The sequence below is a fragment of the Helianthus annuus genome, chromosome 10 (genome assembly GCF_002127325.2).
Source record: "Helianthus annuus cultivar XRQ/B chromosome 10, HanXRQr2.0-SUNRISE, whole genome shotgun sequence".
Taxonomy (NCBI): Eukaryota; Viridiplantae; Streptophyta; class Magnoliopsida; order Asterales; family Asteraceae; genus Helianthus; species Helianthus annuus.
Window position 1 is genome coordinate 84026558 of NC_035442.2, and position 72089 is coordinate 84098646.

The following is a 72089-nucleotide window of genomic DNA, read 5'->3' on the forward strand; positions in this document are numbered from 1 at the left end:
TCCTATGCAAGGAGAAGATCATTCGTATTCCTCGTTCGGGTAAAGAACCTCTCGAAGTTCAAGGTGACAAGAGTGGTGCTGTGGTTGGCATCATCTCTTTCCTGAAGGCTCAGAAATGTTTACGAAAGGGTCATACGGCTATTTTGGCATTAGTTACTGATGCATCGACGAAAGAGAAAAGAATAGAGGATATTCCAGTTGTACGCGAATTTCCTCAAGTGTTTCCTGAAGATTTACCTGGTCTACCGCCTCATCGCCAGGTCGAGTTTCAAATCGAGCTAGCTCCAGGAGCAGCGCCTATAGCTCGCGCACCGTATCGTTTAGCTCCAACTGAATTGGAAGAACTGTCTAAGAAACTACAAGAGCTCTTGGATAAGGGCTTCATTCGTCCAAGCTCTTCGCCTTGGGGAGCTCCAATACTATTTGTGAAAAAGAAGGATGGCACTTTCAGGATGTGCATCGATTACCGCGAACTGAACAAGGTCACAGTGAAGAACCGCTATCCTCTCCCTCGTATTGACGACTTATTTGACCAGTTGCAAGGGTCGAGTTACTATTCCAAGATTGATCTAAGGTCAGGGTATCACCAGCTGAGAGTCCAGGACGAGGACGTCTCCAAGACAGCATTCAGAATTCGCTACGGTCACTACGAGTTTCTAGTCATGCCATTCGGGTTTACGAACGCGCCTGCAGTTTTCATGGATTTTATGAACAGGGTGTGCAAACCCTATCTAGACAAGTTCGTCATTGTTTTCATCGACAACATCCTGATCTACTCTAAGAGTCAGGAGGAGCACGAGCAGCACTTACGACTTATCTTGGAACTTCTTCGAAAGGAGCAACTGTACGCAAAGTTTTCAAAATGTGACTTCTGGCTTCGTGAAGTCCACTTTCTAGGCCATGTAGTGAACAGGGATGGGATTCATGTCGATCCATCCAAGGTAGATTCGATCAGGAACTGGCCTGCACCACGTACACCAACGGAAATACGCCAATTCTTGGGTTTGGCGGGGTACTACAGACGATTCATTAAAGACTTTTCGAAGGTCGCACAGCCACTTACAATGCTGACACAGAAAGGTGTTACCTACCGTTGGGGAGATTCCCAGGAAACCGCTTTCCAGTACTTAAAGGATAGACTATGCAGCGCACCTATTCTCTCACTGCCAGAGGGCACAGACGATTTTGTGGTCTATTGTGATGCATCGATACAGGGGCTTGGTTGTGTATTGATGCAGCGTGATAAAGTTATTGCCTACGCTTCGCGGCAACTCAAAGTTCATGAACGGAACTACACGACGCACGATTTAGAGCTGGGAGCTGTTGTTTTCGCGCTTAAGATATGGCGACACTACCTGTACGGTACCAAGTGCACTATTTACACCGATCACAGGAGTCTCGAGCATATCTTCAAGCAGAAGGAATTAAACATGCGTCAACGACGATGGGTCGAGCTACTTAATGATTATGAATGCGCTATCAAGTACCATCCAGGCAAGGCCAATGTTGTGGCTGACGCACTCAGTCGAAAAGACACTCTACCTAGGCGTGTACGAGCTTTGCAGCTCACTATTCAGTCTGATCTTCCTGCACAGATACGAAATACTCAGGTGGAAGCATTGAAACCAGAAAACGTCAGGGCTGAAGCCTTACGCGGCTCAAGGCAACGGTTAGAACAGAAGGAAGACGGCGCCTACTATGTAACAGGGCGTATTTGGGTCCCACTATATGGCGGTTTACGAGAACTTGTGATGGATGAAGCTCATAAGTCTCGCTACTCGGTACATCCAGGTTCGGATAAAATGTATCACGACATCAGAACTACATATTGGTGGCCTGGTATGAAGGCCCACATTGCAACTTACGTCGGCAAATGTTTGACTTGTGCGAGAGTCAAGACAGAATACTAGAAACCTTCAGGCCTACTTCAACAACCCAGGATACCATAGTGGAAATGGGAAGAAATTTCCATGGATTTTATTACTGGCCTGCCTAGATCCCAGCGCGGGAATGATACTATTTGGGTGATCGTAGATCGACTCACAAAGTCTGCTCATTTCTTGGCTATCAAATAAACAGACAAGTTTTCCACATTAGCAGACATATACTTGAAAGAAGTAGTCTCCAGGCACGGGGTGCCCACCTCTATCATTTCGGATCGCGATGCACGATTCACTTCAGAACTATGGCAAGCAATGCATAAAGCTTTTGGCTCTCGATTAGACATGAGCACAGCTTATCACCCTCAAACGGATGGGCAGTCTGAGCGCACGATCCAAACTCTAGAAGACATGCTTCGGGCGTGTGTTATCGATTTCGGCAACAGCTGAGAAAAGCACCTCCCGTTAGTGGAGTTTTCGTACAATAACAGTTACCACACCAGCATACAAGCCGCTCCATTCGAGGCATTGTACGGACGCAAATGCCAGTCACCTCTTTGTTGGGCAGAGGTGGGGGATAGTCAGATTACAGGTCCAGAAATGGTAGTTGATGCTACTAAACGAATAGCACAGATACGACAACGCATGGCGGCAGCTCGTGATCGCTAGAAAAGCTACGCTGATAAACGCAGAAAACCGCTCGAGTTCCAAGTTGGGGATCGAGTGCTACTCAAAGTCTCACCCTGGAAGGGTGTGGTTCGTTTTGGTAAACGAGGCAAGCTCAATCCACGGTATGTTGGACCGTTCGAAATCACTGAAAGAATAGGCAAAGTAGCCTACAGACTAAACCTACCAGCTGAACTCGGTGCAGTTCACAACGTATTCCATGTGTCGAACCTGAAGAAGTGTCTATCAGATGAGACCCTCATAGTTCCTTTTAAGGAACTCACTATCGACGAGCGGTTGCAGTTCGTCGAGGAACCAGTTGAAATCACGAACCGGGGTGTCAAGGTCCTCAAGAACACTAGAATACCTCTTGTACGAGTTCGTTGGAACTCCCGTCGTGGCCCAGAGTATACCTGGGAACGAGAAGATCAAATGAAACTCAAGTATCCCCAGTTATTCGGAACCAATGCAACCACTACTGAGGCTGAAGCTACTACTACTGAATTTCGGGACGAAATTCCAAATCAACGGGGGGATGATGTGACACCCCAGGAAAACCAGTAAACGATACAACTTACCTAGCTTCCTCAGTGACCGCATGCTAAATTTCGGGACGAAATTTCTTTCAAGTTGGGGATAATGTGATAACTCGAATTTCCAAGATTCCTATTTCGCATTTATTGCACGTTCATTTATTGTTTAGTTGTTTATTTGCACAATTAGTTGCTATGGAACTGTAACGTTTTGATACAATGAAGTGTATTGTGTGATTGTGCATGGTTATGTGTTAATTGTGAAAGACTTGTCAAATATTTGAACTTGGTGATGAAACTGTGAAATTGTTGTGAGATGGTGTACTTGTGTAAAAGTTAATACTTGAGGATGTAGAGAGTAATTAGTGAAATCCTAGAGATACTTAACCCTAATCCCTTTTCACTAATCATTTACACACAAAACAAAACACGTACTTGCAATCCTCTTATCTTCTCTGGCAATCATCATCTCCATCACAAGCACAAGCCTCCTACATCAATCTTAATCTTGCAATCTAGTTAGACTCGATCCAAGGTAAATGGTTATTGATTGTTTGATTGTTTTAAATTCTTGAATATGTGATTCATAGAAACCCTAATTCTATATGTGATAATTCTGCGTTTGTTTGAGTTTGATTGTGGTAAATGGTTTATGATCGATTGTGTAATCAATTGCCTGATGATTTAGATGTTGGTATGTTAAAACTATTGATGATTAATTGGTTTACTGCTACACTGATGATGCAATGAAATTAGGGTTTCGCAGGCGTGGAGATGTGAAAACGTAACTGTTACGATGCAAAGAACGTATGACTTTTTGTTGTCTGAGTATGTTAGTCAGAGTTTTAATGAATATACTTGTCTGAGTTTTGTAACCCTGATTTAACTGTCTGAGTTTTAAAAGGGCATGCTTGATCCGAGTTTTTAATAAGTGATGTTGTCCGAGAGTTTGCTTATAAAAACATTGTCCGAACTTTGTACATAACAAGCCTGGTCCGAACTTTAGGGCCTTTGTATGTGGTCCGAGTTTTAGGGGGGAGTCACCCCTAGTCCGACTTTTGCAAAAGTAATGGGGGTCCGAGTTTTTGCATGTAGGGGAAGGGGTTGTCCGAGCTTTAACCCCCACCCCCCCCATGGTCCGAATTTTGGTGCTTGGCCATATCTTGTCCGAGTTTTGTGAGCCCCCCCCAAGTCCGACCTTTGTGACCCCCACCTTGTGGTCCGAGTTTCTTGGCCCCTCTCCCCGTCCGACTTTTAAACCCCCCCTCCTTATTGTCCGAGTTTTAATCAAGGGAATGGGTGTCCGAATTTTAAAGGAGGAGCCTTATAGTCCGATGTTTAATGTATACATGCCTAACTTTGTTCATTTAGCAAACACAGTTATATGACAGTTCTATAAATTGTTAACTCTGTTATCTCATGCATGTAATCCGGTTAAGTATGTAACTTTGTTAAACAGGTAAACCATTGATAAATTGCTAAGTTGTTAACTCTAACTGTTTGTTAACTCGGTTAATTAACTAGTATTGTTAAGTTTACATATGTTAACGGTGCTAAGTGGTAACCATGATTAGTGTTTTAGTTCTGCAAAAACATGTGATCTTGTTAAACACGACGACCCTGTTAATTGTGTTACTGAATAACCTTATTCGTATTAACCAAGAACTCTATCGTATGTGATACATGATGTTAACTGTCAAACGCTTTATGATATAGATTACCTGCGTATTAATACGAACATGAACTGATTTATTACACGTGCACACAATAGGACTTGACTGATTACTTGTGAGTGCATAACATAGCATACCGAGCAAACCAAGGTGAGTTCACACAGCCAAGGCATGGGATTCCCGGGTTGGGAATTGGGTTGGAAAGATTTGAATTGGATAATTACTCATACTTACACTATTGCTAGACTATATACCATCGTCCTCAGGTTAGTCAGGACACTTACGTAAAACCTACGTAAACTAGTATCTACCACTGTCTCCCGGGTCGGGAGGACACTTACGTAAAACCTACGTAAACTCATGCCTACTACTGTCTTCCGGGTCGGAAGGACACTTACGTAAAACCTATGTAAACCCCACGCGTACCACTGTCCTCGGGGAAGGGCACTCACGTAAAACCTACGTGACCTTGTACGTATTCCTGTTCTCGGATTAAGAAGAACACATGGTTACAATAGTCTAGTAAGGATAAACATGGGAAGCCCCCATTAGTAATAATTATAATCACGGGAAACCCCCACTATTAGTACATACATACGTGGGAAGCCCCCACCAAATGAATATACGTGTTACTACTACGAACTTACTTTCTGTGAACTCGCTCAACTAGTTGTTGACTCTCTGTTGCATGCCTTGCAGGTCGTTAGATACACGGAGCTTGCACAAGGAGGAGCAGGTCGTTGTGGAGCATGGATCGTGGATGTTTTGTTAAAACATTTAAACATTTGAACTATGATATACATTGGGTTTTCATACTTATGCTTCCGCTACACTTGATACTATAGTTATGTTTTGAACACCTATCGTATTGAATGATTGGTTTGCATTTATTTTACTTGATATTAATTACATGTTCAATATGATTGGTGGCTTGATCCTGGTCAGTCACGCTCCCAAGCGGTGATACTCCGCGTGTGGATTTTGGGGGTGTGACAGATTGGTATCAGAGCCATTGGTTATAGAGAACTTGGTTTTAATATGGGAAAAACGTTTTTATTAAAACCGGACTATAACCAGAACAGTGCTCTCAACGATCCACAACGACGCTTCGCTCCACGTGCAAGACTCAACATCTTAGGTAATAAGGTTTATGTTTATTACCTGCATGCTAGAATTACATAGAACTTTGCTCGCAGTATGCTTAGATTACATTGCTTACTATCTGTTATTGCTTGAGAACACCTATGTGCTTACACTCTTCTGTCATCGCACTATTCGCGAACCTTTCTCACTTATGTTGCCTTTGATATGAAGATCAATGGCCGGACGAATTAACTTGACACAAGCCCAGTTGACGGCTCTTATCAATGAACAAGTTGCTGCGGCACTTGCAGCTGCAAACGCAGGAGGTATAACCTGCAGTCGTAACTCATCCTAGGATCTTTAGATCCTACGTTCCTAAACAACTCTTATGGTCAGCTGACCGATCGGACTACCACCTGATCGACCAGCTGTTCGACCCACCAACACTTGTTTTCGTTTTACGCGTCACTTATCGTTATGTTATCGAACTATTCAGGCTAACCTTACTCTCAAGCGGTCCCTTCAATCCATCCAACCGCTGTAAGTATACTCGATCCCTTTTTGCTTTATGCACTTTTGGGTGTTACATACGTTACTTATACGAAATCACATCAAACACATTATGCAATACTTTTAACGCTAACCGATATCGCATGTATTACGTGACTTAATGAATGCTTGTTTGTTATGTTTACACATGGAATGCTGTCTACCTGCCTTAGCAACGGTAGTACTATTAGTTTGGACTCAGCACCCATTCACTCGGGGGTTGTTTAGGACAATTATTTGCATGGATTACGGTGGTGATCATGTATTATGAACTGCCTTGGGCAGTCAACCCGCAGTCATTGGTATCGATAGGTTCATGTCGATAACTAACATGCTTCGTTTTCCTCTATGTACGTGCTGGTTATGCGTAAACTATTTCGAACTCTATATGCTATTATCAAACTTGTATACTCGCCTTTACACTATGTGTATTGACTTTTATTTTATCGTATGTGACAGGATCTTAGGATGCTTATCTGCTAGGAAATCGAGGCTAGAATAAAGCTCTAGAGGCCAACAAATAGTTGTCTGTACAAATGAAATCAAGAGTCTCTAGAAGCAGATAAACAATTGGGCTATTTGAAAAAATCTGAGTTGTCGGAATAGAACTATTTGCCTAGATTTTGTCTGTAATAATTTGTTTACCTTTTGAGACATGGTATGGGACATGTTACTTTAAATTGATTGGTAATGATAATTGTTATGGAAACTTCTGGACAATCTGTTTCGCTCAGTGCCATGCCCCGATGTTTCTGCCATCGGTTGGGGTGTGACAAATTGCCCCTATCTTATAATTAGCTGGTTCAGTTGTCACTCGACCGGATCTATGACTGTGGTCATACCACTATTGGGTTCGTTCACCCAATAGGGACGAGTATCACTATTTAGGTCCTTTCACCTAACAGTGATAAAACAGTAGTAATTGTGCACAATACCCCTGCCAGTAATTTAAGATAACAAAGACTTAATCTCTTTAACATATAACTAGAAAACAATTAGGTATTGTAAAACACTTTTGATAAAAAGAGAATGACTCACATTGCAAGTTTAGTTGGATAGAGTTTTGCCTACTGATTAAGCTTGGTAACCTAGTTAAATAACAATGCACACAAAACTAGGTTAGTAACTTAATACAACATTTACGATAAACTCACGAAATCAAAACCCTCACGACGAATGACAAAGTATAGCCTGAATTCGGGCAGCACTTAAACATCCATCGGATCGGTTTCAATCGATCGGACATTGTATCGTAGCAGTGATCGAGTTATTACCCTGTAATCGTAGCAGCGTTTCGTCACTTAAATACACGAATTTTTGCAGCACAAACGAAATGCTCATGCACGTCCCTTTTATAGCTGAAATTTGAGTTTTACGGGGCCCGCGTAAACTCGATGAACGGCCTACGCGGCCCGCGAGGGCCACCCTAGCTACGACTAGGGCTGCCGTGTCACGGTGTAGGTATGCCACGTGGCCTAAAGCTTATCCGGAGAACTATCAAGCTATCGCGCCCCGCATAAGCTTTCCTTAAGTCTTACGCGGCCCGCGACAGATCAACAAATTTTGAATTTCTTGATTTTTCACAAGGATTAGGGTTTTAGGGGTCCGGGTTTTCACTTACGGAGTGTTGTGGGACATTTTTGCGGGTCCTTACAGTTACCATGCATGAAAGGAATAAATCATTACATTGTGTTGTTTGGTAGGTAAGAAAAGAGGAATTAATTAAATCGGTGATGGGTGGTGGCGGTGATCGGTGGCGGCTAGTGGCGGTGGTAGCGATGGGTGGCGGTGGTCGGTGGTAGTAGTGGTGGGTGGCGGTGGTCGGTGGGTGACGGTTGTTAGCGGTGGCGGCGGTGATGGTAGGGGTTGGCGGTGGTCTGCGGTGGCAGGTGGCGGCGATGGTGGTGGCGACGACGGTAGGTGGTGGTGGTTGACGGTAGGGGGTGGTGGCCACGGAGGATGGTGGTGGTGGTCGGCGGAGGGTGGCGGTTGTCACACCCCGACCACGTAAAACGACAAATCGTGGCGGCAACTCCGGGGAGTGTTGTAACAGAATTATTGTTTCAAACCATGGATACGAAGAGTTTCATTTCATTAAATATTAAACATTGTCTTAAGTTAAACAAACAAGTCAAACACAGTCTATTTTCGTTATTAATTTACTAAGGCCTCGTCCGGTCCTAAGTGAGCAAGCTCCCTATTCGCAATCAACACTAAGCAACTTCACCTGAAACATATGTAAAAACAAAGTCAGTAAAGAAATGCTGGCGAGTACATAGGTTTTGCGTGAGTGTCAGATTCATGGCTCATTTGCATGTCGAAATAACTCGTATAACTTCGTTAATCGACATTAGAAAAGCTTGTTTTTGTAAAATATTTGTATTGTAAAATGAATAACCAAGCCAACAGTTTGGTTATAATTTATAAACCTCGATGCCATGAATCTTACTCCAAAACATTTGTTTTTGTACACCAAATCGGAAATCGTTCTCGTAATAAAACTCGTATGGTTTATATAGTTTGTAAACATCGTTGTGTGACATCGTTCAACCCGTACTTGTTATAGATCATCGTTCATTTGTTTAAATCATTCGAATCGTGTCAATTGTTCAAATCGTTCTCGTTTTAATTGTGAAAACTACTTTTGGTCGTCTCGTTAACAACATTCAAACCTTTGTGACTCGTTCATCGTTCCACTTATTCTCCTATTAACAAACCACCAAAGGGTAAGTTAACAATCATCAGATTCGGTCGTTACCCACCTAACCCACACATAACCATGGGTCCGGTCTGATAACGGGATTTGTCGGATCCTATGGTACCATAACCTAATACTGGTCGGTTTGGCCGAAATTAATGAATGTCATTTGTTATGTAATTACAACCAACAAGCTCGTTCACATTATCGAAATCGTTATTAGTTTAATATAAACCATCGTTAAAACATCGAAATCGTTTTGATACATATGAATCACCCCAAAACATTTGAAATCAGTAAAATAGGGAAACTATGTACTCACCTTCCGGTGCGTTTTTAAATGTTAACACAGTCCCTCAAATTGTTTATCCGCCCTAGATTAAATAAGAATGATTTTAATAATCAAAAACCCACACTTTGGCATGCAATTACTACTTATGTCACTTCTGTTTTAATATACATGAAACTGGACTGTTTTCGGACATTTAAATAAAATGGTTAACTTATTCTAAAAATTCCCAAATTTTTACAGAACGTCCTACACGAACCAAATATTATTTTGTAAAAATATCGGGGTCTAGTTCATTACCAATTTTTCATAAAAATTCATTTTCTGGACTGCAATCAGATTTGTTACTTTCTGATTGCAGTCTACGAAATAATTCACTAAAAATTAATCGTAAGTCTGATTGACGTAATTCCAGTTGGAGGATCACGGCGACAACAGTGACGATCTACCGTATAAGTTTCATGATCTAATCCTACACAGAATCCAGGTTATGACTGAAAACAGGACGCACATTTTCAGCAGAAAAATTTCAGCTTAAGCTGCAGTTACGGAAAAACACTTTAAAAATAGTAAACGGGGTCCAAAAATTACGATACCAGTGTCATTAGAACCGTATTTTATAATAGCACATTATAGACTTAAGAAAATAAAGTTTTTGTTAAGTTACGATGCAGTTACAGCCAGTTAAAGGTGGCTGGAAAAGCATATCAGCATGCTGTTTTCAGTCTTTTATCATCATAAAGTGCGTTCGATTGATTCCGTTAACATGTTTAGCGATCACAACAATACTTACAGCAGATTATTACTTATTTATATCAGATTTATCAAGCAATATCATATTTCATTCATCATTTTAACACTACTTTAGCCATACTCTATCTTTAGTTAGTTACACTTCAAGACTTGTTTATGTTCATTAGGCTTTCTATCTTTTTGATCTTTAAACATCATTAACCACATAAAAACATGAACAAGATGAAGATCTAAGGAACTTCCTACTAGCACAAGGCTAGGGGAGTTCGATTGTAGAAAAGTGGTGGATAAAAGAAAACGAGAGCGGTCCTTCGACTTCCGAACGCACCAAGCTTCGTTGTGTGTCTCCTTGCACCCTTGTATGATAATAGAATGGATGGAACAAGGTCGAATGATGGTGGTAGGGTGGTGGTTGATGGCTGCCGATTTGGGGAAGGAGGGAGGAGACGTAGTGTAGTGTTGAGTGTGGAATGACGGAGTTATGGTATGGTGGTATTTATAGACCTTCCATAAAGCATATTCCTAGCATATTCCTAGCATATTCCTGGCATATTCCTGGCATATTCCTGGCATATTCCTGACATATTCCTGGCATATTCCTGGCATATTCCTGGCATATTCCTGGTATATTCCTGGCATATTCCTGGTATATTCCTGGCATATTCCTAGCATATTCCTAGGTTTGCTGCGTTGTCTGTGTTTTGCAGTATAAGCACTGTGTCGCGTAGGAACACACGGTACGCGCTTAAACTTGAAAAAATAATGTTTTTAAGCGTTTTAATTTATTTTTCAACACGAACCTGATTAAAATAAGAATTTAATCATAATAGAATATTTGTGGGATTTAATTATTATCCGGGTGGTCACCAACGTTCGTTTTGCAGTTTTGTCGTAATTAGTTCTTTAGTTCAAATAAACATGTTTTCGCCATACCGAATCCTTCAAAACTTATTTCTAAGTTATGTAAGGGATGTTTTGGGTATGTTTGGCTTACGTCACAGTTCCGGAGTGTATGTTGCGTTAAACTGATTGCGTTTAAGCACCAGTTCACGTATCACCTTCCAGAAAGTGATTTAAAGCTTGAAATTGGTATCGAATCAAATTGTAAAATTAATAAACACAATTGCACATATAGTAACACCAAAATACACATAATAACACCAAAGCATATTGTTTTATTGATAACGGACATTTTTTTACATAATACGATGATTACAGATCACAGTTGTCACAGTCTCCCCTACTTTAGGAAATTTTGTCCCGAAATTTTACTTAGAGGAATCTTGTGAAAACAAATGCGGATATTTCTCCTTCATCTGGTCCTTATGTTCCCAAGTAAACTCGGGGCCACGTTTGGATTCCCAGCGAACCTTGACCAAATGAATCCGTTTGCCTTTCAACTGTTTGTATGTACGGTCCACTATCTCCACAGGTTTCTCAACAAAGTGCATCGTTTCATCGATTTGAATCTCGTCGAGAGGGACGTGAAGATCAGCATCAGCTAAACACTTTCGCAAATTGGACACGTGAAAAGTCGGATGAACATTTCCAACCTCTGGAGGTAGCTCTAGTCGATAGGCAACCTTTCCAATTCTTTCAACAATCTTAAATGGTCCAACATATCGTGGTGCAAGTTTTCCTTTCTTTCCAAATCTCACCACTCCCTTCCAAGGTGACACCTTGAGTAGGACACGGTCTCCGACTTGAAATTCTACGGGCTTGCGTTTCAAATCCGCATAACTCTTTTGACGGCTTCTAGCTATCACAAGATTATCGCGAATTTTCTTGATTTTGTCTGTTGCTTCCAGAATGATCTCAGGTCCAGTAAGCTGAGCTTCACCGGTCTCATCCCAACAGACAGGTGAACGACATTTTCGACCGTAGAGAGCTTCGAATGGTGCCATCTTAATGCTAGCATGATAACTATTATTGTATGAGAACTCGGTCAATGGTAAATGAGAATCCCAATTACCACCAAAGTCTATCACGCATGCTCTAAGCATATCCTCCAAAGTTTGAATCGTCCTCTCACATTGACCATCTGTTTGGGGATGATAAGCAGTGCTTAGATTCAGTTGGGTTCCCAAAGCAGATTGCATGGTCTTCCAAAAATGAGATGAATATCGAGCATCACGATCAGAAATGATATCCAAGGGAACACCATGTCGTGATACAATCTCGTCTACATAGATCTTGGCAAGCTTTTCAGCAGAGAAATCCTCACGGATTGGTAAGAAGTGAGCAGATTTTGTCAAACGATCAACTACGACCCAAATAGCATCGTGACCTTTAGACGTACGCGGTAACTTGGTGATGAAATCCATTGCAATGTTCTCCCATTTCCAAACCGGTATCTCTGGTTGTACAAGCAAACCAGAAGGTCGTTGATGTTCCGCCTTGACTTTGATACAAGTTAGGCATTTCGATACATACAAGGCAACATCCTTCTTCATACCAGGCCACCAATACTGGGTACGGAGATCCTTGTACATTTTATCAGCACCAGGATGGATAGAATATCGAGACTTGTGAGATTCGTTGAGTTTGAAGGACACGAGATCGAATATCAGATAGAGTTTGAACAGAATGAAGCTTGACTTGTTCCTTTTGACTAAGCGCATCGGCTACGACATTCGCCTTACCAGGGTGGTAGCGGATCTCGCAATCATAATCGTTTAAGAGTTCAACCCAACGTCGTTGCCTCATGTTCAGCTCCTTCTGATTGAGAATATGCTGGAGACTTTTGTGGTCTGTGAAAACCACACACTTCGTTCCATAGAGGTAGTGTCTCCAGATTTTAAGTGCAAAAACTACAGCTCCTAACTCAAGATCATGAGTCGTATAGTTCTTCTTGTGAATTTTTAATTGTCTAGACGCATAAACTATGACTTTACCACGTTGCATAAGAACGCAACCAAGTCCTAGATTCGACGCGTCACAATAGACAACAAAATCATCGTTTCCCTCAGGCAGAGATAGAACAGGAGCATCACAGAGCTTTCGTTTCAGTGTTTGGAATGCTTCTTCTTGCTTAGGTCCCCACTCAAAAGGCTGATTTTTCTGAGTCAAAGCAGTGAGTGGAACCGCGATCTTCGAGAAATTAGAAATGAATCGACGATAATAACCAGCAAGACCAAGAAAAGAACGAACTTCTGTTGGTGTCGTTGGTGTATTCCAATCCTTAATTGCAGCAATCTTGGATGGATCTACATGAATACCCTTCTCATTGATAATATGACCCAAGAACTGAACTTCCTTAAGCCAGAATTCACACTTGGAGAATTTAGCAAAAAGTTGTTCCTTCCTTAGGAGTTCCAATGTCAAACGAAGGTGTCGTTCATGATCGGCTCGAGACTTTGAATAAATGAGAATATCGTCGATGAACACAATGATGAACTTATCTAAATAAGGTTTACAAACCCTATTCATTAAGTCCATGAAGATAGCTGGGGCATTCGTCAAACCAAAAGGCATGACAGTGAACTCGTAATGCCCATATCTTGTACGGAAAGCAGTTTTGGGAATATCTTCTTCGAAAATACGAAGTTGATGATACCCAGAACGCAGGTCGATCTTGGAAAAGCATGAAGCACCTTGCAGCTGGTCGAAGAGATCATCAATTCTAGGTAGGGGATATCGATTCTTGATGGTAAGCTTATTAAGCTCACGATAATCGATACACATTCGAAAAGATCCATCTTTCTTTTTCACAAAGACGACAGGAGCTCCCCAAGGTGAAAAGCTCGGACGGATGAATCCTTTATCAGACAACTCTTGAAGCTGTTTTGATAACTCTTGCATTTCCGACGGTGCAAGACGATAAGGTGCTTTCGCAACCGGGTTGGCATTGGGTACAAGGTCAATATGAAACTCGACTTGACGAACTGGAGGCAAACCAGGCAGTTCATCAGGAAACACCTCTGGATAATCCCGAACAACCGGAATATCCTGAATACTCTTGCTCTTGCCCTTCTCCTCGGTGACATGTGCCAGGAAAGCGACATATCCTTTTCGCAAATAACTTTGAGCCTTTGTACATGACATAAGCATCAATCCACCAGATGGTTTCTCGCCACGAACTTCCAGAACATCACCAGATGGAAGAGGAATACGAACAATCTTATCGAAACAAACCACCTCAGCATGATGTTTGGTTAACCAATCCATCCCCACGATAATATCAAAACTACCAAGTTGCATCGGCGTGAGGTCGATGGGAAAAAGACGGTTGTCAAGGTTTAACTGACAATCACGGATAACAGAATCGAGAACAAGAGGTTTACCAGTAGCAACTTCGACAGTTAAGGGTTTCCTTAGTTTAGTTCTAGGTATCGCAAGCAAAGGCTCAAAAGATAACGAAACAAAACTTCTATAGGCACCAGAATCAAAAAGAATGGATGCAGGTCGATTGTTAACAAGAAACGTACCATTGACGACGAGGTTGTCAGCTCACGCCTCGTTTGCATTCAGATTGAATACTCGTCCACGAGCGGGATTCGCATTCGCATTGACGTTGACATTCACGTTCGGATTTGCATTCGTATTTGCCAACCTCGGACAGTTGTTGCGGAAATGACCATACTCTCCACAATTGAAGCACGAACCCGGTGGGAATCTAACAGCATTCCCCTGTACTGGAGCTTGATTTTGAACAGTCTGATTCTGACCAAAACGACAGACGTTGGCCAGATGCCCAAGCTTACCACACGTTGTGCATTGCCTACAAGCTTGTTGTGCAACGTGATGACCGTTGCAGCGAGCACAATGGGGTGCGGTACCAGCATATGCTTTCTTTGCAGGAGGTTGAGCTGGTGGGTTCTGAGGGTTCTGAGCAGTTTGTGCAGTTACTGCAAAGTTCTGAGCACCCATTCGCTTTCTCGACTTTTTCGAAGACTCACCCTTCTTACCCTTACCCTTTTCCTTGTCTTTAGCAGAATCAGTTGACTTCTTCATATCACCTTTGCAGGTAAGTTTACGCTTCCTGACTTGGACTCAGTCAGGGTAGCAGCTAACTCGATCGCTTGGCGAACAGTAGGAGGATTAATATCAGTCACAATGTCTTGTATGGAATCGGGTAACCCATCGATATACCTCCCTATCGCTTTCTCCAACGGGGTAACCATAGTAGGACACAAAAGACTGAGCTCCTCAAATCGATCCGTGTACGCACGGTGTTCTCCCCCATCTTGTTTTAGATCGTCAAACTCTCGTTCCAAAGTTCGAATTTCATGATGGGGACAAAACTCTCTCATCATGAGAGCTCGAAGCTCTTCCCAGGTTTGTGCCAACGCTACTTCAGCACCCCTATCGCGCATCACTCCGTTCCACCAAGTAAGGGCACGCTTCTCGAACACACTTGATGCAAATTCAACCTTACGCCCATTCGGACATTGCACATATCTGAATGTGTTCTCGATACTTTCGAACCATTGGAGGAGTGCAGTCGCTCCTTGTGTCCCAGAAAACTTTAGCGGCTTAGCAGAGTTAAAACTCTTGAAATTGCATTGTGCATTGTTATTGTTATTGTTGTTGTACAGCTCGTGGATTTGGGTCACAACGCCTGGGAGCACAGCAGCCATTTGCTGAAAGACAAGGGCTGCTATTTCTTCAGCGGTAAAAGGTTGTGCATCACGTCGAGGAGGCATCGTCTAACAAGGAAATATGAGAAACGAGTGAGGTCGACGATTAGGAAAAACAAAAGAGGTTTTGAAAATATCAACGAAACATAAGGAAGGCGATCATTTGTTCGTTACCTCGAACAAACAAACAACACGCAGTGACTAATCAAAGTAATGAATCGAAATAATGTATCGCGAAGACATGCTCGCCTATAAGTGAACACTCACCCCAAGAGTTCCCAGGTAAGAGTGACTGGTCCGATTATGTGGATTTGTACGAACACTCTAGCCTTAGACAGAAAACTTAGGGTACAGGCATTCACTCTTCCAGTTTGCACGTGTTCACATTATTTAGACCCAAACTTTGACGAGATTTTGAAAACTCAAAAGGCACTAAGCCAAAAATGAATCAAAATGGGAGGGTTCAAAACCTAGTAATTAATCATCCTAGAACGGACGATTAATTTTTGAAGCAGATTCGGATTTCGTTTTTTTTTTCCTAAACGCAAATCAACTTGCGTTGGTGTCCTAGAAAGTTATAGTCTAGGTCGAAATTTTTACTAATAACCTAATTCTCTATAACCATTGGCTCTGATACCAACTCTTCTGTCACACCCCGACCACGTAAAACGACAAATCGTGGCGGAAACGCCGGGGAGTGTTGTAACAGAATTATTGTTTCAAACCATGGATACGAAGAGTTTCATTTCATTAAATATTAAACATTGTCTTAAGTTAAGCAAACAAGTCAAACACAGTCTATTTTCGTTATTAATTTACTAAGGCCTCGTCCGGTCCTAAGTGAGTAAGCTTCCTATTCGCAATCAACACTAAGCAACTTCACCTGAAACATATGTAAAAACAAAGTCAGCAAAGAAATGATGGCGAGTACATAGGTTTTGCGTGAGTGTCAGATTCATGGCTCGTTTGCATGTCGAAATAACTCGTATAACTTCGTTAATCGACATTAGAAAACCTTGTTTTTGTAAAATATTTGTATTGTAAAATGAATAACCAAGCCAACAGTTTGGTTATAATTTATAAACCTCGATGCCATGAATCTTACTCCAAAACATTTATTTTTGTACACCAAATCGGAAATCGTTCTCGTAATAAAACTCGTATGGTTTATATAGTTTGTAAACATCGTTGTGTGACATCGTTCAACACGTACTTGTTATAGATCATCGTTCATTTGTTTAAATCATTCGAATCGTGTCAATTGTTCAAATCGTTCTCGTTTTAATTGTGAAAACAACTTTTGGTCGTCTCGTTAACAACATTCAAACCTTTGTGACTCGTTCATCGTTCCACTTGTTCTCGTATTAACAAACCACCAAAGGGTAAGTTAACAATCATCAGATTCGGTCGTTACCCACCTAACCCACACATAACCATGGGTCCGGTCTGATAACGGGATTTGTCGGATCCTATGGTACCATAACCTAACACTGGTCGGTTTGGCCGAAATTAATGAATGTCATTTGTTATGTAATTACAACCAACAAGCTCGTTCACATTATCAAAATCGTTATTAGTTTAATATAAACCATCGTTAAAACATCGAAATCGTTTTGATACATATGAATCACCCCAAAACATTTGAAATCAGTAAAATAGGGGAACTATGTACTCACCTTCGGGTGCGTTTTTAAATGTTAACACAATCCCTCAATTGTTTATCCGCCCTAGATTAAATAAGAATGATTTTAATAATCAAAAACCCACACTTTGGCATGCAATTACTACTTATGTCACTTCTGTTTTAATATACATGAAACTGAACTGTTTTCGGACATTTAAATAAAATGGTTAACTTATTCCAAAAATTCCCAAATTTTTACAAAACGTCCTACACGAACCAAATATTATTTTGTAAAAATATCGGGGTCTAGTTCATTACCAATATTTTATAAAAATTCATTTTCTGGACTGCAATCAGATTTGTTACTTTCTGATTGCAGTCTACGAAATAATTCACTAAAAATTAATCGTAAGTCCGATTGACGTAATTCCAGTTGGAGCATCACGGCGACAACAGTGACGATTTACCGTATAAGTTTCATGATCTAATCCTACACAGAATCCAGGTTATGACTGAAAACAGGACGCACATTTCAGCAGAAAAATTTCAGCTTAAGCTGCTGTTACGGAAAAACACTTTAAAAATAGTAAACGGGGTCCAAAAATTACGATTCCGGTGTCATTAGAACCGTATTTTATAATAGCACATTATAGACTTAAGAAAATAAAGTTTTTGTTAAGTTACGATGCAGTTACATGCAGTTAAAGGTGGCTGGAAAAGCAGATCAGCATGCTGTTTTCAGTCTTTTATCATCATAAAGTGCGTTCGATTGATTCCGTTAACATGTTTAGAGATCACAACAATACTTACAGCAGATTATTACTTATTTATATCAGATTTATCAAGCAATATCATATTTCATTCATCATTTTAACACTACTTTAGCCATACTCTATCTTTAGTTAGTTACACTTCAAGACTTGTTTATGTTCATTAGGCTTTCTATCTTTTTGATCTTTAAACATCATTAACCACATAAAAACATGAAAAAGATGAAGATCTAAGGAACTTACTACTAGCACAAGGCTAGGGGAGTTCGAGTGTAGAAAAGTGGTGGATAAAAGAAAACGAGAGCGGTCCTTCGACTTCCGAACGCACCAAGCTTCGTTGTGTGTCTCCTTGCACCCTTGTATGATAATAGAATGGATGGAACAAGGTCGAATGATGGTGGTAGGGTGGTGGTTGATGGCTGCCGATTTGGGGAAGGAGGGAGGAGATGGAGTGTAGTGTTGAGTGTGGAATGATGGAGTTATGGTATGGTGGTATTTATAGACCTTCCATAAAGCATATTCCTAGCATATTCCTAGCATATTCCTAGCATATTCCTGGCATATTCCTAGCATATTCCTGGCATATTCCTGGCATATTCCTGGCATATTCCTGACATATTCCTGGCATATTCCTGGCATATTCCTGGCATATTCCTAGCATATTCCTGGCATATTCCTGGCATATTCCTGGCATATTCCCGGTATATTCCTGGCATATTCCTGGCATATTCCTGCAATATTCCTGGCATATTCCTAGCATATTCTTGGCATATTTCTGGTATATTCCTGGCATATTCCTAGCATATTCCTAGGTTTGCTGCGTTGTCTGTGTTTTGCAGTATAAGCACTGTGTCGCGTAGGAACACACGGTACGCGCTTAAACTTGAAAAAATAACGTTTTAAGCGTTTTAATTTATTTTTCAACACGAACCTGATTAAAATAAGATTTTAATCATAATAGAATATTTGTGGGATTTAATTATTATCCGGGTGGTCACCAACGTTCGTTTTGCAGTTTTGTCGTAATTAGTTCTTTAGTTCAAATAAACATGTTTTCGCCATACCGAATCCTTTAAAACTTATTTCTAAGTTATGTAAGGGATATTTAGGGTATGTTTGGCTTACGTCACAGTTCCGGAGTGTATGTTGCGTTAAACTGATTACGTTTAAGCACCAGTTCGCGTATCACCTTCCAGAAAGTGATTTAAAGCTTGAAATTGGTATCGAATCAAATTGTAAAATTAATAAACACAATTGCACATATAGTAACACCAAAATACACATAATAACACCAAAGCATATTGTTTTATTGATAACGGAAATTGTTTTACATAATACGATGATTACAGATCACAGTTGTCACAGCGGTTGTGACAACTTGCACTTTTAGACTTCTTTGATATATTAATGTATCCCGTATAAACATTATGTGGACATGTAATGTGGTTACTAGAATGATAAGGGTTGATTGTTACTTGATTGTGTGTATGTATATATGTATATGTATATAAGACCCGGTCGCACAAGGTGTGCTTAATCGCACAACCTCCTCATTGCACAACTTGTATAGTGGGCTAGTCCACGACCCAATATGAAAGCCACAGATGGGTTCTGGCCCATGCCTTTTGTACGCATACACTTAGGGGTACGTGTGTGACTTCTTTCATAATTCCCTCATAACACAACACACGAACCCTAATATTCTCCCCTCCCCCTGAGTTCGACGGCAGCTATCATCATCACATTCGAAGCACTTTGATCTCTTACTCTAGGCACTCTTCATCTCTCGGTTAGTATATATAAACGCTACTTGATTGGTTATTCATTCATCGCTTGTATGTGTTGATTAATGTTCATGGATATGAATCTTGTATGGATCTAGGGTTTGTTAGAATTCTGTTGATTGTGTAATCAAGTGATGTTGATATTTAGGTTACATGATAATAGACCTTTTGATGGAACTATCACTATAACAAACCGCTGAATGATATGAATGTGTGGATGATAATGAAAATAGGTAATGTAGGGTTCACCGAGATAATTGTGCGTAGGCCGGAATCGATCGAGAATGGGGGGGCATAAACTGTTGATAATGTTGTTCATGATCATGCTTAGGTAAATTAAAGTAACATGTTGATTGGTCTCGTAGTTGATAAACGGCAATGAATAGGGTTTTTGAATGATTGTTTTAATCTTGTGAATCTAGAAGTGTAACTGACTTAGATTCATGATTGGGTTGGGGCAGTTGTGAAATTATGTTTACTAAATTTAAGGGAAACAGTTGACTAGATCCAATCACATAAGATCAGTCGCACAAGTAGTATTGGATCGTACAAAGGATCCCAATCGCACAAAACATAGGAGATTGCACGAGCCATGTCAGTCGCACAAGTCCGAATGGGCTTGTGTGTGAATCGCACAAGGAAGCCCAATTGTGCTATCAGATGGGCTTGAGTCCCATATGGAACACGGGCCTGGTTACAGTCGCACAAGCTGGCCCAGTCGCATAAGCTGGACCAGTCACGCAAATAAGGTCCAGTCGCACAAGCAAGGCCTGAACGCACAAGCCAGATGGGCCGCACAAGTTATTTGGGCCCAGGCTTGTTTGGACTATGAACGAATTGTGCGATTCGGATTCACTCTCATTGGGCCGTAAATATTGAACTGTTAAATGATTTGGTTAAACTTTAGTCATGTGAATGTGATCTGTTTATACTCTTACTATGTGTAATGAACTATGCAACATTGTGTGATGCGTGCAATATGTTACTATGGAACTCAGTGTATATGAAACTAACGAGTCACGATAATCATACTAGGCTTTGATTGACTAAGTGAAAACAAGTAAATTATCATACCGAGCAAACCAAGGTGAGTTCACTGCTCTTTTCTAAGCATGCGTCCCGGTGGTTTGGGACATCTGGTAAACGTTCCGGGAAGGAATGCTGGGTAAACTATTAAACTGGGATGTTGGTTATTAAACTCAGTATCTATCATATAAGACCCCATACATCTACCGTGTTGCTGAGAAGGCAACGAGGTATTTAGTTGATAGCGCTATTAGGATTGGCACCCTCACACCGTACCGAGAAGGGCGGGCGTGAACTAAGTACCTTGACCAATGCTTTGATAGAGGCATTAGGGTTTGGGCAAACACATCTAGTAGCCACATACGGTAATCGAGTTAATAACATCATCAAATCAAATCATTGAACTGTTTTATACTCACGTCTGGTAACTAAACGCGTTAACAAAACTTTGAACTCACCAGCGTCGTCTGACACACTTGTCTGCATGCTTGCAGGTCGTTAGATTTCTGATTATCGACCTGCTATCTGGGAGTGCTGGAGTGGTCATGGATCGAGACTCTTGGATACTTGCTTTATTGATTATGAACTCATGTTTCGAAGCAATTAACTTACAGTTTACATTATGCTTCCGCTAGATATTTATTTTGGTTTGAAACTCATGTCTTGGAATTATATTTTGAAATAAATGGATTGTTTTACTTAAAATATTATGCGTAGTTCAATGTGATTGGTGGCTTGGATCCTGGTACGTCACACATCCCGCGGTGCTCCCGCGTGTGGTATTTTGGGGGTGTGACAGTTTGGTATCAGAGCCAGTGGTTATAGTGAACTAGGTTTTAAAACGTTTTTGTAAAACCAGACTATAACCGAACACCTTCGAAAATCAATCATGACACTCAGCTCCAGATTGCAAGGTTCGTCTTCTGTTTACTTTATGCATTACTTGTTTAGTAGTCACACACTCATAGCTTGCATGAAACAACATACTAGATACTATGATGACTTGATAGCATGACACTACTCCTCGACTCTTGTGAATTGTAATCCTGTGATACCTTCTGTTTTGTTATTTGAATGCGGGGGAAACTTCTAGCGCAAGTTAAGAGGCGTTGAGATAAGCATGCAAATTGCCTTATTATTATGGGTGCACACTTAATAATAACGTGAGGTGCATGTAAGTCCCAGTGAGGCTTAACGAGCGTGAGAAGGGTTCTGCCCTATTATGTGTAAACTTGGTAGTTCGTAGATATCAACGTGATACTCGACTTTCACCTCACTTCGACTCCTAAACTGGTTCATTTCCATATATAGAATCATGAGTGGACGAGGACACGGACGTGGTAACATCAACATGACTCAAGCTAAGTTAACAAATCTGATAAACACACGTGTGGCTGAGGCTTTGGCAGCCTACCAAGCTGGTACGAACTGTACCAAATACTTTTAATCCCATGTCGTGTACACAACTCTTACTTCTGTGTGGTATTTTTTTTCTTTCATTCAGCGCATCCGAACAACCAGCCTGCGTGTACGTTCAAGATGTTCATGGATTGCAAGCCACAGACCTTCAATGGGACTAAAGGGGCTGTAGGACTCCTGCGATGGTTTGAGAAGGCAGAGTCGGTATTTGCTATGTGTAACTGTCCTGCTGGGGACAGGGTGAAGTATGCTACGGGCACACTCGAGGATGGTGCCCTGACATGGTGGAATGCCCAGGTTCAGCTATTGGGTATCGAGGCGGCGAACGCCACCACTTGGGACGACTTGGAAAACGAGTATTATGACCTGAAATTGGTGGGATCTGAGGTCGAAGCATATGTGAAGCGGTCGTATGAGTTGGCGGACATGTGCCTGAATTTGTCCCGACCAATGTCTCGAAGAATTGAGTTGTTTATCAAGGGATTACCCCCACGAGTGAAGGGTTTGGTTACTGCAGAAAATCTCAACAACTTGACGCAAATTGTTCGTTTGACTCACAAGATCGTTGATCAAGAAGTGGAGAGTAATTCACTGCCACCACGTATTTCTACTACTGCTACTACTGCCACTACCCCCGCCACTGACAGCAAGCGTAAGTGGAACGATGTGGACAAGGCGTCCAACTCAGTACAATCTCAGAAAAGGCCAGACAACAACAACAACAACCGCAGTTTCAGTCAGTCGTCTTCAGTCAATCAAGGCCAAGGCAGTAATCAGAATCAGGGTTCTTATGTTGGGAAGAAGCCACAATGCAGCAAGTGTGGTTATCATCATTACGGGCAGTGCGTCCGGGCCTGCCGTAGATGCGAGAAAGTGGGCCATGAGGCCAAGGACTGTAGAGCCCCACAGCCAAAACATCAGCAGCAGCAAAATCAGCAGTATCAGCGACAACAAAGGCAGCAACCTCAGCAGAATCAGGGTTTCAAGAAAGGGTGCTATCAGTGTGGGGATGAGGGCCACTTTAAGCGGGATTGCCCTCAGTTGAACCAGAACGCCAACGACAACAACCGCCAGAATAACAACAACAATGCCGGAAACAACAACAACAATGGAAACAATGGGGGCAATGGTGCTCGTGGAAGAGTATTCACGATCGGGGCTGGGGATGCTAGGAACGACGGCAATGTCGTAACTGGTACGTATTCTGTGAACAATCTTATTGCTTCTGTGTTATTTGATTCCGGTGCCGATTGGAGTTATATGTCCCTAGAGTTTTGTGAGCGACAAGGGTTAACTGCCACACCTTTAGAAATTAAGCAAGTAGTGGAATTAGCTTATGGTAAAATGATAGAGGCTTCGCATGTCCTTTTTGGGTGTAAACTAGATCTCGTGGGTCAAGTGTTTGACATTGATCTCCTTCCTGTTACCCTCGGTAGTTTCGATATAGTGGTTGGTATGGATTGGCTATCTAAACACCAAGCTGAGATTCTGTGTAAGGAAAAGATCGTGCGTATCCCTACACCTGAAGGAGAGCCATTGATGGTTCAGGGGCATCGTAGTGGTGCGATGGTTGGTATTATTTCAGCTATGCAAGCACAGAAATGTCTATGAAAGGGGTATCCTTCTATTTTGGCACTTGTTACGGATACTCCGTCAGGGGAAAGAAAGATCGAGGATCTGCCAGTGGTACGTGAATTCGCCGATGTATTCCCTGAGGAGCTTCCTGGTTTACCCCCTCATCGCCAAGTAGAATTTCAGATCGAACTTGCACCAGGAGTAGCTCCAATTGCTCGTGCTGCTTACCGTTTAGCACCTGGTGAATTGCAAGAACTGTCTAACCAGCTGCAAGAGTTGTTAGACAGAGGCTTTATTTGACCCAGTTCTTCGCCTTGGGGAGCCCCAGTTTTGTTTGTAAAGAAGAAAGATGGGTCCTTTCGCATGTGCATTGATTATCGAGAACTCAACAAGGTGACCATCAAGAACCGTTATCCATTGCCACGTATCGACGACTTGTTTGACCAGTTGCAAGGGTCAAGTTTTTATTCAAAGATCAACTTAAGATCGGGCTATCATCAGGTGAGAGTCCGAGAGGAGGATGTTCCGAAAACGGCGTTTCGAACGCGCTATAGGCACTATGAGTTTTTAGTTATGCCGTTTGGAATGACGAATGCACCAGCGGTCTTCATGGATCTCATGAACCGTGTATGCAAGCCGTACCTCGACGATTTCGTTATAGTGTTCATAGATGACATTTTAATCTACTCGAAGAGCAAGGAAGATCACGAGCGACATCTGCGTCTTATCCTGGAGCTCTTGAGGAAGGAGCAGCTTTACGCGAAGTTTTCTAAGTGTGATTTCTGGATTCGAGAAGTACACTTTCTTGGGCATATTGTCAACGAGTTGGGAATACATGTGGATCCTGCCAAGATCGATGCTATTAGGAATTGGGCAGCACCAAAGAATCCTTCGGAGGTGCGACAATTCCTGGGTCTTGCAGGGTACTATCGTCGATTTATTCAGGATTTCTCGAAGATCGCTCAACCTCTTACCTCCTTGACACAGAAGAACGTTGCTTATTCTTGGGGAACGAAACAGGAGGACGCTTTACAGCTTTTGAAACAGAAATTATGCAGCGCACCGATCTTGTCTTTACCAGAGGGTACCGAAGATTTTGTGGTTTATTGTGATGCATCGATCCAGGGTCTCGGTTGCGTGTTGATGCAACGCGAGAAGGTGATAGCCTATGCTTCTCGACAGTTGAAGGTACACGAGAAGAACTATACGACTCACGACTTGGAGTTAGGAGCTGTGATATTTGCGTTGAAGATTTGGAGGCATTATCTGTACGGTACCAAATGCACCATCTACACCGATCACAGAAGCCTTCAACATATCTTCGACCAGAAGGAATTGAATATGCGACAACGTCAATGGGTTGAGCTACTGAATGATTACGAATGTGCCATCAAGTACCATCCGGGAAAAGCGAATGTCGTGGCTGACGCCCTCAGTCGAAAGGATACTACACCTAAGCGTATGCGGGCATTACAACTCACCATTCAATCTAGTCTTCCTTCTCAGATACGAGATGCTCAGGTAGAAGCGTTGAAACCAGAAAACGTCAGAGCTGAAGCCTTACGCGGCTCAAGACAACGGCTAGAACAAAAGGGAGACGGCGCCTACTACGTAACCGGACGCATCTGGGTCCCACTCTATGGCAACCTACGAGAACTTGTAATGGAGGAGGCACATAAGTCACGCTACTCAGTACATCCTGGTTCGGATAAGATGTACCACGACTTGAAGACTACGTATTGGTGGCCTAGCATGAAAGCTCACATAGCCACTTACGTTAGCAAATGTTTGACTTGTGCTAAAGTCAAAGCGGAGCATCAGAAGCCCTCGGGTCTACCTCAGCAGCCAGAGATACCCACGTGGAAGTGGGAGCAGATCGCCATGGATTTCGTTACAGGGTTACCGAGGACTCAGGCTGGAAACGATACTATTTGGGTGATTGTTGATCGTCTCACAAAGTCAGCGCATTTTCTGGCAATCAAGGAAACGGATAAGTTTTCTCAGTTGGCAGCAGTCTATCTTAAGGAGGTGGTTTCTAGGCACGGGGTGCCAACTTCTATCATTTCAGATCGAGATCCGCGTTTTACTTCTGAATTATGGCAGTCAATGCACAAATCGTTCGGTTCACAACTCGATATGAGTACTGCTTATCACCCACAGACGGATGGTCAGAGCGAGCGCACCATTCAGACACTTGAAGATATGCTGCGGGCATGTGTGATTGATTTTGGGAAAGGATGGGAGAAACACTTGCCGTTGATAGAGTTCTCCTACAACAACAGCTACCACACTAGTATTCAGGCAGCTCCGTTCGAAGCATTGTACGAGCGAAAATGTTGTTCTCCTCTCTGTTGGGCTGAAGTGGGTGACAGTCAGATCAAAGGCCCTGAGCTGGTACTTGAAACTTCCGAAACGATTGTTCAGATCAGAAACCGTATGGCCGCAGCGCGCGACCGCCAGAAAAGCTACGCTGACAAGCGTAGGAAACCTTTGGAATTCGAACTTAATGATCGCGTTATGTTGAAAGTATCCCCCTGGAAGGGTGTGGTGCGTTTTGGAAAACGTGGCAAGTTAAACCCTCGTTATGTTGGGCCATTCAAAATTCTGGAGCGAATTGGTAAGGTGGCCTACCGGTTAGAGTTACCTGCTGAGTTGGGCAACGTCCATAATGTGTTCCATGTGTCGCAGTTAAAGAAGTGTTTGGCTGATGAAACCCTGGTCGTACCATTTCGAGAGCTGAAGATAAACGACAAGTTGCAGTTTGTCGAAGAACCAATTGAGATTATGGATCGGGAGGTTAAGGTTTGCAAGTATAGTCGTATTCCAATTGTAAGAGTTCGTTGGAACTCACGACGTGGACCAGAGTTCACGTGGGAACGCGAAGATCAGATGAAGCTTAAGTATCCACATTTGTTCTGTGACAACCTGTAATTAACGGCCTTCTAATTTCGCGATTAACAAACGTTTAGGTGATAACAAATAATGTTAAGACACGAATTAGCTTAATTAGGCTATTGGAATGCCTAGGAACGCTAATCAGATGTTACAATGCGCATATGAGGATTTTCGGGAAAACTGCGTAACGTTAAACGATAACGAACTGATGTCGTACAAAAGACTGGCCATGCAGACAAATACAAATTTTATACGTATAATTTAAACTTATGAATGTGGTTTTGTGAAAACATCACGCTTTCGAATGTTACAAAACGCAAACGTGAACGAAAAACGCGACCGAAGGAACGCACCGGCAACGAAACAAAAGCACCGGACTCGAGTTACGACCCAATATTAATATATTATGATATATTTAACTTCGTTTTCAAAATTTATTATCCGTATTTGAAAACGGATCGCAAAACGGACACGAAACGACGAACGACACAGTTTATGCGTTTTTAACGCAACCGACAAAAATACGCGTCAAACATCGCCTCCCGATGCTCTTTTACATATTTTTGATCTTAAAAAGGGTAGTATTAGGTATTTTCATTGCGCAAGTTGTAAATTATATTTACAATATGCGGTTAGCGCGGCACGAATAATAGGTAAATATATTTTATACATCGGACACGTTCATAAATAATTTTATGAGATTATATGCACAAGTTTATTTTCTTTTATGCATTAATATTCCATGATCTTTCGTATTCTTTATTTTTTTATACGCACCCTCGTATTTTCAAAGATTTCTAGATCACGATCACGCACATATGGTTATTTAAACGTATAAAATATACATACTTTGACATGTATATATATCAAAATCATATGTTTATTTTTTTATATAGAACTTCACAAAAAAAAAAAAAAAAGAGTTCCACGCCAAATTTGTATATCCTCGAAAACGCTTGTTTTTGTCGAAACCGAAATCGAACTGACGTTAAACATGCGTTCGTACATGAAACCATCCAAAAACATTTTTCTAGCTGAATTCTAATTTTGCCAAGTTGGTTAGAGCATATTACTTCTTCTTCTTTTTTTTTTTTTTTTTTTGAGATAAACATTTTTATGATTTTCCTTGATGGCTGAGTGACATACTTGCCAAAGTTGGACTTTTATATCCAAAGCATGGTAATATCAATACTCATGACATCCTATACCATATTTTCTTTATCTCATGACCATCCGATCACATCATCATCATTACATATATTCATGCCATACACATTAATTTTTATTATACATTCCTTGATATATTTGGTGGATTTTGTCAAACCAACTCCTCCTGGACCCATACCCATCGACCATACCCTATTAATTGTGCTTCATCCTTATCATTTAAACACAAGACCATTTCATTCTATTTTCCACTCTCCAAAACCAAAAACAAGAGCACACACACAAGCCACAAATTGAATTTCAAGATTCAAGGTCAAGCTTCAAACCGTTCATGCCTTGTTTGTTTTTGTAAGTAAAACCCTCTACAAACAAACTTATGTTTTCACTAAATTATCATGTATACGTTCACCCAACTTAGGTGTTTTATGGTTAAACTATATTTTGGTCGTATGAAACCCTAGCATAAAAACTTGTATAATATGGATATATTTGTATAAACTTAATTTTGATGGTAGTTTTGAAAAAAATACTATCAAGGCTATTTTTGCAAATACGGGAGTAATATTTTGTATAAATTTATTAAGAGGAAATGTACATGTAAAATATGAAGACGTATATTTTTACACACGTATCAAGGTCATTTCAATTACTACGCAAATATAAAATTCAATGGAAATTGTTATGTAAGAATATAAGTATATATACTTTTCTACATAAAACTTTTAACTTAAATAAAAATTGGACAAAAGTGTATATTTATTCCTCGGGTGGATTTGTATAGGGTCATTTAGTGGTAAAACATGATTGTCCATATGAGATTATTTGTTTCTTAAAAAAAATAAATATTTATTATATTTATTTGGAAAGCTATTGTGTTGGTTCTCGGGTCATAACGAGTCATAGTTTTATACACCCGACCACGACTATTAAAGTTGGTTACTAACACGGCCACACGGGTCATAATTTAGTGCACTGTATATAGTAATACATTTTTATTCAAAATACAAATATACTTTCAAGAAACGCAAACATATCACCAATGGTTCGCGATGATTCAAACGTTCATATTATTTCTTTAATGATTCACAACAAGTCTAGTTAGTTGGGTGAACTTGGCACATAACCAACTTGCATGCTTGTAACATTGTATAGATCTTAAGATGTCCTTTATGCTTTAGGGCACGAGTAGATCATTTCATGTAGACACGGACTTTGCTATTTGCTATTTGCTTTGCCACATTTGTTTGCACATCAGGTGAGTTCATAACCCCCACTTTTTACTGTTTTACATTTATATAAATGTTTTCGGGGGTGGAAAGACATGCAAGTTTTTGCAAAAGAAAACACTATTTCGATGAACGAAAACACATATTTATAAACCATATTGCAAATGAATTTCAACGAACTCGAACGATTTACGAAAGGTTTATACTAAACATACCGGTTTTAAAAAAAACAAACGCGTATTTTCACAAACGTGCATGATTTTCATGACTAGTGACAGGAATGTCCTAGTTACTACAACGGGACTGGGTTGTTCTGCGTACGAACAACGAGACAACCCAATGGGTTTATGCCCCCCTTTTTCTTTTGAAATACATATTAACTAGGGTATGATTAAGCTATGGAATGAACTCTTGGATCACGTGCGAATAGGCGCTAACTTAGGCACCATTAATCCTTTTAAGGACCACGGAACAGGGGGTAGATCTATCGGGTACGGGCGAGCCCCACTCACGGTCCTTGTGCGGCCAGTTAGAGTGCTTTTGTGTCCCTGTCGAAGTGAATCGACACTTAAATCGTCTACCGGGTTGAGTGCTTCCTATGTCGGCACACATATTAATGTCTTAGCTACACATTAATGATCAACATGTTCATAGACGCATTACATACCTACTTATAACTGAACTTTCAAATGTTTTTAAGATTCATTTGATGTAAACTCACAAATACATGGATTTACAAACTTTGGTAACGTTTTTCAAATTATACCTAAGTGAGAGGACGCGCTGATCCTGCTTACAAAGGTTCGTTTGGGCTCGGCCCACTCTCTCTCTCGTGCAATGCACAAAGACTATTGTGGGCTAGACTCACAGTTTTTCATATATCATGCCAAGAAAATAATTTTACTATATTTTCTTAACAACTTTAAAACCGGTTATCTTTTCAAAACAAACTATGAGCTCGCTCAACTTTATCTTGACTTTTTCGCATGTTCTTTCTCAGGTTGCATTTTCAAAACTATGGAACGGTTGGAATAGGAGAACCCATGGGAATTCGAGTACTTAGCAGGCATTCATTGTTTAGAAGTCTTAGCTTATTGCTTCCGCTGTGCAATGAAGATACCGGTCCAGTCACGCCAGCTCTGATTTTTCGGGGTGTGACAGATTGGTATCAGAGCTATAGGTTTCAGCAAATTAGGTTTCTGTAGAGGTACCTAGGCTTTAACCTCACTTTCCTTTGGTGACTTAGATTATTAAGACTTGAATACACACAGAACGCCTAGGACTCGAATATGGGTTCCAACCGTTGCCAAAACAATGAGTCAACTGTTTTGGTTTTATACATATACAAATGTTGTGTCGATACACAGTACACGAAACAATTACACACATAAAGTAAGACTTTGAGAGTTGTGGTAACACACATTTAGGACCTTTGGAAAACTTATGACGAAATTCATTAAAGGTCCTCACGTAGGAACGGTGATTATTAACTCACGCAAATGCCCTTATATTATATCGTCTATGCTATCTTAATTACCCAAGTAGGTAATCTACGTGGAATGACACGCTATTGCACAACTATACGTGAAACTTAAACTATACGTCAGCAGACGTCGAAGTACATCACACACGACTTTCAAGGCAAGGCCTTTGGAAAACATGATTGGGCATGACAACAACGATGCTAATCCCGTCAGCGGCAGAACTACGGATCGAAATGCGGCAAATTGCCAAGTGACCCTGCAATTGACACGAATCACGCTGAGGTACGTTTAACTGGGATTTCACAACAATCTATACTTACTCTAAGGAGACTCACAATTGTTGGCGCTGCAAAGGAAGTTACACGTCTTCGCATTCCCCCTACTTTATTAATGGCGACTGCACTATGTTCGACATTCCATGGAAATGTCAACTAACAAACGACTATCACACGAAGTCCAGGTAAAGTCCTTAAATTTCTTTTGTTGAAATTTCAACTTCTTGCATATAGTGAGTAGATTTTTGCATTTCTACTCCCCCTAATAGCCATTGCATCACGAAAATTTTATTTCATGATAACGAACACTTAATTGCTTCATTCTTGACAAATTCATATGTTACACATGCGTTGTTCGTTACGCATGTGGCTTCGCTCGAAATTGTTGCTTTATCAACGTTCAATAATGTTTCGCTATGTCGAATTTTACATTGTGATTTGGATGACCGTATTATTGCAAAACGTTGACTCTTTGATATCGGGTCAACGAACTCGTTAAAACTCATTTCCTTTCAAGCTACATACATGTTTTTTTTTTTTTTTTTTTTTGTAACCATGTCAAAATTTTCTTGTTGATACATGCTTCCATTGTTGGATGGTGCTTAAACCAAGTTCAATTGTTTGAACTTGCTCGTAATATATATTCGATTCAAGATTCCATATGATGGATTGAGGCCATCATATTCGAAATAATCCCAACAAGCACCTCATTTGCTTTGAACCATAACAGGCTTCTTGGTCTTCGACTTCATTGAATCGTTTCTTTGATCACGATCACCTTGTGGTGGCGTATTTCACAAGTTTGAAGCTTGCGCTAATCTCGTTGCTCACATCATGTACGGATTTAATTATTTATTTATTTGTTTAATTATATTAAATCCGCCTTGTTGATTTATCGTATGAAATCAGTCTTAATACAATTGTGTGTTAAGACAATGGTACACAAGTTCATGTCATATTTCGGTGTGCCTCTTAACGGTTCTTTCAGCATCGATCAAACATTTTGTGATATTTATTGCTCTTTCATTTTCGATCGAAAAACGTTATTTATTTGTTTCATTTTCAATCGAAAATCCTATGAGATTTGTTTGAAACAAACATTCAGATATATTCGTTGAACCTTCATTTGATTTCAAACACGGTGATATTTGTTTGGTCACTGCTATTATTGAATTATTTCAATCACTACGACACCTTGTGGTGTCAGTATAAATTTGTAGCTTGGGCTAATCATGATCGAGCGTTTCATGTAAAACACAGGTGATACTTGTTCGATCACCGATATTATTGAATTATTTCATTCGCTACGACACCTTGAGGTGTCGGTATAAACTCGTAGCTTGTGCTAATCACGATCATTTGTTTCATGCAAAACAACATATACTTTTTCGTTTGACGCATCGTTTAAATAGTCTTAATGCAATTATGTATTAAGACGATGATACACCAGGTTCGGTTGTATTTCGTTTCGGTGTATCCTTGCAACTCAACAATGTCAACACCTTGATTTTATCTTATTCATTTATTGGTTCGATAGTTGACAATCATTTTTTATGATTCTACTTATTTGAGTTTGTTGAATTCGAGCTTCACTTATACAACAACCAACGCTAGATTCCATTGGTAGTAAATTCTATTGTTTCAAAAATTGATTTGCAGTTAGTGAACGTTCATTTGGAATTCCACTGGTTGAATTTCCTCTTTTGTTGAACCCCGTAAACTTGGTCGCATTGGTGATATTATCACTACGCTTGTCCTCACATTTACGTAATCTGAATAAGTCTTGCTTTGATTACGCGGTTATTCACTTTGGCATTGTTCGGACTTACCTGCGAACGGCACAACTCTGAGAAGATAACATAGTCTAAATTTCGAGGACGAAATTTCTGCAACAGGGGGAGAATGTGACAACCTGTAATTAACGGCCTTCTAATTTCGCGATTAACAAACGTTTAGGTGATAACAAATAATGTTTAAGACACGAATTAGCTTAATTAGGCTATTGGAATGCCTAGGAACGCTAATCAGATGTTACAATGCGCATATGAGGATTTTCGGGAAAACTGAGTAACGTTAAACGATAACGAACTGATGTCGTACAAAAGACTGGCCATGCAGACAAATACAAATTTTATACGTATAATTTAAACTTATGAATGTGGTTTTGTGAAAACATCACGCTTTCGAATGTTACAAAACGCAAACGTGAACGAAAAACGCGACCGAAGGAACGCACCGGCAACGAAACAAAAGCACCGGACTCGAGTTACGACCCAATATTAATATATTATGATATATTTAACTTCATTTTCAAAATTTATTATCCGTATTTGAAAACGGATCGCAAAACGGACACCAAACGACGAACGACACAGTTTATGCGTTTTTAACGCAACCGACAAAAATACGCGTCAAACATCGCCTCCCGATGCTCTTTTACATATTTTTGATCTTAAAAAGGGTAGTATTAGGTATTTTCATTGCGCAAGTTGTAAATTATATTTACAATATGCGGTTAGCGCGGCACGAATAATAGGTAAATATATTTTATACATCGGACACGTTCATAAATAATTTTATGAGATTATATGCACAAGTTTATTTTCTTTTATGCATTAATATTCCATGATCTTTCGTATTCTTTATTTTTTTATACGCACCCTCGTATTTTCAAAGATTTCTAGATCACGATCACGCACATATGGTTATTTAAACGTATAAAATATACATACTTTGACATGTATATATATCAAAATCATATGTTTATTTTTTTATATAGAACTTCACAAAAAAAAAAAAAAAGAGTTCCACGCCAAATTTGTATATCCTCGAAAACGCTTGTTTTTGTCGAAACCGAAATCGAACTGACGTTAAACATGCGTTCGTACATGAAACCATCCAAAAACATTTTTCTAGCTGAATTCTAATTTTGCCAAGTTGGTTAGAGCATATTACTTCTTCTTCTTTTTTTTTTTTTTTGAGATAAACCTTTTTATGATTTTCCTTGATGGCTGAGTGACATACTTGCCAAAGTTGGACTTTTATATCCAAAGCATGGTAATATCAATACTCATGACATCCTATACCATATTTTCTTTATCTCATGACCATCCGATCACATCATCATCATTACATATATTCATGCCATACACATTAATTTTTATTATACATTCCTTGATATATTTGGTGGATTTTGTCAAACCAACTCCTCCTGGACCCATACCCATCGACCATACCCTATTAATTGTGCTTCATCCTTATCATTTAAACACAAGACCATTTCATTCTATTTTCCACTCTCCAAAACCAAAAACAAGAGCACACACACAAGCCACAAATTGAATTTCAAGATTCAAGGTCAAGCTTCAAACCGTTCATGCCTTGTTTGTTTTCGTAAGTAAAACCCTCTACAAACAAACTTATGTTTTCACTAAATTATCATGTATACGTTCACCCAACTTAGGTGTTTTATGGTTAAACTATATGTTGGTCGTATGAAACCCTAGCATAAAAACTTGTATAATATGGATATATTTGTATAAACTTAATTTTGATGGTAGTTTTGAAAAAAATACTATCAAGGCTATTTTTGCAAATACGGGAGTAATATTTTGTATAAATTTATTAAGAGGAAATGTACATGTAAAATATGAAGACGTATATTTTTACACACGTATCAAGGTCATTTCAATTACTACGCAAATATAAAATTCAATGGAAATTGTTATGTAAGAATATAAGTATATATACTTTTCTACATAAAACTTTTAACTTAAATAAAAATTGGACAAAAGTGTATATTTATTCCTCGGGTGGATTTGTATAGGGTCATTTAGTGGTAAAACATGATTGTCCATATGAGATTATTTGTTTCTTAAAAAAATAAATATTTATTATATTTATTTGGAAAGCTATTGTGTTGGTTCTCGGGTCATAACGAGTCATAGTTTTATACACCCGACCACGACTATTAAAGTTGGTTACTAACACGGCCACACGGGTCATAATTTAGTGCACTGTATATAGTAATACATTTTTATTCAAAATACAAATATACTTTCAAGAAACGCAAACATATCACCAATGGTTCGCGATGATTCAAACGTTCATATTATTTCTTTAATGATTCACAACAAGTCTAGTTAGTTGGGTGAACTTGGCACATAACCAACTTGCATGCTTGTAACATTGTATAGATCTTAAGATGTCCTTTATGCTTTAGGGCACGAGTAGATCATTTCATGTAGACACGGACTTTGCTATTTGCTATTTGCTTTGCCACATTTGTTTGCACATCAGGTGAGTTCATAACCCCCACTTTTTACTGTTTTACATTTATATAAATGTTTTCGGGGGTGGAAAGACATGCAAGTTTTTGCAAAAGAAAACACTATTTCGATGAACGAAAACACATATTTATAAACCATATTGCAAATGCATTTCAACGAACTCGAACGATTTACGAAAGGTTTATACTAAACATACCGGTTTTAAAAAAACAAACGCGTATTTTCACAAACGTGCATGATTTTCATGACTAGTGACAGGAATGTCCTAGTTACTACAACGGGACTGGGTTGTTCTGCGTACGAACAACGAGACAACCCAATGGGTTTATGCCCCCCTTTTTCTTTTGAAATACATATTAACTAGGGTATGATTAAGCTATGGAATGAACTCTTGGATCACGTGCGAATAGGCGCTAACTTAGGCACCATTAATCCTTTTAAGGACCACGGAACAGGGGGTAGATCTATCGGGTACGGGCGAGCCCCACTCACGGTCCTTGTGCGGCCACTTAGAGTGCTTTTGTGTCCCTGTCGAAGTGAATCGACACTTAAATCGTCTACCGGGTTGAGTGCTTCCTATGTCGGCACACATATTAATGTCTTAGCTACACATTAATAATCAACATGTTCATAGACGCATTACATACCTACTTATAACTGAACTTTCAAATGTTTTTAAGATTCATTTGATGTAAACTCACAAATACATGGATTTACAAACTTTGGTAACGTTTTTCAAATTATACCTAAGTGAGAGGACGCGCTGATCCTGCTTACAAAGGTTCGTTTGGGCTCGGCCCACTCTCTCTCTCGTGCAATGCACAAAGACTATTGTGGGCTAGACTCACAGTTTTTCATATATCATGCCAAGAAAATAATTTTACTATATTTTCTTAACAACTTTAAAACCGGTTATCTTTTCAAAACAAACTATGAGCTCGCTCAACTGTATGTTGACTTTTTCGCATGTTCTTTCTCAGGTTGCATTTTCAAAACTATGGAACGGTTGGAATAGGAGAACCCATGGGAATTCGAGTACTTAGCAGGCGTTCATTGTTTAGAAGTCTTAGCTTATTGCTTCCGCTGTGCAATGAAGATACTGGTCAAGTCACGCCAGCTCTGATTTTTCGGGGTGTGACATGTTCCCCAAGGACAAGACCAAGCCTAGCAAATCTAAACCTAACGCAACTAGTGAATTTCGGGACGAAATTCCCTTTCAAGTTGGGGATGATGTGGCACCCGCAGAAAATCGACAGTCATCATCTTAATTCATTACTTCACTCCCCTACGATTACTTGGCAAATTTCGGGACGAAATTTCTTTCAAGTTGGGGATGATGTGACAACTTGCATTTTTAGACTTCTTTGATATATTAATGTATCCCGTATAAACGTTATGTGGTCATGTAATGTGGTTACTAGAATGATAAGGGTCGATTGTTACTTGATTGTGTGTATTTATATATGTATATGTATATAAGACCCGGTCGCACAAGGTGTGCTTAATCGCACAACCTCCTCATTGCACAACTTGTATAGTGGGCTAGTCCACGACCCAATATGAAAGCCACGGATGGGTTCTGGCCCATGCCTTTTGTACGCATACACTTAGGGGTACGTGTGTGACTTCTTTCATAATTCCCTCATAACACAACACACGAACCCTAATATTCTCCCCTCCCCTTGAGTTCGACGGCAGCTATCATCATCACATTCGAAGCACTTTGATCTCTTACTCTAGGCACTCTTCATCGCTTGTATGTGTTGATTAATGTTCATGGATATGAATCTTGTATGGATCTAGGGTTTGTTAGAATTCTATTGATTGTGTAATCAAGTGATGTTGATATTTAGGTTACATGATAATAGACCTTTTGATGGAACTATCACTATAACAAACCGCTGAATGTTATGAATGTGTGGATGATAATGAAAATAGGTAATGTAGGGTTCACCGAGATAATTGTGCATAGGCCCGAATCGATCGAGAATGGGGGGCATAAACTGTTGATAATGTTGTTCATGATCAGGCTTAGGTAAATTAAAGTAACATGTTGATTGGTCTCGTAGTTGATAAACGGCAATGAATAGGGTTTTTGAATGATTGTTTTAATATTGTGAATCTAGAAGTGTAACTGACTTTGATTCATGATTGGGTTGGGGCAGTTGTGAAATTATGTTTACTAAATTTAAGGGAAACAGTTGACTAGATCCAATCACATAAGATCAGTCGCACAAGTGGTATTAGATCGTACAAAGGATCCCAATCGCACAAAACATAGGAGATTGCACGAGCCATGTCAGTCGCACAAGTCCTAATGGGCTTGTGTGTGAATCGCACAAGGAAGCCCAATTGTGCTATCGGATGGGCTTGAGTCCCATCTGGAACACTGGCCTGGTTACAGTCGCACAAGCTGGCCCAGTCGCACAAGCTGGACCAGTCACGCAAATAAGGTCCAGTCGCACAAGCCAGATGGGCCGCACAAGTTATTTGGGCCCAGACTTGTTTGGACTGTGAACGAATTGTGCGATTCGGATTCACGCTCATTGGGCCGTAAATATTGAACAGTTAAATGATTTGGTTGAACTTTAGTCATGTGAATGTGATCTGTTTATACTCTTACTATGTGTAATGAACTATGCAACATTGTGTGATGCGTGCAATATGTTACTATGGAACTCAGTGTATATGAAACTAACGAGTCACGATAATTATACTAGGCTTTGATTGACTAAGTGAAAACAAGTAAATTATCATACCGAGCAAACCAAGGTGAGTTCACTGCTCTTTTCTAAGCATGCGTCCCGGTGGTTTGGGACATCTGGTAAACGTTCCGGGAAGGAATGCTGGGTAAACTATTAAACTGGGATGTTGGTTATTAAACTCAGTATCTATCATATAAGACCCCATACATCTACCGTGTTGCTGAGAAGGCAACGAGGTATTTAGTTGATAGCGCTATTAGGATTGGCACCCTCACACCGTACCGAGAAGGGCGGGCGTGAACTAAGTACCTTGACCACTTGACCAATGCTTTGATAGAGGCATTGGGGTTTGGGCAAACACATCTAGTAGCCACATATGGTAATCGAGTTAATAACATCATCAAATCAAATCATTGAACTGTTTTATACTCACGTCTGGTAACTAAACGCGTTAACAAAACTTTGAACTCACCAGCGTCGTCTGACACACTTGTCTGCATGCTTGCAGGTTGTTAGATTTCTGATTATGGACCTGCTATCTGGGAGTGCTGGAGTGGTCATGGATCGAGACTCTTCGATACTTGCTTTATTGATTGTGAACTCATGTTTCGAAGCAATTAACTTACAGTTTACATTATGCTTCCGCTGGATATTTATTTTGGTTTGAAACTCATGTCTTGGAATTATATTTTGAAATAAATGGATTGTTTTACTTAAAATATTATGCGTAGTTCAATGTGATTGGTGGCTTGGATCCTGGTACGTCACACATCCCGCGGTGCTCCCGCTTGTGGTATTTTGGGGGTGTGACAGCGGTCGTGGTCGGGGTGGCGGTTGTCGGTGGTTGCGGGTGGCGGCGCTGGTGGTCGATGGTGGTGGCGACGACGACGGTGGGTGATGGTGGTCGACGGTAGCGGGAGGTGGCCGCGGAGGATGGTGGTGGTGGCTGGAAAAGGGTAGAGGTAGTAGTTGGGATGACGGTGGTCAGTGGTGGCGGGTGGCGGCGATGGTGGTCGATGGTGGTGGCGACGGGTGGTAGTGGCGGCGATGATGATGGGTGGTGGTGGTCGACGGTAGCGGGTGGTGGCAGCGAAGGATGGTGGTGGTGGTCGGCGGAGGGTGGCGGTAGTGGTCGGGGTGGCGGTGGTTTGCGATGGCGGGTGGCAGCGATGGTAGTCGATGGCGGTGGCGGTGGGCGGCGGTGGCGGCGGAGGACAGTGGTGGTGGTCGGCGGAGGTTGGTGGCTGGTGGTGATGACGGTAGGTGGTTGTGGTAGATGGTGGAGGTGATGAGCGGTGTTTGTGACGTAGGCTGAGAGATGGAATGGAATGGAAAAAAACAGGGGGAGTGGATGGAATGAATTTGAGGGAATTGAATGACTTATGTAATGGGTGATTCTATTACGTTGACCAACCAAACACACTTTTTTTCATTTCCTCGCAATAGTTCATTCCATTTCATCACCCATTCCTTTATACCAAACACTACCTTAATACATATGTGTGATGTCGGCAGGGTAGTGGTGGAGATGTGAGACGAGGATTTCAAACTAAAGAAACAAAAACTAATCGAAACAGGTTTGGTTGTTGGTTTAATAAATTTTAGACCTGTTTGAACAAAAAAAAAACCAATACCAAATTATGTTTTTTTAGTTTTGTAATTTAGCCAAAACAAACTACAACTTTAGCACATTGTTATTTAGCAAAACCTAATTTAAAACAAATAATGGTTATCGGTTTGTTTGATCGGAATCGATAAAGGTTCGAATTTGGTTTTCGGTTTAGTTTTGAACTACATAAATTCACTTTAATACTAAACGAGACTGAATAAATTGAAAACTGATGAAACACCTATTCTAAAAGTTATTTTATAACTATGCTTATTTTAATATAAAAATAATAACAAGACATGCGTTACCAATGAAATACTAGATTGAACGGATCGTTCTAAGTAGGGATGAGCAAATCAGATCCGGTACCGAACCGGTACCAGTAGGGGTGAGCAGAAAACCGATATAACTGAACCATAACCGAAATAACCGACAAAATCGAACCGAGAAAATCGAACCGAAACAAAAACCGACGGTTCGGTTTTCGGATTTTTAATAACCGAAAATTTCGGTTCGGTTTTCGGATAACCATTTTCAATAACCGAAAAAAACCGAACCGAACCGAAATGAAAAAAAATGTATTTTTATGTTTACGTTTAAGTGTTTAATCCATGCTATTAGAAATAATTAATTTTATTCTTGAATATTAAGTATTATTGTTATGGGTGAAATTCTGAACCCATATCCTGGATAATATCTTAAATTGTATCTTGATTATATGATAAATGTTCATGCCCGAGATGCTGACTCAGGATATTGGTAACATCCTGATAAGGTATCATGAGGATCACTAACGGAAAATGTGCAGGAGTACGAGTCCAACCTTGCAACGTTCATGAAGACCTTTTCCCCTGAAGACTCGGTCCAAGTGGTTCGAAGAAAGACGTTGAGACCGCTTTACTTGGTCTCCAACATTAACTAAAGAATATTCGATGGCATCCCCCATTTGTAGGAGATTTTGTTTTCATTTCTTAGCTATAAATAAACGGATATATCAGATCGAATAGGACACAACACTCACTGCTCTCGAACACTTCTACTCTCTCGCAACTCTCACTTTCTGAAAAAGCATTGTAACACTTAGTAGCGATCTGATCAATGTCTTGCACTGTATCCTGAGATTTGAAGTAATAAGAAGAACAAGGCAGCTGCGATTGTCAGCTCCCCCGAGGTTTTGTGACGACGATCTAGATTGATCAAGGGCTTTCCTCGTACATCTCGTGTCACCCTTTACTTTTTGCTCATTGTTTGATTATAGATATAGCTCAATATCCTGAGCTATATCCTGAACACTGTTTTTGCAAACAACCAACTCAGCATATTTTCGATACACATTCTTAGCACACTACCTCACTTAACTAATTTGATCACTAAATTGCTTAGGTAATTTTTGACCAAAACACTTATAATAAAAACATTAAGATGTTTATTTATAATTGAGATTATTTATTTATTGCGTATAACAAATAACAAAATGTAATATAAAAATTAAACAATGTTCAAAGTATTATAAAAGAAAAAGTCCTAATAAAAACTTTAAAGAAATATAAAAATAGATTAGAAGGTTAGGTTTATGTAAACATTTTAGTTAAAAAGATTAAGTACAATAACTTAAATGTAACCATACAAGAAACATTCTTAAATTTTGAATTATACTTTTTATTTTTGAATCTTACTTACTTTTGTTTCAAAAACCAAAATAACCGAAAAACCAAACCGAACCGTGTAAAAACCGAAAAAACCGAAACCGAACGGTTTTGAAAAACCGAAAACCGATATTTCGGTTTCGGTTTTGATTTTGCCCAAAAACCATACCTAACCGTGCACACCCCTAGTTGTGAGTGGAGGAAAGAAAAAAAGTAATGATAAAAGTATAAAAAGTATTATTTAATTGAAAAAAATAATGAAAATGTTGTGATTTTTAATGTAATATAGAATAAAAATGGTGAAAGGGATGTGAATGCTCTTATTTTGCATACATCATCTTCGTCATAAAACATTTACCAATGTTCTATTTTATTACATAAATAAATTTATCAAAAAAATTATCTTTAAAACGTAATGAGCTAGGTGATTGTATGGATTATGATACAATTATTCATTCTCGGTATACTGGGAAATGTAAAAAAGATCAAACACTCAAAGTCGTTGTTCTTCTAAAAAAACCTACCACCGCAGGTATTGTAAGTTTTTTAATCATCCACGAGTTTTATTTTTTAAAGAGTTAAATGCCCGGATAGTCCCTGTGGTTTGCCCTTTTTCACCTTTAGTCCCTAACTTTTTAAAATTACAGTTATAGTCCCTAACTTTTCAATTTTCGTTCCCGGATAGTCCATGAAACGGATGAAGTTTAGTTTTTGGTGTTAACTAAGTGCGAAATGACTAGAATGCCCTTAATGTAAAACAAAATAAATTAATTAAGTATTATATATATTATACTTGTGGGGCCCACTTCCTATAAAATAAATTAACCCATCCTTACCCCCACCAATCTCTCTTCTATCTCTCTGTTTCTTTGCTCAAATCTATTTCTTACCATCAAACAACAACCATCAATAACCACCATGGCTTCATCGGGTAAAGATATTTGATTGTCACATGTGGATTATATTCCGGCATAAACAATGACCCCCGTTTCACCGGTGTGTGAAATCCGGTTAAATTTTTTTTGTTCCGACAACAATTACTACAAATCGAAGGAGTATTATGTTCCCTCCAGTCATAATCATAGCGAAATCTGCATTAATCTGGTTATATAAACCCACTTTATACTTGCAATTCACTCTATTTTTTTCTTTGGTACCAAATACACAGTCAATTCTCGATAATGGCGGAGCGGTGTGGACGAAGGGGTACGGTGGTGTGTGAAATTTGATTTGCCTTTCACTGATTTGATTCTGAATATGAAATTATGACCATTTTCAGTTTATCAGTTTATGATTGATGAACTTCATAGAAAATAAATAATATATTTGGATCAGAGATTTCATCAGCCTGTTTTTTTTAATTATTATGGAATGATTCCGGCGAATCTGATGTTAGTCTCGTTTCAAGGTACAACGGAGCTCAGTTCGACAGTAAGGGTCTGAGTGAAACTTTCTGCGTTACGTCGGAGATCGGAATTCCGTCAGCTCCGATGAGCCTATAATCGACAGAGCTGGTAAGTGTGTGTCCAGTGGAGGCAAAGAAATAAAACCCAAGGAATCAAAAGCCACTGTGCATATAGATCTTTATCAATACTACTATCAAAGCTATGGGTGCCATATTATTATGTATATTAGAATTCAGATTTCATAAACTGAAATAGAGTTTAAGAAGTATGAAAATTGGTTTTAAAATGATGCTCAATTAGCTTCATTTAGATATAGTTTGTGTGGTTCTTTTTGTGAGGATTTATGGTGGTGGTAGTGAAAGGTGGAGGTGGTGGTGGTGGTTAAAGGTGGATGGTGGTCGCAGTGAAAGGTGGAGATGGTGGTGGTGGTGAAAGGTGAGGAAGATGAAGTGGTGGGGTGGGTGGTGGCCCACAAAAATCTTTAAATATTAATTATATTTATTTTAATTTTTTAGTTATTAATTTAACAGTAAGGGCATGTTAGTAATTTCACATCCACTTAACAACAAAAACTAATCCCCATCCACGCCAGGGATTATCCGGGAACGAAATTGCAAAAGTTGGGGACTATAGCTGTAATTTTAGAAAGTTAGGGACTAAAGGTGAAAAAAGGGCAAACCACATGGACTATCTAGACACTTTTCTTTTTTTAAAATATAATGTAACACATAACTAAACTTAAAATTTTTTAACTAGGTTAGTGCTAAAGGAGCTAAAGTGTAATGTTTTTACTGAAGAAAGGACTGTTAAAAGGGTATCGATTCGAAAGGATGAAAAATGTAATTACTCTGAAGTAAATGAAAGATAGATAAAGAGGACGGCTTTTGTTGAGGATGGGCGTTAGTAAATGAGTTTGATTTGAGTAGAACGTGGTTTTGGATCTCACATTTGTTGTACCTCGGCAAACCCTCGTCGAGCACAGGTAAACCCTTGATTTCAGTTAAATCATCATCATCATCTGTTTCGATCAATATGATTTCATTTGATGTTCCTTTTGGTTCTACCTGATTTTTAATTACTATCAAAATCATCTTTTATCAACATAAGTCAATTGCTGTAGGCCATGCTTATCATTTACGCATTGCTCTTCTTTGATGCTAAATTTGATTGTTCTAACTCAAAAAGTAGTATTTTGTTTTGATAATATAATAGGAAATTAATTATAGCACATAGTTTTGAATGTAGTAATAACAGGGGAGTTATTCAAAACCAACCAGTGTATATTGCTTTAAATTAGTTTTATCACGTGTCAGCCGGGCATCTAATGGCGGCGATGTGGGTATTCGGGTACGGTTCTCTCATCTGGAAAGCAGGATTTCACTATGATGACCGCCTTGTTGGTTTCATCAAAGACTATCGTCGTGTCTTCTATCAAGGTAGGTACTTGACATTACTACTGCTTTTTGCAGCGTTCGGTTATAAGTTAGTTATGCCTATGATATGGTAGGAAGTACCGACCACAGAGGCACTCCAGAGTATCCAGGAAGAACTGTAACTTTGGAACCTGCACCCGGGGAGCTTTGTGTAAGTCCCCTCTTATTTTTCCTTTGTTTGGACTTAGGTTAGCTTTACTATAAATAAACCAACAAATCATCAAGCATTCAAGCTAGGGTACTTTTGAAAGTAGCAGCCTTCATTCCAAACAACACTTGCAGTGGAAGATACCTCTTTTCCAAACATATGTATTTGTTAGAAAACCAACTTATTTGGTGATGAAGCCAGCCCTTTGCTTCATGTAATCCACTCCAAAAGTACAACAAATATCATGGGAAATAAAGTTGGTTAAAGTTATTTGGTAGGTAACACAATTGGTAATCTACATGATGTAATATTTTCTAAATTATGCAGTTGCATTATAACTTTGTATTGACTTATTATTATTATAGTGGGGCGTTGCCTACAAGGTGTCGAGGAAGGAAGATCAAGAAGTTGCATTAACGGTATTCATTGCTATCTAATTCTGAAATTTGTATGTTCCTACTGCTATTAAATCTTAATATCAGGGCATACACGTGAATGCAAACTCTCTATTATTTATACCTGACATACACATACAGTTTAATAAAGTCATACTAAAATCAAATCTTATCAAGACATTGGAAAACATGTATGGACAATTCAAGACAAAAATAGCTTGAAGGTTCTACACACACTGCCATTCATATTCATCTTCTTTGTATATAAATTATAATTTGATTTTTCACTGATGTCAGATGGAGGTTATCTTGCCTGCTAATGCGATTAAGTTTCCTATTCATAAAAACAGTTCTTTTTTTTTTTCTCTTATTTAATTCTGAAACGGCCGAGAATGTGAAGTTTACATTGCTAAGTCACTAAGTCATCTTTCATAATCTTATACAAATCTCAAAGTAACCTCATAATCATTTTCAGTTGCTTTATACTTTGGTATGTTTCGATTGAAATAAATGACGTTCGACAACTTTATATATAGTGAAATAAATATGTTTTTTGGAATTCATTGCATACTAAACATTTATGTGATTTAAATATTCAATGGCAATTTTTGTGCTTTAGACTTGCACTTGAACCTGTACCTTGTTAATAATTTATTTACTTACTTACGCACATGCAATATATTAATACGTGACAATTTCTTCTTTCAGTATCTAGAAGTGAGGGAGAAGCAGTATGACAAGAAGGAGTATGTTGATTTCTTCACTGTATGTTTTTAATTTTAAAGTGAACATTTATTGATGGTTATAGATAGAGAGAGATATGTTTCTCCTCATAATATAAACATTGATGAATGCGATTGCAGAAAGAGACGGGGGGTTCATCAGCGGCTGTTACGGGGGTAATGGTGTAAGTGAATCCCGGCCATTAAATAGCAGTAGGTGGTTGAGATGATAACATAACATAACATAACTGGTAGGGTGGTGGGTGTATGTCCAGATATATAGCATCTCCGGATAAGGCCAATATCAACTACTTGGGACCCGCTTCAGTTGAAGAGATAGCCAAGTATGTATTCATTCTCTTAACTTGATCTACATTGATTCAACTGATGATATGTAGTGAAATAGAATACAACATATCAACTCTTTTAGGCTTTGATTGATCAATTATTTTCAGGCAAATTGTTCACGCAGAAGGGCCCTCTGGACCCAACCGAGACTACCTTTTCAACCTTGAAAAGACGCTGCTACAAATGGGTAAAAAGATCCCTCCTGTTAACTTCATTCTATGAGTGGGTCTCAAAACACCGACTTTTAAACGGGTCAAAGTGGCTACTTCTTTTTATAAAAGAAAAATCTTAAAAAATTAAAACACAGATTTTTTGATTGGTCAAAGCATTTTTGACCCATTTCCTGTTTTGGTCAACTACTTTAGTTTTACATGTTTGACTTGTTAAGATATAACATACAACTTAAATTCACTCATTTTTACATCTCCCGTGTGTAGGATGCAAGGATGAACATGTTATGAAGATTGCAGATGAAGCAAGAAAATTGATCCAAGGAGCGAATTCCAGTTAATATAATTAGTTAAATAATCGATTCATATTGTTGAGCATCACTTCACATTCTCAAACAATATCATTCTTGTTATCAATGAATTGCATGTATAAGTGATCAAGAAACTCCCTACTTATTATATATTCTTTTCTGCTAAAAACTATAATGAGCCAGAATTTGGGCCCAAAAGTTAACTACTTTAACTTAAACCCATTTGCTATGTAGTTATTATCGCGATATATCGGTTATTGGGTTCCTTAGTGAGATATCGGTGTAAAATATCGGTCAAGATTTTTCCGATATCAGTACCTTTCTTCTTAGTTCTAGCGTTCTTTCAATTATTAGTGTTTTAAGTCTTAATTGTTAGTGTTAAATGATAGTGTGATAAGTCTTACTCCCTACTTGCTATAATTGTTAGTGTTTTGCAAGTTGCAAAAGATTAATTTGTTAATGATAGAAGAGTCTACTGAATTGTTAGTGTTAAATTGCTATATATATAAATTTAGCATGATATTAAAATTGACCGATATCCGATTTTTTTACTAGATTAACTGCTTAGCCTATTTGACTAAGCAATTTAATCCATTAGTTAGGCTTAATGGTTTATTTAATTAATTAAGCTTATTTGATTAAAAATTGAAAATAATATTTAAATCACAAATAAAATATTATATATATATATATATATATATATATATCATACTTAGTAAATCTCACCAATAGCAAAGTAAAGGTAGGGTCTAAGGAGGGTAAGATATAGACAACATTACCTCTACCCCGAAGGAATAGAGAGGCTCCTTCTAGTGAGATCCCCGGCTCATAATATATATATATATATATAGGTAGAGGATCCTATACATTAATCCAGAAGTGTGAGAAGTGTATTATAACACTATATAACACCATATAAACACCATGTAACACCATATAACACCATATAACTCTATGTAACACTATATAACACTATATAGCAAATATAACACTATATTTTGTCGGATAGCATGTCTATGATAGATGTATAGTGTTATATATTGTTATCTAATGTTACATGGTGTTATATGGTGTTATATGGTATTTATATGGTGTTATAGTGTTATAATACACTTCTCACACTTCTGAATTAATGTACACTATCCATACTTATATATATATGTGTGTGTGTGTGGACACATATACATAATTAATTATATAATATCAAATTAAACAAATAGCTAATTAACCATTTAATTAAACAAATAAAGGTGTAATCTAAAGAATCTGGATCTTGTAAAAGACAACAAGATCGTACGAAGTATACGCGACAAGTTTAGCCATTGATCTCCCAAGATCAATTACTCAAAACCAGGCAATGATATTTTCGTAAATCTTAGGTTCAAACAATTGAAGAAACAAATAGAGAACGAGTATTTTGTTCCTTTCCCACTTGAACTCCTCCCCCTGATTTTCTAACGGCTAAAATTTTTTCATACGTTATTATTTTAAAAAAAAAATTACACCGTATTAACAAGTATTTCATTTTTTAATTCCGTTAGTCTATTGCTATAGTTTTCTTATATTTTTTACATGATTTTGAATACCGATTGCGTGATTACATGATTTTGAATACCTATTACGTGATTACATGATTTCATTATAGTCTGTGAAACCAGACTAAATGATTACGTAACAATATTGACTGTGTATTATTACGTGACTACGTAATTTTGAATACCCATTTCATGATTATGTGATTTCATTATACTATTTTATGGGATACCACACTAAGTGATTACATATGAACAAAAACATGTAATACATAATATTTTATATGGAATATCTAATATTTCAAGTCTAATAATGTATTAAGGATAAATTATATACAAAAGATTAGCCAAATCAACCTATAATAACCACATAATGTCGTATATTAGTGATTTAATCACGTAATAAAGCATAAACAATCAAGTTCTTATTATTGAATATGTAATCACATAATAAGCATAATTGAAATATCATCAATTATAAAAATCAAATTGAATGTGTAATCACATTATGGATATTCAAAATCACGTAGTCATGTGTTGCGTATTCAAAATCCTGTAATTTTTTTTAAGAAAACTATAGCAATAGGCTGCTCGAATTAAAGAAAATGAAATGCTCGTTAATAGGTTTATTTAAAAAAAATATATATTAACGTATGAAAAAGTTATAGCCATTCTAAAAATCAAAGGGGAAGTTGTTTCAAGTGAGAAATGACTAAATTATCCTTACTGCTAATAACACTTCTCCTCATCTCCCTCCTCGTATACATCATACGTGAATGTGGTCTTGTACAGAATCCAATCTCATATTCTTGTAACACCCCAATATATATATAGAAACGGGATCAGGAGAAAACGCTCAAAAGTGTGAGAACGGTGAGAACACTTCCTGGCCCAACACGTGTCACGCCGCTTAGAAAAGGGCGGGGGGGGGGGGGCTTTTTTTGTCCTTTCATCTTCTGCTTTTCCAGTTCCTCTTTTCCCAATATTGTTTTAATTTTTGATTTTTAAGATTTTTGGCGTTAAACAAATTCAATATTTAATGGCGTTTAATGGTTTCATTGTATTAACATTTTGGTGTTTATGGCGTTTATGTCATTTATTCAAATCGTATGCCATTGGAACCCAGGGGGTCAGGAAATCTATTTGAATGACGTTTCGAAGGCGTTTTAAACAAGATGGCCCATTGTTCTATTATTTTTTATAAACATTTTGGCGTTTGTGTTATCTTGGCGTTTTTCTATTGTTAGATTATATTTCAACCACAGGAAAAAAAATACAAGCGAAGAAAATAAATTAAAAATCCTAATCGGATCTCTCTTCACAATCTTCACTGTCATCAGTCTCTCTCTTCTTTAATAGTACCAGAACTGTCACCAAATATATGACGTTTTATGTAAAACTTAACAAACCCATTGGTTTGATTATTTTGCATGCCCGTCTGTTGAACTGGCTTTTTTTTGTGAATGTTTGGGGACATAGATCTATGACATGTGAGTGAGTTTTTCGCTTTTTCTTTATCTTGATCTTCATCTTTATAATCAACCCACTCTTCAGTGTCATTGATCTCTTCTCGTCTACAAAATGCTATATGACTGGCATCAGTATCTTTTTCTTGAATTTTTGTCCATCTCATGCAGCAAAATCTTTTTGAGTTACTCCCTTCTGATAATAATTCATTCAATGAAACTTCACGAAGAAAAATTATGAATATCCAAGAAAGCATATTAGCCATCTGTGATTTTTTTATTTTTTGGCGTTTTTCAGTGAGTGGTATTTGTTGATACATGGAATGTCTGTTGACTTCGTCTACATCAAGTCTTAGGTCAAGATAAGTCAACATAGGGTTTAGAAAGTCAAAATTAGGATTTTATGTTATAGTTTCGCTTATGTGTCATAAGTTAGAAATAGTTCCGCTCATAGGGTATCAAATGGTTCCACTTTTATGTCAACTTGGTAGTTCCGCTCATATGGCAGTCCATATGAGCGAAACCTATCACACTATAAATACCTGAAGTTGTCATTTGTGTATGGACGTTGGAGCGGAACTAGACCATTGCTTGTGTAACCGAACTCTATCAAAATTGTATCAGAAAGCAATAAAAGAGAAGGAATTGAATAGGAAAAGCCGTGTAACTTCATTTACGTTGATTCCGCCTTCGTACGTGAAGATGAACGTTCTCAACTGACTGTTTAGGGTCGGAACACGGTCCAACAAGTGGTATCAGAGCTCAGGACGAGGAGTTCATACTACTACAGCTTGATTCTACCGAATTCTCTGATTTCTACTCACTTTCTTTCATACTTTTTCGATTTGAACTGGTTCCTACGGTTGAAATGGCCTGAAAATCGAGTATAACGTGCGAAACATACAATTAACAAACCCTAGAAAGTTTCAGGTTAAAACACGGCTTAAAAATGGTTAAAATCAGTTAAAAACTAGGTTCCGCTTATCCAGACATCGAAGGTTTCGCTTGTAATACATAGCTTTCGCTCGAAAATAACCTATAGTTTCGCTTTTTCGGACATATAGGTTTTGCTCTTATAGACGTTCCGCTCATACGAACATTATAGTTCCGCTCGAACGGACATTGAGTTGTTTCGCTTGAACGGACATTGGATAGTTTCGCTCGTACGAACTATATAGTTTCGCTTATACTGACATTTCACTTTCGCTCATAAGGACAACTTATAGTTTCGCTTTTACAGACAATTATAGTTTCGCTTATCTGTCATTGTCTGGTTTCGCTTATTCAGACATACTCAGTTTCGCTCATTTGTCACATCTTTCAAAAACCTCGAAAATTTTTCTAAGTGTTGCCTGATTTTGCAGGTATACTCAAGATGGATGATATATTCTTGAATCCGTTCAGCGGAATGTACGCGTTCACGGGAAATTCCGGAAACGATGATACTTCATCAAGCAAAGAAAATGAGAATCCGCCGAAAGAGAAGAAAAAGGAAGCTTGGGAATCGGAAAGTGCTTTTGGAACCTTCAATAAACCTCCAAAGCTAATGGCTATCGAGGAATACAGTCGTTGGTCAAGAAAGTTTGAAGATTGGTTGATGGCATTCGCATTTCCCAGCAGGAAAAGTTTGAAAAACGGTTATGAAAATGGAAACAAAAATGGTGAAACGTTAAGATCAGCTGAAGAGATTGATGCATTTGTAGCTGAGCAAAAGTGTGTGGCTTTGTTGTTCCAATCTGTTCGGGAAGACATAATTTCTTTGATCGATTATACAAATGCAAAAGATCTTTGGAAGAAGCTAGCAACAAAATGTATTGGTAGTGAAGAAATTAAGAAAAACAAAAGGAAATTACTTAGAAAAGAGTTTGATCTTTTTGGGTGATTAAAAAACGAATCAGTTTGTAAGATGATAGAAAGGTTTGGTCACTTGAAGCTGGAATTAGCACGGCATGATATCAGATTTTCTGAAGAGGATCTAGTGGACAAACTGTTCGATTCATTGCCAGACGAGATGGATTGGAGATATTATGCGCTGATGCTGAAAAACACTATCGAGCCTGCAAAGTTGACTGTGGATTTAGTGATTGAGAGACTTGAAAGTCACGAGTTGGAACTGAAGAAGACATACAAAGTTAATCACTCATCTTATCAGCAGAATTTGGATTTGTATTATCCAAAAAGCATGATGCCAAAAGCAACTTCTCCCAAAACTGCTTTTTCTGCTGAGAATGTGTCCACATCAAGCAAAGATAGTCAAAGTGGTCAAAGAAGTGGAAATCACAGTGGTTATCACAGTGGATCTTCATCATCTGCAAGTCATTCTGATGCAAAGAATCGTTTTCAATGCAACATTGCAATAGACTTGAAGAATGCTCAGAATTTTGATGAGGAGTCGGCCAAATAGCAGATGATCTTCCTAGCATCAGTGTTGGAATCGTATGAAGGGTTAGTAGCTGGGAAGATAGGCAATACCAACCTAACGAAAGAGGGCTATGATCAAATAGATCCTGAAGAAATGGAGTTAATCGATATTCGTTGGGCTATGGCCAGTGCTGTTCGTCGAGCACAGCGTTTTATGGAAATTACCGGCAGGAAGACAATTGGTGGTCCATCTACCAAGCTGGGGTTCGATAAATCCAAAGTGACGTGCTTCAAGTGTAAGCAGAAAGGTCACTTCAAGCGAGAATGCAGAAACGCATATGCTGATGAATCGGAAAACCCTTTCAGAGATGATTACTACAAGAAGGCGATTTATCACCAGAATAAATCTGAGCCGCCTAGATTGAAGCAAGGAGAAGACAATAGAGAGAAATCTAGAGCTCTTGCGGTGATTTACGATGATGAAGGGTATGACTGGAGCCAAGAAGTTCTACCGGAAGAAGATGCGGTTGGTTACGCATTCATGGCGAAAAACGACGAACCTATTCCGTGGAAAGACAACCGTACTGAAGAGCAGAAGTATAGATACAGAAAAATGATTGCTGAAAACAGAATAATTAGACTTTCTGGTATCTATCTGGAAGCGAAGAGAGCGAGAAGATGGGATCCGGACAGGGAGTGTTATCTTGATGAGTATGAAAATATTGCGATCGATGACAAAACTCTTGATCTGGAAGCCATCATCAAGGAGTTAAAAGTAGAGGATGAGTATTGGCAGAAAAAAATGCTGGGGAACTGGAGACGAGGAAGAAAAAGAAAAGAAGGAGAAAGAAGAGAAAGAGAAAAAGGAGAAAGAAGAGCAAGAGAAATCAAAGAAGATTGATACTGGGGTTATTGATACAACGCAGGAGTTGAATGCTGAGAACTTGGGAAAAATGGCTGACAAAGTGCTGGCTGCTAAGGCACTTGAGGTAGACTCTAACTCCGTGTCTGAGTCAAAAAGCCAGGTCAGTTCAAACGTGTCAACAAATGCGTCAGGTAAGAAAATTGATGGAAATGTTGATTGCAAAAATTGCAACAAAGAGTGCAAATTTTGTAATACAGTCACGTATCTCAACGGAAAGAAAGTTGATGATCTGACAGCAAAGGTCAGAAGCGTTGAGAATCAAATTCTCAATCGTGACAAAACAGTTAAAGCTTTAACTGAACGGATAAGAGAATTAACTAGCCAAATTGAAAATGATAAAATTGATCATGAAAAAGTTAAAAAAGTTAAAAAAGAAAATGAAAAGCTAATTCTTGAAACTGTCAAATTTCTGAAAAGTTTGAAAAACTCAAAAGCACAGTGAAAGATAGTGATGATCGAAATGGTAAAACTTTTAAAGAAAACGAGCATCTAAAAGCAGTGCTGAGAGTAAAAGAAAAATCAATCAACAAACAACTGGATGAAATCGCTAAATTGAAACTTAAATTTCAAGAGGCCGAAATTGAAAACGAGCGAATCCAGTTGAAGCTTAATAGTTACAGCTCTGCAAGCTTTGTTTTGCAACACATTGTTCCCAAACCCATAGGGAAAAATAAAGCTGGCGAAGATGTTTATTCAGATGGAACTGGGGTGGGTTTTCATAGAGTTCCACCACCTGTTCTTGATAACTACACAAAAAAGCAATCTGGGTTGGTTGAACTTGCGGAAGAAAGTGAAGTTAAACTTCCGGAGAACATTGATGTCACGTTCACATCTTCCAGTGACGATAGTGTCCAAAATGATATTGTAAAAGGTGTTGTTGAAAATGTGCTAAAAGCAGATAGTGACACTACTGAGGAAGATGGGTGTTTCTTGGACAAATACATTCCGAAACAAAAGTCCAAGAACAACTTAAATGAAGAATCAAATCTTGTCATGTACAAGATGTTGGGTTCGGATAAGTTGTTTTCGGATTCAGAGTTTCCGATAGAGAATGTTAACATGAACAAATTGACAAATGTTTTCAAATTGGTTGAAGTCGAATTGTCAGCAGTGAACAATCTGAGTCAAAAGAAAAGTAAAATGAGGTTTGAGAAAGAAAAAGTTTACAACAAGAAATCTGTTAATCCACCGCGTGTTTATAATAATAACCGAAACAATTGGTCGGGTGGTTATCAGGGGGTAAGTCTTATCAGAAAAGAAATGTTCCAACAAGAGGTTTGTTGAGAAGAAAAAGTTTGTGAACAGTTCAAGTACACTTGCTGATGAAGAGAAAGAATTTTTTTTAAAATCAAACAAAGAGTTCTTTGAGAAAAGAGCTTCTCAGTCTCGGTCTGAAGGCACAAGTCGAGTGGCTGATACTCGAACTTGTTTCAGATGTAATCAAGTTGGTCATATTGCACGAAAGTGTACCAACGTGAAGCCTAAGACTGAAACTGTGAAGACTCAACAAAAGAAAGTTGATGTGAAGGGTAAAACACCAATCGTTGTTGAGAAAAAGAGTGTGAAAAATGATAACATCAAAGTGAAAAATGAACCCGTAAAGAAGTCAGTAACTAAAAATGACAAATTTTACAAAAGGGTTGCATTATCTCAACAAGTTTGGAAACTGAAAACAGAAAAAAAGGTTTCACCTTCTGAGGATTCAATTCAAGTTGATTATAATGCGAATTTTCCACCTCTGAAGGCTGAAAACTTTAAAATTCAAATTGCGAGAGTTAAAACAGTCAAGGTTACACCTAAGGCTGATGAGGCCTGGGTGGACACCATGTTTAACTAAGCAGTTTGAATTGCCGGAGCTTCCTGGATCGCGAAGCATGAATCGGCATCTTTCTTGAAGTTGTTTAAGTCATAGTTTGTTATGTGCAGGATCTTCCAAAACTTGTATCCAGATGGATTATGGATAGTGGAGCTTCAAGACATATGACAGGGAAGACCGCGTTGCTGTATGATGTCAGAAACATAAATAAAGCATACGTAGGTTTTGCGGGTAATCAAGGAGGAAGGATTGTAGGTGAAGGAACGTTATCCAACGGGATTGTAACGTTTGAGAGAGTTAACTACATTGCTGAGCTGGAGAATAATTTGCTGAGTATCTCCCAGATCTGCGACAGGATGTATACTACTCACTTCACTGACAAAGAATGTTTGATCTTGAAAGCGGGATTTGTGATACCTGAGGAATGGATCATCATGAGGGCACCAAGAGTCAATGATCTGTACGTGTTGGACATGAGCGTAGCTACTACAACCACGGGTCAGGCTCATTGTTTTGTGTCCAGAGCAACTGAGAAAGAATCAAGATTGTGGCACCGGAAAATGGGGCATATTCACCTAAGGAAGATGAATCACTTGGTGCATAATGATTTGGTCACATGAGTTCATATCAAAGGTTTTCATCTGGAAGGGGAGTGCATTAGTTGTGTCAAAGGCAAACAGAAGAAAAAGTCACACCCTACAAAGCAAGTCAATTCAGTTTCGAGACCTCTGGAAAGACTTCACATGGATTTGTTTGGCCCGGTGAATGTCAAGAGTATTACAGGAGATTACTACTGTTTGGTCGTAACGGATGATTATTCCAGATTTTCGTGGGTTTCTTTCTTGAAAACGAAAGACGAAACATTTGACAGTTTAATGGCGTTGTTTAAAAGGATTGAGAATCTGTACCAAAGGCCTATCAGTAGAATTAGAAGTGATAATGATACTGAATTCAAAAACAGTAAGATGGAAGAATTTTGTGATGAAAGAGGTATACTGCATGAGTTTAGTGCTCCGTACACTCCGAAACAGAATGGAGTCGCAGAACGTAAAAACCGGACGCTAATCGAGACGGCTAGAACTATGCTTGCAGATACAAAGTTACCGATTAATTTTTGGGCTGAAGCTGTTTCCGCCGCATGCTATACGCTCAACAGAGTTCTTACTGTCAAGAAGTTCAACAAAACATGCTTTGAGCTAATCAATAACCGCAAACCGAATTTGAAGTATCTAGAACCATTCGGGTCACCCTGTACAGTTATAGAGCCTAATGGAAAGTTTGGTCCGAAGTGCATTGAGGGTATATTTGTTGGTTATGCCAATCCATTGCGACGTGTCTTCGTTCCAAGTGAGAAGCGGATTATTGAAGCAGCGAATGTTGAATGTCAAGGTCACACTATGCCGCCACAGAATCCTGGAGATTCATGGCGTTATCATTACGACAAAATGTGGGATTCGTTTGACATGAGAGAAGAATCAGAGGAAGATGAAGATTTCTTTGATGAGCTGGATATTTTGCGTGAATATGAGTCGCAACAAAGGTTCCCAGTGGAGTATTCTAGAAGACCTCGGGAAACTTCAAATGATGATGAAGCAGGTCCTAGCAATGCTGGTGAACATGACGATGAAGTTGCTCCTGGTAATCAGTCGGATGTGAATGATAATCAAGAAGCTGACAACATGCCAGTATTTGATCATGGTGATTCAGATTCTGAGGGGGAGCAGATCCAGATATCAAGTCAAACAAACCAAGTTGGTGAACAAGATGCAGATCAGAATGTTACTAATCTGGAGGGAAATGTAGATGTTCCAAGCGAAGTGATGCCGCGAACTCTTTCATATCATCCAGAGGAGTTGATCATAGGAGAATTGCATTCAGGCGTTCGCACAAGACGTCAAATAGACCAGGGCTTAACATGTTTTTATTCTACAGTTGCACCTTTACAAACTGAATTTTCATTAAGTTGTTTCATTTCGCAGATCGAACCGAAAACTTACAAAGATGCGCTTACTGAAGACTCTTGGGTCATTGCAATGCAAGAAGAGTTGAGTCAGTTTGAAAAGTTGGGAGTGTGGAAGTTAGTGGATTTACCGGATGGTCAAAGGAAAATCAATACAAAATGGGTATTCAAGTGTAAGAGAGACAACAGAGGAGTGGTTGTAAGGAACAAAGCTCGACTCGTTGTTCAGGGCTTTAGTCAACAGGAAGGGATTGATTTTACAGAAGTCTATGCTCCTGTGGCACGACTAGAGGCAATCAGAATTTTCCTAGCATTTGCGTCTTGGAAGAACTTCAAAGTTTATCAGTTGGATGTAAAATCGGCGTTTCTTTATGGGAAGGTCAAAGAGGAGGTTTATGTCGGTCAGCCGCCAGGCTTCACCGATCTGATCCACAAAAACAAGGTCTACTTATTGGACAAAGCGCTGTATGGTTTACACCAGGCCCCGAGAGCTTGGTACGAGACTTTGTCTCAACACCTACTAGCCAACAAGTTCATACGTGGAAAAGTGGATGCCACTCTCTTCATTAAAGAGGTCGACGGACATCTTCCGATAGTTCAGATTTATGTGGACGATATAATTTTTGGGTCGACAAATGAGAAATTGTGTAAAGATTTCGAACAGGTGATGAAGAAAAAATTTGAAATGTCATCAATGGGGGAGATGAAATTCTTTCTGGGTCTACAAGTTGAACAACTACCTGAGGGAATTTTCATTCACCAGACGAAGTACGTGCATGATATTCTAGAGAAATTTGGAATGTCAAGTTCTACTCCAGCTGCTACCCCACTTGCAACAAATCATGGGATTCACCCAGATCTCACTGGAGACAGGGCTGATGAAACGTTTTACCGTTCCATGATAGGTTCTTTGATGTATCTAACTGCTTCACGTCCTGATATCATGTACCCAACATGCCTCGCAGCAAGATATCAATCTAACCCGAGAGCTTCGCACATGATTATTGTGAAGAGGATATTACGCTATCTAAAAGGAACTCCTTCATTGGGGTTGTGGTATCCTAGGAAAGGCGATTTTATGCTCGAAGGGTATTCCGATTCGGCTTTCGGATGCTGCAAAGTCAATTTAAAATCAACAACTGCAGGATGCCAGTTCTTTGGACCTAGATTGGTTACCTGGCAGTGTAAGAAACAAACGTCTGTGGCGTTATCTACATGTGAAGCGGAGTATGTTTCTGCTAGCAGTTGCTGCTCTCAGATCCTGTGGATACAGCAACAGATGCGCGACTACAGTTTGCAGTTTCTTAACACACCTCTGTTTGTTGATAATGAGGCCGCAATAAATATAACAAAGAATCCAGTACATCACGCTAAAACTAAACACATAGAAATTCGTCATCACTTTATTCGCGATTGTTTCGAGAAAAAGTTGATACGAATTGAGAAAATCCACACTGACGAACAGAAAGCTGATTTACATACCAAAGCTTTTGATAAGAATCGGTTTAAATATTTGTTAAAACTGAACGGTATGAAGCTTTTGTCGGTGTCAGACGGCATAATTGGCGTTGATGAGAGCACTGTTGCGGATGAAGACGAGAAACAATCTGCAATGGTTTGTCGATTTTTTACTTGTTTTGGTATTTAGGGGGAGTAGATAATTGTAAATAGATATATTTTCAGAAAAATACAAAAACAGTAAAAAATGCAAAAATACAAAAACATGATAAAATTGAAAAAGAGCTTGTGTATATAGGGAAAATGATAGTGCATCGGCTAGACAATTACAGTATGCTAAAGAATTGTAAAGATTAAATGAGTTAAACAGTCTCACTAATGATGTGTCGATAGGTTTTCGCACATATAGTAGATTTATTCGGGATATAAACCTAAAATTTCAAACTTGTGAAATTCGTGGGGAACACTACTTGGATATATAGGTAACCCCTGAAATCTCGTTTAAAAGGTCCCATATTCTGAGATACTAGGTCTTTACACTCAGTGATATCTGGGGTATTATTCCGGGACTTCTGCTGAATGGAAGTTCTGACCTAGTCCTTGGATAATACTTTCCGCAAAATGCTTGAAACATAGCATAAACCCTCAGCATGCAGATGAAACAATAAAATTGATAGTCGCTGCTGTTGTAACTAAAAGATCCTCTAAAGGGGACATACTGAAAAGTCGAAGCTGATATCTCTCTGCGCATACGGAAGTATCGACATGAGATCCCTCGGCCCTCGCATACCTAATTTATGTACAGATATCATTGTAGTATACTCACCTGTAAGACTGAATATCTGGGATTCTGGATACGGGAGTATATTCAAGAGGCGGGACACATGAATTAAGCCAAGTTCATAAGACATCTAAATCGTATCCTGAATAGATTGAAATCTATGTGAAAATTTAAGATGGATCAGTATATCGACAATCGAGGTGAATTGTTTAAGTCTGAGTATGATATGAAGCTTAACGGCACTAGTAATTTGTCTGAAAAAGCTGATATGATTCCCTGACACGCTCACCAAAAATAAGTTTGTAAATAGTTTACTTTCTGCAATTTAAGTTTTCTGTATTTCATTTCTTAGTTTAGAAAACATTATAAAATCCAAAAAGATTTTATTTCTGCTTTATTTTTGACAAACCAAAGTAGAGAGTTGATTGTTGGATTCTCAGAGGTTGCAGCAGATGCAGGAGATTCTGGACTGAAGAATGAGGAGAGCTTACTTTGTTGAAAGTGTGAAGACGTTTTCAAAGTTAAAACAAGTTCATTAATTTGATACTTGTTATTTTCAGAAATTGTTTGAAAATATTTTAAAATCAGTTTGATTCGTCAAATGATCAACCAAGGTCATTGAGTTGAACTTGGTAGATTAATTGAGTAATCAGGGTCATTAACTTGGACCTGAGTACTTGAGTGGATTTCTAAAGCTGATTGAGTTTGTGATCTATTATTGAAAAGATAGATTGTAATGTTATTGGTTGAGTAACAGGTTTTTGGACTTCATTATTCCAAATGGAAGCTAAATGTCAAAGCTTGAACCAGATCAAGACCTCAGATCCCAGCATACTGAGAGGGGGAGTCTGTGAAAGGGGGAGTCTGGATCAACAGTCAAAGGGAAGTCTGAAGATGGAGCTAGGTTGTGATCCTAAGCCTGTGAAGATAGAGAGCTTATGATGAGAAGACAGAGAGTTGGAGAAAAGACCAAGACTAAAGACTCGGAGCTGAAAACTTCGTCAACATCCAAGGGGGAGTTTGTTGATACATGGAATCTGTGTTGACTTCGTCTACATCAAGTCTTAGGTCAAGATAGGTCAACATAGGGTCTAGAAAGTCAAAATTAGGATTTTATGTTATAGTTTCGCTTATGTGTCATAAGTTAGAAATAGTTCCGCTCATAGGGTATCAAATGGTTCCGCTTTTATGTCAACTTGGTAGTTCCGCTCATATGGCAGTCCATATGAGCGAAACCTATCACACTATAAATACCTGATGTTGTCATTTGTGTATGGACGTTGGAGCGGAACTAGACCATTGCTTGTGTAACCGAACTCTGTCAAAATTGTATCAGAAAGCAATAAAAGAGAAAGAATTGAATAGGAAAAGCTGTGTAACTTCATTTACGTTGATTCCGCCTTCGTACGTGAAGATGAACGTTCTCAACTGACTGTTTAGGGTCGGAACACGGTCCAACAGTATTTAGTAGTATTGGAGTTTGTTTTTTTTTTTTGTTTGATCAAATGGAAGTTGCTGAGACGTATCATTTTATAGGATGTCTTTTTGGCGCCTAAGTTAGGCGGTGCATTATTAGAATACAGTATTCGTCTTTTCAGTTACTGTTTATAATTATTGTTTTTTATAAGCTTTACCTCTGAAGTCTGTAACACGTCCCATCTTTTAAGTTTGGCGTTTTAGATTCTAATATAATAAATTTTCCCTATCTTCAGTATTACTGATTTGTATTTACTGTTTCTAGTTACATTTTCAAGTTTGCTTTTTATTATAGTTTGGGAGTTTTTGGGGGCGTTTAACGGGATGATATCGTTTAAACAAGCATTTTGGCTGTTTTGGCGTTTTTATTATATATGGCGTTTTTATTATATAACAATCAACTGAAAAGGAAAATATAAAAAAAAAGAATACATAAACAAATCATCTTCCAAATCTTTACTGTCCCCAGTCTCTTTCTTCTTTTTTGAATCATGTTAACTGGCTTGTTCGACTTTCATATGATTCATTTTGTTTTTTTTGTTTTTCAAGTAGTTTTTTGTCTGGCCGTTTGGAAGCACACAGTCTGACATCAACATCTTTTTCTTGAAGATTTGTCCATCTCATGCAGCAAAATGTTATTGAGTTTAGACCCTTCAGCCAACAATCTTGAATTTCACAATGAATGATGTTTGATTTTTTAACTTTTTTGGCGTTTTACCGATAAAAAGAACGCCACTAAATAAGAGCACTTTAAACCTCAAAATTTGATCATGCTAAAATCAATAATGTTTTGCTGTATGAGATGGACAACATTGTTAATCCTCGGTTAAGAAAGATAACTGACAATGTTGTCCACCCCATACAGCTAAACTTTATTGACAACAAAGCTCAATAATGTTTTTGTATGTTTTTGGCATTATAAATTGGATGGAAGTTGAGGATTAGTCAATAAGATTTTACTCAATGAAATGGACAACATCCTCACTTAAGGATTTTGTCCATTTCATTGAGCGAAATCTTACAGACAACCAAACTGAATTTCAAAAAAATGTTTTGGGTTAGAAGGTATTTGATGTTTGGGTTTTTTGGCGTTTGTTAGGCGAATGGGATATATCAAATATAACGTTTGGGTTTTTGTGTGTGTTTTTAATTGAAGGTCTGAGATGTTTTATATATAGAATTTTTTTGGCCTTTTTTTAAGCGGGATTTTACTATAATTAAGTTTGGCGTTTTATATATAATGGCGTTTTTACTTGGAATGGTCTGTGATTTTTGTTTTTAGCGTTTTATTTCATGAGATGGCATTTTGTGTGGAGAAGTCAAAAGACCCTGATGTGCACAAAATGCAACATATAAATTATATCAATTGTGGCATAAAACTAACCCTTTTTTAGTACTAATGTTGGAAAAAGTGTGCTTTTGTCTTCCTTTTGTATTTTCAGGATTAAATGAGCTCAAATTAACAAAAGAAGCAAAAAGACAGCAAAATCTAACATAAATACAAGAAAAGGAACGAAAGTGGAATGCCCGACCCCTCGACAGCATCTTCCCAAGCAAAACTGAGAAAACAGAAGACTGAACACGCCCCGTGCTCAGCGAGCACGGGGCCGTGCCCAAGTAGCAGCAGAAAAGACAAACCCATAGAAGCTTATACTTCCCACCACGGGGCCGTGCCCAGCGGACATGGGGGCATGGTCAACTTCCTACAGGCGCATTTATTGTAATTGCGAATTACAATTAATGAAGAGAGAGACGCGGATGGACACGGGGTCGTGCCCAGCGGGCACGGGGCCGTGCCCGAGCTTCTGTTCAGCCAATAAATAGGAGTGTTTGGAGCCATTTCAACTCATCCCTTGGCACACCACCTCTCTCACACTTCACCCACCACCCACCACCACCATAACACCATCATCCACCACCATCATCCATTGTCATCATAGAGTGTGTGAGTCGTCTCGGGATCCAAGATTGATCGTAAGAGTTCTTGACAATCAAAGGCCATGTTTGCCTAAGTCTCTTACATCACTTGGTGAAGACAAGTGTTTAGTGTAATACTTTTTATTTTTAATCTTTTGCACTTTTTAATTGGTTTTGTATTAATGACTTTAATTACTAGTTTCTTACATTGAAGGTGATTCTTCCTTATCGTTTGTCCGTGGTGTCTTGGCATTATTTTACTGTCTATATAAAATAAAAGATTTTCACCATTCATATCTCCACGGTCTATATGGAGGTATGTTGGCTACCTGGTCGGGGGTTAAGGGAACGGTTTGGTAAGAGTCTTGCCATTATTCAGTGTATAGATCCTGCAAAGGACCTGGGTCAAATTTAGTAGGACCTCCTTCAATACCCAAAGGTATTGGATGGCGGGGGTCCAAACTCTTTGATCCCCTCATAAGTTAAACTACTATTAAAACTTTAACCCAGCTACTTAGGACTGTATCCCTGCTGACTCAGACTACTTAGCTGAGGGTAACGTCGCCTTCAAAAGAGGGGCCTACCACATTATGCATTAATAAATTAATTAATTATCTTTCAATAATCCGACCCTTTAGGATTGTATCCTTGCTGACTCAAACTACTGGGTTGAGGGTAACGTCGCCTTCAAAAGAGGGGCCTACTACAACAACTAAAATAATCTCTTAAACAAGTGCAAAAGTGCGAAAATAATCAAAGGTTACACTAACACACGAGTCGGATCCAAGTGATTCATCTTGTCTATCTGTTTTTATTTTTATTTTATTTTTCAGCATTTTTATTTTCTTAGTTAAAAAAAATCTTTTTCTAACATTTTGATTTGATTAGACATTGAGGATAAACCGGTACTAAAAGCTCTTGTGTCCTTGGACGACCTCGGTATCTTATCAACACTATACTACGTCCACGATGGGTGCACTTGCCCATATGTGTGTTTAGTGTCAGTAAATATCGTATTTTATAAATTTAAAACTTGGCTAAAAAGTGTAAAATGGCTTAAAATACATACCTAAAACATATACACACTTCACATGCATCAAGTTTTTGGCGCCGTTGCCGGGGACACAAGGATTTTAAGAAAGTTAGGAATCAACGGCCTAATCAGTTTTTTTTATTTATTTTCTTTTTATTTTTTTTAGGATTTTCTTAATTTTTTCAGCTTCTGCAGAGCTCAGCACGGGCCGTGCCTGGTCGGACACGGGCCGCGCCCAGCAGTGTTACTGGCAGTTTTTAATTTTCCGAGTTACAGAAGGCTGAGCACGGGGCCGTGTCGGTGCAACACGGGCCCGTGTCCAACTTTCCAGTAACAGGGATCCAGAAAACAATCACTGTAACTCCGACCACGGGCCGTCTTCACTGAGCACAGGGCCGTGGTGAACTTTCTGACCAACATTCTTTTTTGTTTTTGTTGCAGGACTTGGAACCAGACGCCACCTCTACGTAGTGTATGAACTCCAGTTCTAATAAAGACATAAAAGAACCTCTCGAAGAACACGAACGCTTTCTCAGAAAAAGACTAAAAGCTAAAAACCAAGAGAAGGATTCAGGGGACCCACTTCCAATGGCGGACCAACGTACCCTCATGGATTACCTACGACCCACCGTAGGTAATCTCGGCGCCGCTATCAATGCACCGAATGTCGAAGCCAACAACTTCGAACTTCGGCCACATTTGATACAAATGCTTCAAAACTCTGCAACCTTTCATGGGCTTGCGAACGAGGATCCCCATCTACATATTACTAATTTCTTAGAAATATGTGATACCTTTCGGATCAATGGAGCATCAAATGATGCCATCCGCCTTCGAATGTTTCCATTTTCACTAAAAGACCGAGCGAAAGCTTGGCTCAACGCCCTCCCAGTTGGTTCGGTAAACACCTGGGATGAAGTAGCCCAAAAATTTCTATATAAGTATTTCCCTCCCGCTAAAACGGCTAAATTAATGACTGAGATTAATACATACTCACAAGAGGAGGGGGAATCCTTATATGAAACTTGGGAAATGTTCAAGGAGCTATTGCGAAAGTGTCCCCATCACGGTCTTGCGGTGTGGCAACAAGTATCCACTTTCTATAATGGGTTGTTTCCACACACTAGACAAACACTTGACTCTAGCTCCGGGGGACTTTTAGGTAATCGCCGCCCGCATGAAATATATAATCAAATTGAGGAAATTTCTCAAACCAATTTTCAATGGCACACTCCCCGAGGCAATAAATCCATTGCCCCGGGCGCCCATAAGGTTGATGAAAGCACTTCTTTACAAGCCCAAATCGAGGCCCTTTCTTCTAAAATTAAAAAGTTAGAAATGACAAAAATAGTCTCGGTTTTGGCTTGTAAAGGATGTGGTGGGCCACATGAAAATTGGACTTGTATGAAAGAAACAGATGATCAACCAGAATCGGTAAACTACATTGATAATAGACCTAGGCCGTCGGGTCCTCCAACGGGCACCTACAACCAAGGATGGCGTAATCACCCTAACCTTGGTTGGAGAGAACCCGTCAATAGTAGTAACCAACAAAGCCTAAATCAACGAACAAAATTTCAACAACCAAGAAATGAGTCACAAAATTTCTCTCAACAACATGGTGGACGAGAAAGGCTTGAAGATACTATATCTCGCCTCATCTCCGACACTGAAAAGAAAAACTCGGATCGGTTTCTACAATTAGAATCGAATTTTAGAAATCAACAAGCTAGTATACAAAACATTGAAAAACAAATAAGTCAACTAGCCCAAAATTTCTCTGAGAGACCACAAGGCGTGTTACCAAGTAATACCGAAACAAACCCAAAAGCACAAGTTCATCTCATAACATTACGAAACCGTACCGTGGGTCCCGTGGAAAGTCCACCACCAACTGAGGAGATCGCAACACCGCCCCAACAAGAGAAGGTTTCTCCTCCATTACAAGAGCCCACCAAGGCTCCTCCGGTTCCGTACCCCGGTAGGTTAATCCGTCAAAAGACCAATGAGCAATTCGCAAAATTCGAAAGTTTACTAAAACAATTGCATGTCAATATTTCTTTCATCGACGTCCGAACACAAATGCCTAAATACTCAAAATTCATGAGGGACTTCCTCACTCATAAAAGGAAAATTGAATCATTGCAATTAGTTAACCTAGGCGAAGAATGCTCCGCCCTCGTACTCAACAAACTCCCCCAAAAGAAGATTGATCCGGAAGCTTCACAATTCCTTGCTCGATTGGGGACTCCCCCATTCGTAATGCACTAGCCGACCTTGGGGCTAGCATTAACCTCATGCCCGCATCAATGTTCAAACGACTCGGCTTAGGAAAAACAAGCCCTACTAAAATGAGTATACAGCTTGCCGATAGATCAGTCAAATACCCACAAGGTGTCGCTGAAAATCTATTGGTCAAAGTCGAAAATTTCGTCTACCCGGCCGACTTTGTCATACTAGATATGGAAGAAGACACCGAAGTCCCCCTCATACTAGGAAGGCCATTTCTAGCTACCGCACAAGAAGTGGTAGACATGAATGACGGAACACTCACTTTGAAGTATGGGGATCAGGAAGTGAAGTTTGGAGTTGGGAAGAGAGTAGAGGACGATGATCCGGTCAATTACATGAAGGTTATTGATTCGAGTTTGGATGATGCTCTCTGACGGTGCAACATGGGATGCAAAGCATTCGGCTCGGAAAACATATAACCTCACTTTGGGTCTAGCCAAGGACCCTTATAAACGTGGCGCACCACGGAGGCATTCCGCGGGACTATCCTTAGTTTAGTTTAATCTTTTAGTTTAATTTTAATTTGCAGAAATAAAACACACTCGGGATGGTGAAGGATAACAAGGGAAACGAGAAACATCGCCCCATGCACTAAAACAGGACAATCCGACAACGATTTCTTCATTACAGTGGGCTCAGCACGGGCCGTGTTCACCCAACACGGCCCCGTGCTGCACATTCTGCAGAAAATCGCCCAGTTCAGGTAACTGGACACGGGCCGTGTTCACTTAACATGCCCCCGTGCCCAGGCTTCTGTTCCTTTTCTTAAATTTTTATCGCTGGCACTTGAAAACGAGGTCGTGCCCGGTCCCCACGGGGCCGTGTCCAAACTGCCAGAAACATAAAATTTTGCTTTTAACACCATTTTACACATTCAATCAACCTAAAAACTTATTTTTGGGACACATTGAGGACAATGTGTAATTTAAGTGTGGGGGGGGGGATGCTAAAACCTTGAATTTTGCAAGTCCTAATAACAAGCCTTACACAAAACTCTATTGGAACCGCTAATCACCCCAAATTTTTTTTTCAAAAAAATTTCATTTATTTTTACTTGTCTAAGTTTAAGTTGGGAATTCAAGTCTTAACAAGGTTATATTTTTACAAGTTTACAACCGATAGCCTCGTGATAAAAAAAACCAACATAAGAAAATTATGAAAAGGCATGACAAACTTAGTTAAAATTTAATTATATATACTTGATCACATAAAAACCCTTTTCCCACAAAAGTGAGTTTTGAGCCTTTAACGAGCATACAAATATACATCTTTACACTAAATGCTCATTTTTCGTTTCTTGTGTGAATAGCCGCTTGGTTCGTACGACTCTAGAACTTGCCATAACAATACATTCCTGGTCCTTACCAACTTAAACCCGAGTAAGTAAATGATGGAGGCATTAGGACTAACCCTTTTTCATTCTTCCCCATTATTTTTCATTTTTTTTTACCACCTACCCAAAATCCCCCTAGTTAACCTCTTTGAGCCTAAACTTTTTCATTTCTTAACCCAAAACAATCACCCTTTTTACCCACCTAACCCTTGTTTATTTTTTAACCCTTTTCTTTTAGTAACAACGTTCGGTTCTCTTATGACTTCTTCAAAAAAAGAAATATAGTAATTTATATATTTTGATGAAACCAAACAAACAAACAAAGTTTATCAAAAATAAATTTGTTTGAACAATTCATCAAAATAAAATAAGTATGAAAAATAAAAGTCTTTCGAACCGACGTTTGTTACGCCTTTCGCCCTTTTTACTAACCACTAACCCAACCACCCACCTTTAGCCCAAGCCTAACCCTTCACCCAGAAAGTCCTCTTGATATTTACAAAGGTATATAGATAAAAAAAGGAGGAGGATTGATTGCTTGACAAGCTTATGGTAGGAGTAAGTTCCATGCCGCTCTCGAGTGATTCACTAAAAATACACCTTCGGCCGAGTGTTGAGTGATCCCCCGTGAGGTATGTGAACCTGTATATAAATGAGATTTTAAAAAAAGGTATGTTATGCCCTAATAAGTAATTTATCTTAAGAAATGTTCTTAATAAATCATGACGAATACGATTGTAAATAAATAAAAATAAAACCTAAATAAAGAATCTTGGAAATCCTGACACTCTATGACAAGCCAAAAACCTTCTCTTCTACCCATTCCATTTGGGAGTGAATAAAGCCACATTGTAAAGAGTTTTGCTTGAGGACAAGCAAACATTCAAGTGTGGGGGTATTTGATATGCACAAAATGCAACATATAAATTATATCAATTGTGGCATAAAACTAACCCTTTTTTAGTACTAATGTTGGAAAAGTGTGCTTTTGTCTTCCTTTTGTATTTTCAGGATTAAATGAGCTCAAATTAACAAAAGAAGCAAAAAGACAGCAAAATCTAACATAAATACAAGAAAAGGAACGAAAGTGGAATGCCCGACCCTTCGACAGCATCTTCCCAAGCAAAACTGAGAAAACAGAAGACTGAACATGCCCCATGCTCAGCGAGCACGGGGCCGTGCCCAAGTAGCAGCAGAAAAGACAAACCCATAGAAGCTTCTACTGCCCACCATAGGGCCATGCCCAGCGGACACGGGGGCGTGGTCAACTTCCTGCAGGCGCATTTATTGTAATTGTGAATTACAATTAATGAAGAGAGAGACGCGGATGGACACGGGGCCGTGCCCAGCGGGCACGGGGCCGTGCCCGAGCTTCTGTTCAGCCTATAAATAGGAGTGTTTGGAGCCATTTCAACTCATCCCTTGGCACACCACCTCTCTCACACTTCACCCACCACCCACCACCACCATAACACCATCATCCACCACCATCATCCATTGTCATCATAGAGTGTGTGAGTCGTCTCGGGATCCAAGATTGATCGTAAGAGTTCTTGACAATCAAAGGCCATGTTTGCCTAAGTCTCTTACATCACTTGGTGAAGACAAGTGTTTAGTGTAATACTTTTTATTTTTAATCTTTTGCACTTTTTAATTGGTTTTGTATTAATGACTTTAATTACTAGTTTCTTATGTTGAAGGTGATTCTTCCTTATCGTGTGTCCGTGGTGTCTTGGCATTATTTTATTGTCGATATAAAATAAAAGATTTTCACCATTCATATCTCCACAGTCTATATGGAGGTATGTTGGCTACCTGGTCGGGGGTTAAGGGAACGGTTTGGTAAGAGTCTTGCCATTGTTCAGTGTATAGATCCTGCAAAGGACATGGGTCAAATTTAGTAGGACCTCCTTCAATACCTAAAGGTATTAGATGGCGGGGGTCTAAACTCTTTGATCCCCTCATTAGTTAAACTACTATTAAAACTTTAACCCAGCTACTTAGGATTGTATCCCTGCTGACTTAGACTACTTAGCTGAGGGTAACGTCGCCTTCAAAAGAGGGGCCTACCACATTATGCATTAATAACTTAATTAATTATTTTTCAATAATCCGACCCTTTAGGATTGTATCCTTGCTGACTTAAACTACTGGGTTGAGGGTAACGTTGCCTTCAAAAGAGGGGCCTACTACAATAACTAAGATAATCTCTTAAACAAGTGCAAAAGTGCGAAAATAATCAAAGGTTACACTAACACGCGAGTCGGATCCAAGTAATTCATCTTGTCTATCTGTTTTTATTTTTATTTTATTTTTCAGCATTTTTATTTTCTTAGTTTAAAAAAAATCATTTTTCTAACATTTTAATTTGATTAGACGTTGAGGATAAACCGGTACTAAAAGCTCTTGTGTCCTTGGACGACCTCGGTATCTTACCAACACTATACTACGTCCACGATGGGTGCACTTGCCCATATGTGTGTTTAGTGTTAGTAAATATCGTGTTTTATAAATTTAAAACTTGGCTAAAAAGTGTAAAAGGGCTTAAAATACATACCTAAAACATATACACACTTCACACGCATCAGACCCTTTTACCCTTAATGAAGCGCGTCTACGTAATAAAATTGATGTTATTTACGAAAACGCCACCGCGCCAATCTAGTCCATAGATTGTTTTAATCGGACGATCGATAAGCGTTCTCACCATTCTCACACTTTCTACCGTTTTCTCTAAATCCCGACCCTATATATATATATGTGTGTGTGTGTGTGTGTTAAAAATAAGAATATAGGTATAACTGATTGTTTATTTTATGAAAATGGTAACTAGAAATACGAACCTAGTTAGAATCCAATTGAAATCTTAACTTAATATAAACAATAGCAATTTAAAAATAAACACTCAAACATGAGGGGTCAAAATAGGACAATTGGAAAAATGAATTATTAAAACAAAATTTAAAACACAAATGTTAGTGCATTAATGTCTATCGCCTTCGTCAATCCGAGCCGTAGCGAGAAACCGAAGAAATCAAGCTTATATTGTAACAATTAGATAGAATTAGCAAGGTGGCATTTTGGTAATTAATGAGAAATCTCATTAATTCCAAGGGCTATAAATAGGAGCTTTATGTCATAAGTTGTAAGACTTTTGCTCATTTTGTAATCTAGAAGCTTAGAGCTTAGAGCTTAGAGAGAGAAAGTCTAGAGAAAGAAAGTTCTCTCCACGTGATTCTTGCATTGTACACGTCATATCTTTCAATAGATTCATGGTTCTAGTACGTTCTTGTGTGTTCGGTCACGCACGTTCACGAATTCCGCACGTCGAACGTTCGTTACGCAATCGAACGATGTCAAAACCGGTCCTACAATTGGTATCAGAGTTAGGAGCTCGATTGCACTGATCAAACACATTGATTCGTACCAGATTTCAGCGATTTCAAATCTGAATTGCATCATTTCTTCTTCTTCTACTCATTCTTTCACGTTTTTCACTGTTTTTCGTCAAATTGAACGGGTTTTTACGGTCCGAATCGGCTGATTTTTTGATATGTTGTGCGAAAACACCTGATCTATAACCCTACCAAGTTTCAGATCCAAACTCCTAGCCGTTTAGGAGAAATCGAAGGTTTTAGGTCCGATTTCCCGTCAAATATCTGATTTCGCTCATACGGTATAAGCGAAATCAGGGGTTTCGCTTTTGTGATTTCGGTTTCGCTCATAGTGTGCCACTGATTTCGCTCTTGAGGTCTCAGAGTGTTGATTTCGCTCAAAGCTACACTGTGATTTCGCTCTTAAGGAACATCTTGATTTCGCTCATTTGGTCATAATCTGATTTCGCTCATAAGACACCACATCTGATTCCGCTTGAACATTGGTTTCGTTTGAAAAGTCTGTCAGTAGTTCACGTGATTAAGTCGCATTCAATTAAAATACAATTTGCTATGTGCTTGATTGAATAAAACGATTCTAGGGCCCAATTAAAACAGTTCTATAATTAAGATTGTCAGTAATTTGAATCTTGATTGCATGTCTTTCTTGGTCAACTAAACTGCTTAATAAATGTGATGTCGGCCACGAGATTTTAACAGGCTTGCATGTGAATTCATTGACCCATTTATTAGAAGAATTAGCATCCCAATCATAATTTGAAATCTGAATTGATTGTCGGCCCATGCATTGTTGTTTGTCCACTATAATTTGTGGTCCAATCAGAATTTACATATAAATAAAGTTTGTCGGTTCATTAATATCATTTGGTTAAAATCAGATTCAATCAATATTTGAGGTCCAATCATATTCAATTGGGTATTAAAATTGTCGGACGATAATTGTTGACTAAAGAATTGCATGTGACTGTTGACCAAAAAAAAATTAATCGATTCAACAAGATTTGTAAAAGGTTTGGTTGTGTTGTTTGAAGCCCAATTAACAGGGTATGTGATTCTTGGCCTGTGTGATCTTTTGAGATACAGTAAATTAAATCAGATCCATGTGAATATTGTGAGGTCCAATTAGATCCAAGTAAAAGAGCGGCCCAATCACAAAATCAGATTAAAGTTGTCGAAAGGTGTTTTAAAAAAAAATCATGTGATGTGTGTTGTTGAAGGTCCATGTGATTGGCTTATTTAGAGGCCCAATGAGATTCTTGAATTAATCTTGATGTTGTCGGCATTGTAAAAACAAAATTCTCGGCCCAATGAAACTGTAGTGTGAATTAGAATTGTGAAGCATTGATTGTTGTTTGCATGTAAAATGTCAGTTTGCCTGTGATCTTGCATCAAGGATCTCTACCTGAGTCATTATATTGAATGTGAACAAAGTTGTGAAGAAAATAAGCTACCCAATCAAAGTCTTGTTCGATTCATTGAATCTTGTTTGTCGTGTAGTGCCAAAAAGTCAACCGATCAGACAAAATCATTATATTTCATTAAAAAGTTTGACCCTTTTGACTCACCTGATCGGGTCACAATCCGATTCAAGGCATTTTGTTTGTTCAAGTTTTAAAGTGCAACAAATCGAGTGGCAATCCGAACGAGGTGCCACCCGATCCTAATCAGTTTTGTTTGTCCGTGTTTCAGGTGATTTGTCAAGCATCGGATACTCGCACGAGCGAATCCCCACTCGATCCACTGTCGCCTGATCTTTGCTATTCAATCGGATAGTCAGTTGATTGTGTGAATTTTTGTATTGTTTGAAAATCTGTTGTTCTGAATTTTTCATTACCAAAGCATGGGTTCTGAGATTTATATTGCACTGAACAAGTTTGATAGTTTTACAGGTATCAAGGGAGAGTCTACAAAAGAATTGATTGACAGGTATTGCCTTCTAGTTGTGGAGATGGGGAGATTGAAGATAACCAAGACCAATGAGGAATTGAAAGACAAATTGGCAAACGCATTGCCATATGATGAGTGGAGTACTTACTTGATGATGTTGAAGAACAATTCAAACTATGAATTTCTCAACCTTAGTGGATTCATCGAAAAGATTGAAGCTCAAGAACTTGAATTTCAAAAGATTAGAAAATTGAAGTCTGGTTCAAGAGAGAAGAGTAAAGCAGCAAATGATGAAGTAACAGTCAAATCTAAGGAAATTGTTCAAGA

The 72089-nt window shown here is 38.9% G+C and overlaps 3 protein-coding genes and 2 long non-coding RNA genes across 6 annotated transcripts; all 5 read left to right on the forward strand.

The window, feature by feature from the left end:
* Positions 1-22776: 22776 nt before the first annotated feature.
* Positions 22777-24201, forward strand: LOC110882414. The gene is made up of 3 exons (XM_022130442.1): positions 22777-23318; positions 23469-23895; positions 23941-24201. Exons 1-3 carry the CDS (start codon positions 22777-22779, stop codon positions 24199-24201), a joined length of 1230 nt encoding a protein of 409 aa, XP_021986134.1.
* A 2616-nt stretch (positions 24202-26817) lies between these two features.
* Positions 26818-30349, forward strand: LOC110882452. Its single transcript, XR_002560098.2, has 3 exons — positions 26818-28311; positions 29142-29218; positions 30190-30349. It is a non-coding gene; the product is annotated as an uncharacterized LOC110882452 (long non-coding RNA).
* Positions 30350-30408: 59 nt separating this feature from the next.
* Positions 30409-36543, forward strand: LOC110882451. The gene is made up of 3 exons (XR_002560097.2): positions 30409-34341; positions 35171-35247; positions 36218-36543. It is a non-coding gene; the product is annotated as an uncharacterized LOC110882451 (long non-coding RNA).
* A 2373-nt stretch (positions 36544-38916) lies between these two features.
* Positions 38917-39231, forward strand: LOC110882412 (protein FAM98B-like). The gene has a single exon (XM_022130441.1). It carries the CDS (start codon positions 38917-38919, stop codon positions 39229-39231), a length of 315 nt encoding a protein of 104 aa, XP_021986133.1.
* A 4202-nt stretch (positions 39232-43433) lies between these two features.
* On the forward strand, positions 43434-46346 carry LOC110885602 (gamma-glutamylcyclotransferase 2-3). Of its 2 annotated transcripts, XM_022133303.2 has the most exons (9): positions 43434-43585; positions 43917-44039; positions 44111-44187; positions 44550-44603; positions 45288-45344; positions 45443-45486; positions 45577-45645; positions 45757-45836; positions 46087-46346. In XM_022133303.2, exons 2-9 carry the CDS (start codon positions 43928-43930, stop codon positions 46158-46160), a joined length of 567 nt encoding a protein of 188 aa, XP_021988995.1. In that variant the 5' UTR covers positions 43434-43585; positions 43917-43927; the 3' UTR covers positions 46161-46346. The 2 variants fall into 2 exon arrangements, with proteins under 2 accessions (XP_021988995.1, XP_021988996.1); XM_022133304.2 differs by lacking the exon at positions 43917-44039 and having other exon boundaries at positions 43471-43585; positions 44073-44187; positions 46087-46302.
* The last annotated feature ends 25743 nt before the right edge of the window (positions 46347-72089 follow it).

Excerpts from the sequence above, each read along its gene's own strand:
- LOC110885602 (XM_022133303.2), top strand. The coding sequence starts at position 43,928 with ATGGCGGCGATGTGGGTATTCGGGTACGGTTCTCTCATCTGGAAAGCA. Across the intron at positions 45,487-45,576 it reads GCTGTTACGGGGGTAATGGT|ATATATAGCATCTCCGGATA; the intron begins GTAAGTGAATCC and ends GTGTATGTCCAG. Across the intron at positions 45,837-46,086 it reads AAAGACGCTGCTACAAATGG|GATGCAAGGATGAACATGTT; the intron begins GTAAAAAGATCC and ends TCCCGTGTGTAG.
- LOC110882414 (XM_022130442.1), top strand. The coding sequence starts at position 22,777 with ATGTCTCGAAGAATTGAGTTGTTTATCAAGGGATTACCCCCACGAGTG. Across the intron at positions 23,319-23,468 it reads AATCAGGGTTTCAAGAAAGG|AGTATTCACGATCGGGGCTG; the intron begins GTGCTATCAGTG and ends TGCTCGTGGAAG. Across the intron at positions 23,896-23,940 it reads GGCATCGTAGTGGTGCGATG|GGGTATCCTTCTATTTTGGC; the intron begins GTTGGTATTATT and ends TGTCTATGAAAG.
- LOC110882412 (XM_022130441.1), top strand. The coding sequence starts at position 38,917 with ATGACGGTGGTCAGTGGTGGCGGGTGGCGGCGATGGTGGTCGATGGTG.